General features: G+C 45.4%; 1 protein-coding gene across 2 annotated transcripts; it reads left to right on the top strand.

The window, feature by feature from the left end:
• Positions 1 to 34,465: 34,465 nt before the first annotated feature.
• Positions 34,466 to 43,147, top strand: Kcna1 (potassium voltage-gated channel subfamily A member 1). Of its 2 annotated transcripts, XM_041632512.1 has the most exons (3): positions 34,466 to 35,023; positions 35,304 to 35,483; positions 35,854 to 43,147. In XM_041632512.1, exon 3 carries the CDS (start codon positions 36,376 to 36,378, stop codon positions 37,861 to 37,863), a length of 1,488 nt encoding a protein of 495 aa, XP_041488446.1. In that variant the 5' UTR covers positions 34,466 to 35,023; positions 35,304 to 35,483; positions 35,854 to 36,375; the 3' UTR covers positions 37,864 to 43,147. The 2 variants fall into 2 exon arrangements, with proteins under 2 accessions (XP_041488446.1, XP_041488437.1); XM_041632503.1 differs by having other exon boundaries at positions 34,466 to 35,483.
• Positions 43,148 to 72,089: the final 28,942 nt, after the last annotated feature.

Here is a 72,089-nt window from a genome sequence, read left to right as displayed (position 1 = left end):
CTTTGACATATGTTCTGGATCCATTCTTGGTCCTTGCTTGTGTATTTGAGTCTCCAATCCTTTCTACTCTGAGAGGGATAATTTTTAGGAAAGCTTGGGAGAGAAATATCCAAGTTCTGGATGTTAGCAGCTCTCATAATTGATCCTGTGAAGTCAAAACCAACTTTTTACTTTCCATATTCTAATACATTGACTTATACCTTGTGAACCCTGGAAGAACTGCCTCTGTAGAGACAGCAAACGGCTTGTCCACAGCCATGCTAGTCCAATGCAGGCCAGCCTCTCCAGTGCCCATTTTCCAGACTCTCCTGTTATGGACTTGGACACTTCAGGCCACTGTCCACTGCTCTGTTCTTTCCAGAGCCAGGCCCCAGACAGCTAATGTCAATGTCATACCCCAGATCCACTGTAAAAGACTCCTCCTAGACAGGTGTAAATACTGCCCTCTGCCATCCCTTCTTTCCATCAGAAACACAAAAGGCTCTTGCCACTCTTCTCTCTCTCCTCTGCATTTTCCAAGTCCCAAGGCTCATCTGTATGTCTGGTTTTGAGACAGACAAGCATAGGGGATAGTTAAGCAACCTGGGACTCCACGTAACTTGGGCTGTACACACACTTCTCTTCTAATAACATACTTAGTTTAGAACCTGTACCTACATGTACTATGTAGACACATTCCTCTTTGAATAACGCTCCTAGCAATGTGTTAGCAACCTATGACCCCTACCTGTATCCAGCTGCACAACACACATCCCACTCCAAACAATGTAGCGTGCTTCTCTTTCCTGCAAAGGCCACCAAACTTAGACCATTCTCTCTAGCCATGCTCTGCTTATGTCTAGGCAAGAGAGGAGAGTAAAATGACTGATCTGGCCTTAACTGGTTTGGGGTACATACACAACAAGACAAACTTTGTCTTCGAAGAGAGCTTTTAGGGAGAATCTTTTAGTTAACATCTTATACTTATGCATAACTGGACACACATATGATTAAAACTCAAGAGCCTTATGGGAAGGGGTACGCACAGCTTACTTAATCTGAGCCTGCCAATCAAAATAATGAACTATTTACGCCCTGCTCCTTAGCAACCAAGCTCCTTCTCTTCAACTCTGTAAAGTGTTTTAATCTGAGTCTTTGGGAAACCTCACTTATGTAGCTTGCTGTCAATCTGGAGAGCACATTTCCTTCTGATCTATACTATGCTTTGAATAAGAACTCTTGTTACTTTATAAGCTTTGTGTACCTTTATTTCATCCTTGAATATGACAGCAAGGAAGAACCTGGAAACACTCAGGCCAGACCCTGACCACAGCCACACTGTGACATGGCGTGCTCTTTCTCTTAGACACAGCAAAAACAAGCCACCTTGGCAATGGCGGCCATTCCCATCAGTTGTCCTTGACAGCCCTAGGTAACAAAATCCATTTTTGAGAACACAGGTGTTTCTCGACGCCTGGGCAGTAAGGTTTCACAAATAAAGAGGCCACAGACAGGTTAAGTGAGAAAGCCTAAACAGAATGTAAGATGAGAGCTTGGGTCAGAACCGAAATCTGACCCTGCTACAAGATACAATAACCAAGTCTTGCTGTGAGGAGTACCCCACAGAATAAATTTTAGGCCTCTTAGGGTGGGTGTGCTGTGGCTGCCCTTCAGAACCCACGGGGCATTTGTTCCAAGACTTTAGACACAAAACTGGTGGACGTTCCAGTCTCTCACATAATAATCTGCAGAATTTGCAAACACCCACCCTCTTCCTCCCATTTACTCTCTGAAAGGACAAGTATCCAATCCGGACCTCCAAGGCCAAGTTCTCAGCACAAAGGAAATTTATTTGTCCCAGAGGGACAGAGGGCAGGGAATAAGAGACAAAGACAGGAGATAGTGGCCAAGGAAGAAGAGGAATGGAAAAAGGGAATGGGGTTAGAGGGGTTTGTCCCCAAGGGGGAGAAAGGACTGCCTCTGGATAGAGAGGAGACAGATAGGGCACACAGGAAAATGGCAGTTTATAAATGTAAAGGGAAAACCCGTGTTAGGATGGGGTGTTTAATTTTAATTGGATATGTTAACTAAAATGGACTTTAGATTGCTGGATTTCAATATTTTGATAACTGGGCTTTGGTAATAAGTGTCTGGAGAAGGAAGTGGCCAAGTAAGGGAATAGACCTTGGTGGCTGGCTTTAGGCATGTAATCTAATGGTCTTTTAGCAAGACAGAGGGAATGGGGGAATAGGGGGCAAGGCCTGCTGTAGCCATGCTCGTCACACTGGAGCTGGCCAGAATTCCTTCAGCTTAGATCATTTTTATGCCCAATACTGTGTGTCATCTGAGTGGTCACCATGCTCTACTGTTTAAGGAAGCACAGCAAAGGAAAACAAAGTCTGTGTATGCTCAACCCAGACATGATTTGCTTTCTGAATCCCTTCAGAAGCCATGGGTGTGGAGACCTCGAGCTCTCTGCAGTCCACAATCACATTCTACCCTCACAGAGGCAGCATGCATTCTCTCTAGTTTTTTAACTTGGTTTTATTTTCCCCCTTTTTATTTCTTTTTAATTAATTAATTGAAAAATAAAGTTTCACTAGTTAGGCCAGACTGATCTGGAACTCACAATCCTCCTGCTTCAGTCACCCTGGTGCTGGGATTTTGGCACACCTGACTTTGTTTCTTTCCCTTTCCTTAAGCAACAAAGTTTGGCATCATTGTCATGAATGGTACCTTTGCTTTTTATAGCATCTTTTTCATTTATCTTTCATCATCATCCTCAGTCTCATCATCACCATTATTACCACCACCACCATAACCATCATCACCATCATCATTACCATCTTCACCACCGCCATCACCATCATCACCACCACCACCATAACCATCATCACCATCATCATTACCATCTTCACCACCGCCATCACCATCATCATCACCACCACCATAACCATCATCACCATCATCATTACCATCTTCACCACCACCATCACCATCATCACCACCACCATAACCATCATCACCATCATCATCACCATCATCACCACCACCACCATAACCATCATCACCATCATCATTGCCATCTTCACCACCGCCATCACCATCATCATCACCACCACCATAACCATCATCACCATCATCATCACCATCATCATCACCACCACCATAACCATCATCACCATCATCATTGCCATCTTCACCACCGCCATCACCATCATCACCACCACCACCATAACCATCATCACCATCATCATTACCATCTTCACCACCGCCATAACCATCATCATCACCATCATCACCACCACCACCATAACCATCATCACCATCATCATTACCATCTTCACCACCGCCATCACCATCACCACCACCACCATAACCATCACCACTACCATCAACAGCACTATCATCACCATCGCCACCACCACCATCTCTAGCCACAGAGCAGGTCCTCAATAGGCCTGAGTAGGTTCTGCTGCACAGTAGCCCACTGCCAGAGGCTCCTGTATTAACCACAGTCATCCTCACACCCACCTCCCTCACAGAAGCTGGCTCTCTCACGCACTGTGCACAAAAGCACACTCATCTCATCCCATCCCACTGTTTTCTGCATTCCGGTGCTCAGAGACACGCAATTATTTCCCCCATTGTAGTAAGGAGACTTAAAACAGGGAACTAAGGACTGAGCTGGAGTTTCACGGTAAGGAAGTGGTTATGGTGCTGAAACACGGCTCTCATTTCAAAGCTGGTAAGAGGCGGTTCATCTCAGAATGAAGTGGGAGTGACCATGGCCCAGGAACACAAATTTAGGTCGCCCCGAATTCCATGTTCCAGTGTGGAAGCAGTTTCATGAAGTTTTTTTTTTTTATAGTAACGGAACAAAGGAAGTCTTGAATCAAGACACCTTTCCAAAGCATTGGTGGAAACATCAGAGAGGCAGTCAGAGCAGAGCAGGGAGATCTCATCTCTCGGCCTCAGATGCTGCCTGGTGGGAGCCCTAGCTTCTGGATTGGTGAACGCTGGCAGTCTGCTAACTAACTCACTCATACAGGTTTTTATCTGTTCCTCATGGGACATTAGGTGACAGGGATCCCTGACAAACGTGAGCAGGGATTGACCTTCAAGGCGCTCCAGCTAGCCTGGGAGCAACTGTCACCAGACTCTGGACCTGCAACATTCCCACCTCCCTGCATCCCTGCAGGTCCGGTCAGCCTATCAGCTGCTGTAGACTTTCCTCCTTTGCAGGGGTTCTAATTCACAAGGCATAGCCCAGAGCCCCAGCTCTGAGTGGCCAACTCTAAAGTTCATAAACTCTGCTGTTTCTCTAATGAGAACAATGAGAGGCATTTCCAAGCCTGCTCAGCTGCAGGGCTGGGCTATGGCCTGAGACTCTCAGTCTCCCTCATGCTCCCTGAGAACACTTGTGCTGTGTCCAGGGACCACACCCCTTGAAGCAGGGCCCCTTACAGCGTGGTGTTGCCAGCCTGCAGCAGGCCCTCACTCTGCATTTCATGGACCGACACACAGGTCTCCTTCGCTGTTCATTCCTAAACCGTGTCAATTCTCCAGCTGGCATGCTAAGGCCCAGTGGCCCTGGGGGAGGATGTAGGGCAAGGAGGAGAAGTTCACCTCTACTTCATTTGTATAACCAACATTCAGGCAGCTGAGGATAGAGAAGGAAGACAGATCGAAGACGCCAGGCCAGGCTCTGCAGCATGGACCGGACTGCCTCTCCTCTGGACTGATACAGCTTCGGCAACACCAGGATACCCAGAGCATCTTTGAGCCCCTCTTGTTTTCAAGGTCTGATACAGCGCATTAGCAGGAATCATGGGGGGAACATCCCTACCCTTGGAAGTGATTCCCTGCTGATTTGAGCACAACTGAAAAATGCTTCTTTGTGCTCCTTCAGTGCAGGAGAGGCATTGTGAACTGGTAAAGAATGCTGAACATTTATCAATGATTTGCAAATGTATCCTCCCTAGGGAATTATCCAGGCTACTTCACAAGTCGTTAGAGGTTCAAGGTTTTATTTCCTTTCTAGAAAGAAAAACAAAATGAGTACCCAGCAAATTTAAGAATCCATGTTTTCACTATCCTGAGTGAGGTAACCCAGACCCAAAAAGATGAATATGGTATGTACTCACTCATAAGTGGACTCTAACCATAAATAAAGGACATTGAGCCTATAATTCATGATTCTAGAGAAGCTAAATAAGAAGGTGAACCTAAAGAATAACATATAGTTATCCTCCTGGATATTGGAAGTGGACAAGATTGCCAGACAGGGATTGGAAGCACTGGGGTGGGGGTGGGGTGGGGATAAGGGGAGATGGGGAGAGAGAAGGGAGAAGGGAAGGATCGAGGAGAGTTTGAGGGAATTCAATGGTTGGGATGGAGGGGGAGTGGATGAGGGAACAGGGATATCTTAATTAAGGGAGCTATTTTAATGTTGGCAAGAGACTTGACTCTGGAGGGGTTCCCAGGTTTCCAAGGAGATGTCCCCAGCTTGTTCCTTGGGTAGCAGAGGAGAGGGCGCCTGAACTGGCCTTATCCTATAGCCACATTGATGAATATCTTGCATATCACCGTAGAACCTTCATCTGGCGATGGATGGAGATAGAGACAGAGACCAACATTGGAGCACTGGACTGAGCTCCCAAGGTCCATATGAAGAGCAGAAGGAGGAAGAACATGAGCAAGGAAGTCAGGACCGTGAGGGGTGCGTCCACTCACTGAGACGGTGGGATTGATCTAATGGGCAATCACCAAGGCCAGCTGGACAGGAACTGATGGAGCATGTGATCATACCGGACTCTCTGAATGTGGCTGACGGTGGAGGCTGATGGAGAAGCCAAGGACAATGGCGCTGGGTTTTGATTCTACGGCATGGACAGGCTTTGTGGGAGCCTAGTCTGTTTGGATGCTCACCTTTCTGGACCTGGGGCAACAGGGAGGACCTTGAACCTCCTATAGGGAGGGTAGGGAATCCTGACTGCTCCTTGGACTGGAGAGGGAGGGGGAGGAAGAGTGGGAGGAGGGAAGAGGGGGAAATTTTCAATATAAAAAATAAATTAATAAATAAATAAAAAGAATCCATGTTTTCCATTCCCAAGCAAAAGATGGACAGTGTGGTACCCCACTGACAAGTGCCTTTATCCTGAGTTGCAGCCGTGCACTGTGCTTGCTGTGGAACAATGGTTGTATCCTGTCAATTGTATTTTAATAAAGCACTGATTGTCCAGTAGCCAGGCAGGAAGTATAGGTGGGAGAACCAGGCAGGAAGTAGAGGGAGGGCGACAAGAACAGAAGAATTGTGGGAAGAGGAAAGCTTGGTCGGCAGTTGTGACCCAGCCACATAAGAAGCAGGATGTGACTGCCCTGCTGAAAAAGGTACCAAGTCACGTGGCTAACATAGACAAGAACAATGAGCTAATATAAGTTATAAAAGTTAATAAGAAGTCTGACCTATTAGGCCAATCAGTTTATAACTAATGTGGACGTCTGTGTGATTTCTTTGGGACCTAATAGCTGCAGGACTGGGCAGGACAGAAGACTCAGTCAACATGTGTTTCTCAGGGGAACCTAGGGTAAGAGCATCTTCAGAACCCTGGAACGCATCGCCATCAGGTCTCCCTTAGGAAACTGATGGGCACGCCCCTCTGTCCTCAGCCAGCCTGGGAAGTCTCCCACAAGCACCTTGCATTTCACCTCCATGTTCAGACACTGCTTAGCTATGTGCTGCTTCTCATGTAAATCCTGAATGTGAGAGCCTGTGCTGACCCGAACCCAACACTCCTTCCTGTGTGCAGCTGCTGGCACTGGGTGTCTCTTTGGTCGTTCTGCACACTCCTGCCAAGGCCGACAGCTCAGCCCACACCTTCTGTTTTCCATACAGATGCCTTTCCTGACACCATCTCAGAGCTCCCTGGCCAGGAACCCTTCCTTACTTTTCGGCACATTTCTAGAACTTTCCTGGACCTTGTTGTTGTCAAATCAGCTCCACCAAACTTTTGAGAGAGTTTCTTTACATAAGTTTTTTTTTCCACTTCCAGTGTCTGGGGTAGTAATTTGTATTTAATGGGGACATCATAAATATTAAACCAACATTTGTACTATACTCTGTATTTTCTAATTGGCTTTGACATCCATCATTCATACACAGATCAGGCAATTTTTATGCAAATTCACAGTTCATAAAGCTGAAATTCAGAGAACTTAGTTGCTTTCCCAAGGTTCCCCAGGGAGATGAGAGAGAGGGCGAAGTTCAGAAAACCGTCTGAAATGAGGCTGTGTCTGCATCCCTTTGAGCATCATCAGGAAGACAGCATATCATATGAGATCAAAGCCACAGGGCTATGTTGGGGAATTCAGGAGGGGCTTCTGGAAGGGTTGGGCGGAGGGTGGTTTAACCCGTGTCCTGAGAGAGAGTGCATATACAGGGAGGAGGGCAGAGCATAGTGACAGAGGGAAAATGGGGTGGGGGAGGGGGCATGCCCATGAGAAGTGTCCTCACCACCCATTGCATTGGTACTGCTCACTGGCTCATATCGGCTTCTCAACACACATTAATTTAAGAAAGGAAGAGAGGAAAGGTAAAGGGGACAGAGGGCAGGGATTTTGGAGTAGAGCATTGCATCTAGATTTTTAAGATGTACACAGCGTTTATTACCAGTGTTAGAGACGAACCAGCTTGCCCGGGAGGCTTTATGTCAGAGATCAAGGCTTGTGTTCCATTCAGCACTGCAGAGGGGACAGTTATCTCTGGACATTACTCTTATCATCTCCGTCCTGAACGAGCATCTGCAGTAAATTCTGCTTGGATTCTGACAGGCAAAGTGCTTAGTGTTGGAGCCTCCTAGAAGCCAGCTTCACTCAGCCGCCTTGTCCAGCCCATTACGGGAACATTCTAACACACGTGAGCATAACAATCCATGGCAGTTTGAGGAGGAAGGCAAAGCATCAGCTAGTGGTCAAGAGACACAGTTCTAGCTCCGGAAATCTTGGAGACAGCTCACTCGGAAGGCTGACAACATCAGAGTGGGACATACCTGTTCCAGAGGGGACCAGACAAACAGCATCCTGGTTGGTTTTATTGTTGCCACATCCAGGAATCAGGCGCCTGGAAAAACACACTGACAGGAGCATCCCGAGGAAGCTGGGATGCCATCTGGGGTCAGGAAGAGATTCTGTCCAAAGGCCAAGTGTGGGGGCTGAAAGGGGTGTGGTATTCCACCGGCGCAGAGTCTGAGAGCTGATATGGCTCCTGAAGACAGCTTCCCAGAGGGCGTTAGGGGAGACCAGGGGGCTTTGGAGAGTGCGGAACAACTCAAAAGGGTGAATCTTCTGTGATGGGCAATTTGGAAAATGGTTTGGAAAATTCGAAACAGACTCAGAGGTAGAGGGGACTTTAGTGGCATAGGTTCCGCAGTCACCAATTCAATGCTAGTCTTGCTCACTCTACGTTCAGGCTCACACCTGTTTCCTAGTCCCCAAACTCACAGGGTTTTATGGAAACAAATCTAAGCCATTATGTCACTGCACTCATAATTTACAGGTTTATGTAGTTTCATCTGCTCATTTCTTTCTTTGAGCATAGTGTCTCAGCACACACCCTGGGCTGGTGTTGAGGCCTTGGTCCTTAGGCTTTGGCTGGTCAAGGGTGGGGACTGTAGGTCTACTCCACAACACCCAACTGTATATTTTTGGTGCCCGTGTGTAATCCTGAAGTTTTAATGTGTTGACAGTAAAAGTTATCTGGTCACCAGAGAAGACATGTTCCAAGTGTCCAAAAACACCCCGAAGACCCCAACACCTTTGCAAAGAGAGCCACTGATCAGAGCCCAAGCCCCCATTCTCAAGCAACGGTAGACACAGTGCTGATGGGTCATGGAGATGTTGCCCAAAGAGTCTGACAGCAGAAATATTTAAAGGCACTGTTATTATACTAAAGCAAGCTCAGAGCCCCAAGGAGCTCTGAGCACTCACGCTGTAGGCTGGTTTAGGGCTATGTGTTCAATGAGGCATAATTTGAAAATCTTTAAGATACCCCGTGGGAGCAGCTGCTAGAGTGTTAATGAAATTTGTGCTGGTGATCATGCAGTGGTTTCATAGGCTACCCACATCGACAACAAGCAATCTCATGGCTACTTAGGAAGATTTCCTTTTGGCCCAAATTGATGTTCTGCATCCAGTTTCCAAGAGAAAGACTGCTAAATCTCGAGAATAAAAAAAAACAAACCAAAACAGAAGACACAGGGCATCTTAGCCACGATTGTTCTTTATGCAGGGGTCACAGCTATTCGTGTATGTGTCTTTCCTTTTTCCCTTTCTATTTTTTTAACATATTAATTCCAGTTTCTCCTCCCTCTTTCTGCTTCTCCACCTTCCCCTCATCCCACCCCCATCTGCTCCTCAGAGAGGGTGAGGCCTCCTATAGGGAGCAAACTAATTTTGTCTTATCACCATATTGAGACAGGACCACGGCCTTCCCCTAGTGTCTAGGCAAAGCAAGGTTTTTCTTCATAAGAAATGGGCTCCAAAAAGCCAGATCACTCATTAGGGGTTGCTTCTGGTCCCACTGCCAGTGACCCCACAAACTGCCCAAGCCACCCATTGTCACCTGCTTTCTGGAGGGGAGCAAGATCAGTCTTATGCAGGTTTCCTGGTTGTCTGTCCAGAATCAGTTGGCTCCCACTAGTTCAGGTCAGCGTTTTCTGTGGATTCCCCCATCCTGGTCTAGACACTTTTGCTCATATTATTGCTCCTCCCTCTGTTCAACAGGACTCCGGGAGCTCTGTCTAGTGGATGGTTCCATAACTAACTACTCTGTCTGTATCTGCTTCCATCAGTTACCAGATGAAGGTTTTAGGAGATCGTGTCAATTTCCCCTTCCTAGATGGAACCGTGTATGTCGCTCTTAAGGTCTTATTTGCTACCTTGGTTTTCTGGGGTTGCTGACCATAGGCTGGTCATCCTTTGTTTTATGCCTAATATTCACTTATGAGTGAATACACAACAGTCAGCCCTCAGAATGGGTAAAAAGTCTTCACCACCCCATATCAGATAGAGAATCATCTCCAAAAATATACAAAGAACTCAAGAAACTAAACACCAAAAATACCAAATAATCCATTTTAAAAATGGAATACTAATCCAAACAAAGAATTCTCAACAAAAGAAACTTAAATGGCTGAAAGACATCCTTGGCCATCAGGGAGATGCAAATCAAAACAACTATGAGATTCCATCTTACACCTATCAGAATGGCTAAAATCAAAAACACTGATGACAGCTTATTCTGGAGAGGATGTGGAGAAAGGAAAACTTTCCTCCATTGCTGGTGGGAATGCAAAGTTGCCCAGCCACTTTGGAAATCAGTATGAAGAGTTCTCAGAAAATTGGGAATCAATCTACCTCAAGAACCTGAAATATCACTTGTAGGCATATACCCAAAAAAGACACACTCATGCCACTAGGACATTTGCTTAACTATGTTCATAGCATCATTATTTGTAATAGCCAGAACCTGGAAGCAACCTAGATGCTCTCAACCAAAGAATGGATAAAGAAAATGTGGTATATTTACACAATGGAGTACTGCTTAGCTGTAATAAACAACATCTTGAACTTTGCAGATAAGTGGATGGAAACAGAAAAAGGCATCCTGAGTGAGGTAAACCAGACCCAGAAATACAAATATGGTATGTTCTCACTCATAAGTGGATGTTAGGCATAAAACAAAGGATGACCAGCCTACTGTCTGTCTTTCTGTCTGTTATATAATCATGGAAAAGCTTATAAACTGTGAAGGAGTAGGTTACAACAAACGTTTTGTTTCCTGCTTAATGAGACTCATCACCAGGAAACGTCCCGTCTCTTGTCTGGCAAATGCAGGTCAGCATGGCAGAGCTACATGCCTGCTTTATGTTTTACAAAAGTGCTTTACAGACCTTTGTCCAGGAAACCAGGAGCCAGGAGCGGGTCATGCTACACGTGACGGGCCCTTCTCTGAGATACAAAGCATCCCCTTCAACACTGAATGACATCAGAGCCACTTGTGTCTTTTGGTCTAACACTTCAATCTGTGCCAGACTCTAAAGTTGCAGGGAAGACTGCTCCAGTGCCACCGTCTTTCTTCTTTATTCCTTCTCAGTTTGTTCTTTTCATCTTTTCTCCTCTGCCACCTCCAGTTATCAACCACACAGGAATAACCAGGTCAAGTTTTGAGGCAGAAAATTCACTATCTAGTTCTTGCTCCTTTGTATTAATTCCCTTTGTCTTTTCATTTTAATTTTTATAACATTTTAATTTTTATAAGGCTTGCCTGTGTTTTGTGTCTGTGTACCACTTGCATGCAGTGCCTGCAGAGGCCAGAAGAGGGTGAAAGATTCCCTGCAACTGGAATTAAAAAGAGTTGTAAACTGCCATGTGGGTACTGGGAATCAGACCCCACCCTCTGGAAGAACAGCCAGTGCTCTTAAACCCCAAAACATCTCTCCAGTCCCCGTCTTTATCCCTCCTTTCAGAGATACATTCTCCACAAAATCCGTTTTTTGGAAACTAACCTTTCTAAAGGGGTGTCTAAGAATCCACCTGTGCAGCCTCGGGAGAAGTAGGGAGGAGAGATGGAGATTAACATTCATGTCTATGGCATGCTAGATAATGAAACTTCATCCTTTCAAAACAGATAATGAAGAATTAAGTTGCATTTTGAAGACATGTCCTTGGGTCAGAATTGCTGGTGGGATGAACAATCAGCACCAGGAGGATAAAGTCTAAGGGGAAACAGAAGCAGGACACCTAAATTGTCTTGAATCTTCTTGGCCCTAGCTTATAGTTTTGGCAGACATAATGGGTACAGGACAGAGAAGTAAACCATTGTTGTATGGAAGTCTCTTGTTGGTTTCTGGCCGCCCGGCTAGCTTAGACCCAAAATGATCACACAGAAACCATATTATTTAAGTTACTGCTTGGCACATTAGCTCTAGCTTCTCATTGTCTAACTCTTACATCTTAATTTAACCCATCTCCATTAATCTGTGTATCGCTACATGACAGTGGCTTACCGGCAGATTTTCGGCATGTCTGATTCTGTGGCTCCATGGCATCTCCCTGACTCTGCCCTTCTTTTCTCCCTGCATTCAACCCAGCCTTCCCTGCCTACCTAAGTTCTGCCTTGCTATAGGTCCAAAGCAGTTTCCTTATTCATCAGTGGTAATCACAGCACACAGAGGGGGCTCCCACATTAAGCCATTTAGTATTGCTCAGGTGGGAAATCTGGCAGGGAACCCTTCCTCCTGGTATGCTAGGACCCTGTGTGATGCACCTCAGAAAAGGAGGAGTAGAAAGGCAGCTTTCCCACCAACACAAACTCCACAGAACGTGCACTGAAGCTGAAGGTACAAGTTAGAACAGCAAGTGTCCCCAGGAGTCTAGGACACAGGCTAGTCCTGGCAGGGCCTTGCAGATACGGTTGGTTGAGACTACTCAGTTCACAAGACAACTTAAAACAGTGACGTGGCTGAAATGGACCTAAAATGGTAGTGCTGCCTCAGCCTCAATAAAACAGGAAAGACACTTCCAGCATGAAGAAACCCTTCCATGTACACCTCAGAGAATCTCCCAGCAATGCTCTGTGGAAGGAAACAAAACAATGTACTGAAAAACAAAACAAAACAAAGCCCAAGAAGAGCAAAAGAGAAACAAGGCCATTGGAGGAGAGCCAGCAGAAACAACACGTGCCAAGAATCAGCACGGAGAAACTTTTTCAGTGCAAAAAGATGTTAGACACGGATTATGAAAGCACAGCACATTTTAACTCAGTTCAAAATATAAAACAGGAAGCTGTCCATAAGAGAGGAAAGCAACTTAAAAGTAACCTGCAAAGTTAGAAAGAAAAACCCATTCAATAGTCTTATTTGGATAGCCCTTACCTACAGTGTGACTGGATACGTTTTACAATAACGAGAAGATTCTAAAGCTGTCAACAAAATGTGATTAATTTTTTAGATGAAAATAGCAATTACTATGATTTTATCATTACATATTATATACATATATTACACATGTATATATAATATAGATTACTGTGCTTTATTATGTAGGAAATACAAATTATGCCACACACATATAAAATGTGGGTGAACAAAAGAGTTAGAATTGAAAAATGATAAAATAAAGCACATGATATTAATAGCAGATTCAGATAAAGAATTCATTACCAAAGAATAGGTCAGAAAAGTAATTTAAAATGTAACACAATGAGAGGAAACCACAGACAACATTGAGACATACAACACTTTAAAAGATAACAGCTGTACCAGACAGAGCTGGAAGAGAGTGGAACACAGGCAGTATTTAAGCAAAAGGGACCCATGACCTCCATAGGCATGAATAGTTAGATAGCTTTTATAATTATTGATTTTTATTGAGCTCTACATTTTTCTCTGTTCCCCTCCCTGTGTCTCCTCTTCCTTTCAGCCCTCTCCCAAAGGCCCCATGCTCCCAATTTACTCAGGAGATCTTGTCTTTTTCTACTTCCCATGTAGATTAGATCTATGTATGACTCTCTTAGTGTCCTCTTTGTTGTCTAAGTTCTCTGGGATTGTGATTTGTGGGCTGGTTTTCTATGTTTTATGTTAAAAACCACCTATGAGTGGGTGCATGTGATAATTGTCTTTCTGTGTCTTAGTTACCTCACTCAAAATGATGTTTTCTGGCTCCATCCATTTTCCTGCAAAATTCAAGATGTCATTATTTTTTTCTGCCATGTAGTACTCCATTGTGTAAATGTATCACGTTTTCCTTATCCATTCTTCAGTTGAGGAGCATTTAGGTTGTCTCCAGGTTCTGGCTATGACAAACAAAGCTGCTATGAACATAGTTGAGCACATGCCCTTGTGTCAAAGTTGAGCATCCTTTGGATATATACCCAAATGTGGAACAGACAGGAGGGCCAATGGAATCGAACTGAAGACCCAGATATTAATCCACACCTTTGAACACTTGATTTTTGACAAAGAAGCAAAAAATATCTAGTGGAAAAAAGAAAGCATATTTAACAAATGGTATTGACATAACTGGATATCAACATGCAGAAGAATGAAAATAGACCCATATCTATCACCATACATAAAATTCAAGTCCAAATGGATCAAAGACATCAACATAAAGCCACACTGAACCTTATAGAAGAGAAAGTGGGAAGTACAATATAACCCCAGTAACACAGACACTGAGAGAAACAATTAATAAATGAGACCTCTTGAAACTGAAAATTTTCTGTAAAGCAAAGGACACGGTCAACAAGACAAAACGACAGCCTACAGAATGGGAAAAGATCTTCACTAACCCCACATCAGACAGAGGTGTGTTCCCCAAAATATACAAAGAACTTAAGAAATTGATCATCAAAAAAATAAGTGATCCAATAAAATAGAGTATAGACCTAAACAGAGAACTCCCAACAGAGAAATCTAAAATGGCTGAAAGACACTTAAGGAAATGTTCAACATCCTTAGTTATCAGAGAAATGCAAATCAAAACAACTCTGAGATTCCATCTTACACCTGTAAAAATGGCCAAGATCAAAAACACTGATGACAACTTATGCTGGAAAGGTTGTGGGGTAAAGGGAACACTCCTGCATTGCTGGTGGGAGTGCAAGCTGATACAGCCCCTTTGAATATCAGTGTGGTGATTTCTCAAAAAATTAGGAAACAACCTTCCTCAAGAATAGTTAGGTAGCTTTACAGCATCTGGCATGGTTTCCTTTCTGTTGAGGGACCTTAAGTCAAATAGAAAACTGTTAGTGACCCCTAAGATACAGGTGCCATTATTTCACTTTGGGCTATCTGGTCACGCTGACCACTGATGTGCCCTGTAGGTACCACAGCTGGGCTGGACTGTTTGCTCACTTTACTCCCTTGACAGTTGCATAACACCTTTGGGTGCTATGAGAGCTAGTCCTCAGGAAGGAAGTTCCGGATCAGTTCTAGTTTGATTCCTCAAAGTCCTCTGTGTGGAGTGAGTAGTGTCTTCTGCAACAGGGTCTTCCCTAAGTTCTGACTCACTTTGCTTAGTGTAACGCTTTCTAGTTCCAGTCATTTACCTGCAGATTTCATGACGTCACTTTCCTTCGCAGCTGTGTGTATGTACCACATTTTTATTATCTGCTCTTCAGTTGAAAAGCATTTAGGTTGCTACCATTTTCTAGCTATTTTCTGTGTGTGTTTATTTTCAAGACAGGGTTTCTCCGTGAGCCTTGACTGTCTTGGAACTCACTCTGTTGACCAGGCTGGCTTCAAACTCAGAGATCTGCCTGCCTCTGCTTCTGAGTCCTGGGATTAAAGGTATGTGCTACCGTGCCTGGCTACCTAGCTATTCTGAATATGAATGAACATGACTGAGCCAGTATCTGTGGAGTAAGATGTGGAATCATTTGGTCAGAAGTAGTACAGTCGGGTCCTACAGTAGATGCAGTAGATCTGTGGATAGGATGTGGAATCATTTGGTCATGTGCCAGGAGTAGTACAGTCGGGCCCTACAATAGATGTGCTTTTAGTTTTGAGAGTTCTCCACACTGATTTCCATAATGCCTACACCAGTTTGCAATTCCACCAACAGGGAGGCTATGAGTGCCACTTTTCTGAACTAGTGTAATTCCGAAGTGCATTCTAAACACTTATCTTTATACCGCTCACTCTTCATCATCACAGAAACTTCTTTTTTTTTGCACCAGGCAGAGACCACTACAGATAGCCACAGTGAGTCAAAATGTGGAGAATGACTGGCTAGGGGGTGCCCAGCTCCGGTGGACCCATCTGCAACACAATGCCAACACCCAAGAAAACACCGAGAAAAGAGGCAGAGGACCAGAACTTCTGCGTCAAGACTGTGTCTTCTATGTGTGACAGAAAGCTGTACTCAGGAAATATGGTCATCTAAACAAGACCTGCATAATGAATGACAACACCAGTTAGGATGCCAACATGGATGGCAGACGGTACACGGGGGCCCCACTGCTAGATGGAGAGCTATAGGCATTTTATGGCTGCTGATGGAGTGTCAATCTTTTCCGGGAATAAGCCTCCTGATAGGCCATCCAAGCCCAAGTGGTTCATATACATATGAACAACACTAGATGGACTCAGTGGGATGTATTTATATGCAAAAACTAAATAACAATTGAAGTAAGCCAGTCATTTTGAGAGTGAGTGGGGGGGGCATAGGAGGAATTGGAGAGGGAGAGGAAAAAGTGTAAATGATGTAATTCATGTATAAAATCCTCAAAAAATAAGATTAAAACAAATATTTATATTCTGTTATCCATAAGAAAAAAATAGCAAGAAAAAGTCTAAGGAAAGACATTTATCTATGTTCAGAACTCTAATAAATAGCAAAAGACAATTAAGCAAAAGTAGATCACAGTTTGAATTTAACAGAAGCTGACTGAAGAGAACGGAAGTCAGAAAGATTGAAAGCAAATGGGAAAGAGGCAAATCACATCCAAAGGAGCAACACTAAGACTAATGGTAGACTTTCCAGCGGACACAATGAGCCCAAAGAAAACAACCTGCAATTCTATCCATCGTAAGAACACCTTGAAGAATGAGGGGTGAAGACACATGAAAACACAAAAGCTAAGTTCAAAACCTGCAGAAAAGAACTAACTTTAGGAAGAAGAAAAGTGACCTCTTACCAGAAGTATAAGATTCAAGGGAATGGAAGGCAGAAATAAGTGAGAGGGGAAGTCTATATACAACGTGCAGGAAGTGGAGGCAGGGGGGTTGTTGGGGGACGGTGTTGCCTGGGCTAAGTGAGAGAATTGTTGGGGGATAGTGTTGCCTGGGCTAAGCGAGAGCATTTCTTAATACAAGTGTGCACACAGAGAGCTATCTAGCCATCTATTTACCTACAGTTTCATAACAAATATGAGATGGTTTCTGAGATGGAAGAGCAGTGTTGTTAAAAGGATTAAAGGGGTGCAAACAAATACATTTATATGGAGGAAATAGCTCCAAATGAGAAATTAGAATATAGCAAAATACTATCAAGAACTCAAATCAAATAATCTGAAAATCCAGACTTCTTAGGAAATTTAGAATATTTTTTAAAAAAAATCCAAAGAGAAATAGATACTTTGATTAAGGTAATTACCTTAATGTAGTTAATAGTTTAAAATTTTCCTATAAAGTCATCATCAGGCTTAGTTGGTTTTACTAATGAAAATCATAAAGATTCAATGAAAATTCTATGCGAAACTATCATGGTCCACCCCAAAGAAAGATGAAAGAGAGGGTATTCCTAATAAATTGTGCGGAGGGAGCATGGCATTGATACCTTACTCTGGGAAGCACCATGTGGAAAAGGAAAATAAATGCTACCTTACTTTTGTGTTACATGTTTTAAAATAATTAATTTGTCAGCGTATGTCTGTGGGAGTATATCTACATGTGTATGGGGGTGTATGCATCTGTGTACGTGGATGGAGGGCAGAAGAGGTGCCAGGTGTCCTTCTCTGTCCCTCTCTCTGCCATTTCCCTTCAGGCAGCATCTCCCTGAAAGTGGGGCTCCTCTTTTCTCAGCTAGACTGGAAGCCAAAACCCCTCAGCCGTCCTGTCTCTTCCTGCGTTGAAGCTGAAGTAACAGGCATGCAAGAGATGCCTAGCTCATTACAAGGATGCATGAAGCAAGCATGCTTACCTGCTGGGCTAGCTCTCCAAACTCTGGTGTTAAACTTTAAGAACAGACATGAAAAATGGAATCATAAAGTTGGGTTTTGGTGAAGAATGTAAGGCTCTTTTAATAATTAAGAAAATCTAATTCTAATGAAAAGGGGAATTAAAATAGAATGCTATGGGTTTAATAGCTGTGTCTCTTGGCTCTCTAAAGAAAGAGAAGATGGGAACCCACCGTGCAGTTTCCTGAGATGATAGGAAGGGTGAATATTCAAAGCTCCTGCGTGCAGAGGTGGGGAGACAATGGTTTCAGAGCGGAGAAGAGATAGGAGAGCTGTTTCCTGATTCTTGGCAGCATGTGATGTTTATCTCTACTGGGTTCTGACTTTCTACTAAAGTAGAACAATACTCTCGTGCCTTGTGAGAGGAAGGAACTAGATAGAAGGGCATTTTAGAAATGAGTAGAAGTTTGGAAATTAAAACAGATTTTTAGGCAGACCCTCACAACAGGAGAGCTCAGAGTTCTGATCAATCTTAACACGCTGGAGGCTTCTCCTTTCTGAGCTAGTCTGGCTCTGAGGTCTGGGGGAGCCAGAGTCTGCAGGCCTGTGAAATGAGCTCTAAGGATTCAATGCTGGCCTTGGTCAGAGGAAGCACACTGGGGTCTGGAAATGCTGGTCACAGTGACACTGCTTAGGAGTTAGCGGCAGAAGGCTGCTTCATAGTTCAGAAGGAGTGAACACAAATGGCTCACGGAGCTAATCACCGAAATAGATGGGTTGTGTCATTTATCGGGCTGCCAAGAGAAAAGATCACTTCCTGAGAACAATAGGTAAGACTGTTCCCAACAGTGCTGAGCAGCTGAGATCTGGAGGAAAATGCTGGACTGCCTGCCTCGGCAGAGCAGTTCGGGTTGGGTCCATGTGCCCTTTGCACAAGTGCTGAAGATAGAATTCATTTGTCCAAGCAAAAGAATTTAATTCTGTTGTGCTGCAATCCATAAAATATTTACACTCTTATCCCGCACATACACATTGCTTACCTCTAAGCTCATCTGTCTCGTGTGCGCTTTAAATAAGAGCTGGACTCTGATGACAACCGACATCTAGGGGAAAGATCAGACTCAGCCTGGCTCCCAGCACGGCCACACCACTGTCGTAGGTGAGACTGACCCACGAGGCCTGCATAAACAGGCCTGTCTCTAAGACTGAGACAGAAAGGCAAGTGTGTTTCCTGATTGGCACAAGATCGCCTTCCAAATCAGAAAGGTCAAAATAGCCCACTTTCTTCCCACTCTGACTGTTGTGCATGCTGGTAGGCAGAGCTGGAAGGGGAAATGTTGGGGGCACTGACAATGGCTCTCAGTTCCAGAGGTCAGAAAACTTAAGGTAGTGTGGGGGAAAGAGAGGAAGATTCTTGAGTCAGCAGGAACTTACTCTGTGGCTCACATTTTCAGCAACTTTTCATCATTTATACAAACCAAGGACGCTAGCTTGTCCCACTCAGAAGGCCTTAGTATTCTTCCTGTGTGGGAAAAATCAGTGTTTACTGTCCCTCCCTGCAACAATGTAAATTATTTCTTTATATTTATTTATTTATATTAATGGTGTGTGTGTGTGTGTGTGTGCTGTGTGTACATGCACACATGTGCACGCATGTGGGCACACATAGGTACATGCCTGCTATGGCATGTGTAGTGGTCAGAGAACAACTTAACAGTTTTCAGTAGTCAGTTCTTACCTCCAGCTGTGAGAGCCAGGTCTTGAACTCATGTCTCCCAGCTTGTGCAGAAATAGCTTTTACTTCTGAAGTTACCTTGCGAGTCCCCTTTAGGAGTTACATGAGAACTAAAGCGTTGTACCTAAGCAGGGGCTTTGAGCAGCATATAAGGAGAAGATTTAAAGCTGCCTCCTGCTGAGTGACCAGTGCCATCAGGACTCTACCTTCTTTCCCTGGTCTCTCTCGCTGAGACCCGGGTGTAATTCACCTCTGACTCTCGGAGGTGTGTTTTAAGATGGATTGCTATAACACATGTCTATCACAGCTCCTTCCTCATCTTTCATCTCCCTCCTGCCTCGCTCTGCCATTTTGTTTCTCGGGAGCAGCCCTGCCTGAGCATGGCTCCATCACACTGGCTGATGCATCCCCCTGTGAGCTCCTGTGCTGTTCACAGACACATCTTTACTCTTGTCTTCCTTCCTTCATCAACCACACCCTTCTTTTCTCTCCCCCTTCGGGAGAGCCTTGGACATCACAGCATCTACAGAGTGCCCCAGCATTGAATCAGGGCATCCCTGCCTGCCCCAATGGTCCCTCACTCCTGCTAGGCCATCTCCTATTGCTCTGTGCACTTGCCTGCTTCTACAAGCTGCTGTCCAGACGTGGCTTGTCTCTTCCAGAGAGATTACAGATTTGTTGAGGATATGGACAGTGCTCTTTTTCCTCCTGCCTTTTCCACAGCAAAATGTTCAGTATTATGTAAACATAAGGAGCTGTAAACAGTGTTTCAAAAGGGAGGAAAAAAGAAGAATGTGTGGCATTGAGGAGTTCACCCTACGGGGGATGTGGCAAGCAGGAAGGAACAGAACTGTTTTGGAAATTCAGGGAATGGAACGCTATTCACTTTTTTTGTTAATGCTAGATAACTAATCCTAGTATTTATTTATGAACTCATATATCATGTAAGTAAAATGTATGCCACATAAAATGTGGGAGAAAATAGCTCATGAAAAGATTCTAGTAGTTTAAAGTCACAACAATGTCATTTCTTACGTTTGAGAAGAAAAACACATGATGGGCTGGCAAGATGGCTCAGAGGGTAAGGTGCTTCATGCCAAGTCTGGTGATCTGAGTGCCAGTCTCGGGACTTACTCACATGGTGGACGGAGAGAACGGAACCCAACAAGTTGTCACTGGACTGCCATACATGTGCCACGACATGGGTGTGCACACAATAGACAAACACAGTTTTATGAGGACACCTATAGGGAAAGACTGCTTGCTCATTTCCTGGCTGCCCAGACCCAAATAATAACACAGAAGCTGTATTAATTACAACACTGTTTGACCAATAGCATATGCATATTTCTAGCTAACGCTTACATCTTAAATTTACCCATTTCTATTAATCTGTGAATCACCACGAGTCTGTGGCCTACTGGTAAGGTTCTGGGGTGGCTGGCATCTTTCTCCTTTGGCAGCGACATGACATCTCTCTGACTTGGCATACTTTCTTTCAATATCTCTGTTTGGATTTCCCACCTGGCTTTATTCTGCCCTGCCATAGGCCCAAAGAAAATTCTTTATTAACCAATGGTTGTAAAACATATTCACAGTATACAGAGGGAAATCCTACGTCAGACACCATTCACTAAAACACACAAGTCACTGTAGACACCGTCAAAATCATTCCAATAGACTGACAGCTACCAGTCAGCAGTGGCCACCTATTGGATGGGTCACTTCTGGAAGCCTGCCCCTAATTCTATTATTTGGTTTGGATGTTTGTTGATGTGGCTATGCCACAAAAAGGTGATGTTTTGGGGTGTCACCCTGGGTTCTTGAAAAGGATCCTAGGGCAGTGAATTCTAGGGCTAAGGATATATATATGTATGTATATGTATATCAAGGTCTGTGCTCAACAGCGTGGCTCCACAGAGGGGACGGCATTGGAGTTGGGAACGACAGATGGTTGTACACCTAGAACTATGCTGGCATGAGTACCATCCTGCGTTTATTTACTTGTCCTTCACATCTGTGTTGAGAAAAGCTACAACATTTCTTTTTTTAAAAAAAATACAAACTACACCATAAATTTTGGAGGAAATGAGTTCAGAAAATGTCTCCCACTCCCCACGCACACTCAAGGGAGGGAAGGAGAAAAACGGAGAGCGGAGGGTGGGAGAGGGAGAGGAGAGGGGGAAGAGACTGTAATGACCCGTTTGATGACTGGGAGATGGTTTCAAACCTGGCACAACATTCACCTAAGGACAATAAAGTCATGATGACATCGGCTTCCAGATCCACCGTGACCACACCACGACAACCACCCAAATTTAGGGGAACCAGAGCTGTGTCTGACCCAGAGTGGAATTTCTTCTGGGAATCCTGAGAGGAGCCACTGTGCCCTGTAGGAGACGCCGCCTTCCCCAGTCACAGCAGAGTTGTGGCAGAGCAAACAGGGCCTTTGCATCCAGTGTACTGCTTTGTAGACTAGAGACAAAAAGATAATTCTTACAGACACACAAACTGTTCTGCCTGCTGTGAGCTCACTGGTGGCCCGGGGTGACCCCAGGCCAGTTTCTCAGAGGGTGCTTTGTCTGATAAGACTTCCTGTGGTGGTGGACATGTCTGTTCCCCGTGTGATGAGATTGTCAACAGCCACCTGTGACCGAGAGGCCCTCGCCCTGCTGCCTGTGTCATGAGGAACAGAAATTCAGCTCTGACCTGAACTCACAGAAGTGTGGCTAAAGCCACGGGCAGGGAGCAGCAGGAAACATATCTCATGTATACAGCCCAGAAGTGAGCTTTCAGGGACGTATGAACTAACTCTATCTCTGAAGACGTTCGGGACTGCTGAGCCACGGGACGGATGGTTCAAAGGTCAAGGTCTCAGGACATGTACTCAGAGACTTTTGAGAGACTCCACGCCATTCTTATTGCTTATTTAATGTCATTTTTCATTTGTTTGAGACAGAGGCCTTCCTGAAACTTGTAGCCCAGGCTGGCCTTGAACTTACTGCAGTACTTCTGCCTCCATCACCTGAGTGTTGTGATTACCTGTATGAATTACATCCCGGATTATATACTTTTTGTTTCGGAATGACTCCGTGTTCTGTGCCGCTTTGACAGAAACTTTGACTTGGCCATTTATAAAATATTGAAGCTGATTTGGCTCACAGTACTGGGGCAGGGGGTGGGGGGCGGAGTCCCCGAGAACACAAATTTGAGAGGTAAGTTGGACCAGAACTTGGCCCTGATTACCCAACGCTGGCACGTGAGTGGGGACCTTTGTCATGTAGCAGGGCAGAAGGGCAAAACAACATGCTGAAGAGGGAAGACTCAAATCAGCCATACTGTTAGTGCTTCCTAGGTTTTTGTTACCTCCACTGAAGCTGCAGTCACCTGGGAAGAGGTTGAGAAAATGCCTCCATCAGACTGGCCCGTAAGCAAGTGTGTGGGGGGAATTTTCTTAATTGATGGTTGATACGGGAAGGCCCATCCCACTGCGGGTAGTGTCACCCCTGGGTAAGTGGCCCTGGGTTGCACAAACAAGCAGGACCCACAGAGCAAACCAGTAAGCAGCATTCTTTGATCTCTGCTTCAGTTCCTGTATCCAAGTTCCCATTTCCCACTCCTGCCCTGACTTCCCTCAGGGATAGAAGGTGATCTGGGAAGTGTAAGAGGAAATAAGCCCTTGACTCCTGAATTGCTTTTGGTCTTTATCACAACAATGCAAAGCAAACTGGGGCACTGTTATTCAGTACTGGGAATTAAACTCCCAGAGGTTTTAGAGTTTTTGCCTGCAGAACACTGCCACCAACTCTATCAATGAGCCACATCTTCAGTTCTAAACTCAGTACTTACTCCTGTATTAACTTAGCCATTCACGACTAACAGTATCAACCCATTCAAGAGGGTAGAACTCTCATGACCTGTAATGTTTCACCTCTTAAGACTGTTTCCCAGCCGTGAACATCAACATGAGCTTTGGAGACCTTCAAGTCATAGCAGAGATTATAATCTCTGTCTTCATGCTTTGATCTTTTTATGCTTTTTAGATATCTGCAGCATTTTAACACTTCTTTTAAAAATTATCAATATATGTAACATCCTTTTCTACACTTAAGATGCTTTTTTTTTTTTTTGAGAAAAAACTCACAAAGCACACATATCCTGAGGATGATTTTCTTAGGTCTACAGTGCCTTTTTGGGATCATCTGCACATACCTTTTCAATATTTTCATTCTGCCCATTCTCACGTGTAGATTATTTCTTCAAATGGGAAATGGTCAATAGAGAAGCCTCCCGTTATCTTAGGGGCCCTTCTATGGACCCCATTAGTGTCCTACAGTGATAAGAATGTGAGACTCGGCAAAGGGACAAACAGTCTCCCTAACCTGCCCCCAGGAAGGTCAGGATGCACCTGCGGCGTGGACAAATAGTGAGGGAGTCACTGGGGAGAGAAAGGACTCTCGGGTTTCCATTTGAGTTGGCATCAGAGTGTATTGGAAAGTCTCCTCAGGGGTGTGATTGCTAATCTTTACTGTCTCCTTAGCTACGTTTAATGTCCATCTAGGAGACACCTCTGTGGGTTATCCATGAGAGTGTTTCCAGAGAGGCTTAAATGAGGAGGGTAGACCAATCTAGTAGAGAGTTAAAGAGTTAAATGATTCCAGCCATCAGATACTGCTGGATTCGTGTTGGTGCATAGGATAATGTTACCATGGCAATGATATGATACATGTCTTCTAGATGATACAGCCCTCACTCTTTCCTAATATATTATTTCTTTCGTTCTTCCTAGGGCCTGTCTTCCACCTTTCATGGGATCTTCCTATCTGCCTGTCAGGAGATAACACCACTTCAGAGAGCCGGTGGAAACTCCAGGGCGCTCAGGTCTCCCTCTGTTTTCCAGATCCATTTGCCCACTTAAGGTGGCCATGCATTCCCTACCTCTCCTCATTTCACTGCCTCAGTCACCACAGTGAGACCGTTGCCTTGCTCCTCCTAAAGGTTAGTTGATCCAGTTGTGAGCTAGATTCCCCTGCTTGCTACTCCTAGAGATCCCATACCATCAGGGTCCCCATTTCTCCCCTGGCCCTTCAGCTATGTTCTGCCTTGTGTTTTCCACCCGTTCTCTTGCATTTAAGCATCTTAAGACGCTTCTACTGCATCAGCTACTCTTCTTAGTGCTATGACCAAACGATGAAGGGAAACGACTTCAGGAAGGAAAGTTTCATTTGTGGCTTATGGTTTGAGAAGTAACAGCTCATCATGGCATAGAAGACGTGGTGGCAGGAGGTGGCAGGAAGGGAAGAGTGACAGATGTTCATTCTTCATTTGCTTTCTTTCTCCCTCTCTCTTTTTCAGCCTGGGACCTTAGATGACGGGATGATGCCACTCAAAATTCGGAGTTGGTTTTCGCTCCTCTATTAAACCTCTCCAGCAACACTCTCACAGATGTCGAAGGCTGTTGTCTTCGGGGTGACTGTAACACTCGTCAAGTTGACAATGAGGATTACCTCACACATATATACATAGTTTTTTAAAAGTGAACTTGCTTACACATGGCCTCCATCTCTCTCCTGCTCTCTAATTCCAAGCGTCTTCAGTGACAACGGACCATACAACCTCCCCCTCACTCCACTGCCTTCACTTGTACAATCGCCACCTATATCGACTTCTGCACCGAAACTGCTGTCTAAGTCAATAACCAGTGTTTATGGTAGCTACCTCTTGATGTGTCTCTACTTTACCTGATTCCCAGAAGGGCTTCGCTTTCCTCTATATGCTAAGAGAGAAATGAACTTGTTGCTCATCTGACGGAAAGTGTAGATCCTTAGGATGTGATGGTAGTCACCTTGGAAACACACAATAAAGAGAGTAAAATCATCATCAAGGACAGGAAAGGGAGAGAGGCAGAAGAAAAAGTATGTACCCCGGATAAAACAGCACTAAGGTGCTGGATCACATCCCTGAAGACTTGGTCTCAACATGCTCAGCTTCTTAGCTTCTCTGCCTCTCTCTGCCTTTCCCCCCTCTCTCTCCTTAAGCCATTTGAAGTCACCCTCATCACCAGAAAGTATTCAGACACAGCTGCTTCTTCCAAATCACTTCTCTAGATATTCATGATATTTTGTAGGCTTCTGTATTGGAGCTTTTTTGTTTTATCAGTAATGAAGTTGGGGCCCATGGCTTCACATCCATCAGATGGGTGCCATACTGTTGAATTCCACTCCCATCTCACTTGAAATCTTTAATGAGACATTGCTGCTTGAATGTCACGAGCAAACTCAGCCCTAACGGCATGACAAGGGACAATTCTCAGATTCCTAATACGATGTCATGGTAGGAAGGCTCGTGGATGACTGATTCAGCCGCTTATTGATGTCATTGGATTCCAAGCTTCTCCCCCTCTCTTGGCTATGATGACATCATCAGTATTGGCTTAATCATCTAGTTTGACAAGAGCATTAATAGAACAATGACTCATTACGATGTGGCATCCAGAGAGTATAAAGAAAGCAAATTCCCTATGGCTTTTTCTCACCAAAGACATGGCTCCTTGAAGACCTCCTGCAGGCATTTTGTCAGATGTCCCCAGCTGGCCCTGGCTCCCACACAAGTTTCTGGATAAGATCCCCTGGAGCAGAGGGCTTCTTTTCAGGCACATGGGTCTGCAGAAGGGAGTTCTGTTTGGACACTAAGAAGGAGGCTGATCAGGCCCCACCACAAATGGTTACAGGTGGCTTCCTGATCTGGCTCCTGAAGAGTCCTCTGGATGCTCACCATTCAGCTCCGTGGGCTTTGCCCTCCAGCTCTACCCCCAATGTCTGGGTTTTGTCCATTAGTTTGAGCATGCTATGTACTCGTCAGCTAAACCTCACAGTGTGCTGCTGTTTTGATTTATGAGACTCCTCAACCACCATACCTATCACCCACTATGTCTCTTGTTATCTGGTGACTTTCCCTGAGAACTGTTCTCTCCTCTGCAGACCCCAGATAGGGGCCCACTCTTCCTAAGATGCCTGGCCTTCCCACTGAAGACTGTGCTACATTATGTGGGGATTGTCTCTTCACTTGTTTCCACAGCTCGGCTTTGACCTTGAGTTCTGGCATAGTCTTTGGTGTATCACATGATTGAGGCATTTCCCATTTCCCCAGTGGCCCTGGGAAGGCAGAATATCCCTCTAGCCTTGCACACACACGATTCCTTAAAATGACACCACACAGTAATTTCTTCAAGTCAATCCCATTCGCTCTGTTGGAAGACTCCCAGTAGGCTCTCCACAGAGTCAGGAGAGGTATTCAACAAAATCTGATAAACATTTGTGATGGGGGTAAAAACAAACAAACAGACAGAAGGGACTTTTTAAGAAAGGAAGAACTCTCCAATCTGTCAATGGTGTAAGACAAAACAAAAACCCACCTGATAGAAAAAAAAAAAAAGACTGAGTTATTTCCTTTAAGGACTAGGACAGGGTTTTCACCGTCGCCATCACCAATGCGCTCAAGCAGTGATAGGAGATAGAATGTAAAGTCTTCCTGGGTTAAACTCCTAAAGTTCACTAAAGTTCCTAAGATGCTTCTGCCACGTCAATATATGGTTTTGACCAAGTCTTTTAAAGATTTATTTATCTTTATCTTATGTATGTGAGTATTTTGTCTGCATGCTTGCCTGTCCATCATGTACATATCTGCTGCCGTAGGAGGCTAGAATAGGGTACTGGATTCCCTGGAACTGGAGTTCCAGGTGCTTGTGAGCCACCGTGTGGGTGCTGGGAACTGAACCAGGTCCTCTGCAAGAGCAGCTAACGCTCTGTAACTGCTGAGCCGTTTCTCCAGTCCTGAGAGCGTTTCTAAGATTAACTTATTTATCACTTATATACAACAAAGATACTCATTTTAAGTATACTAAAATACTAATTTTGACTGATTTAGGTACCCGCCACTACAGTCAAGATGTAGAACTCCCCACATCTTCTCAAGTCACTCCATAGACAATGCCCTCATTCAGAAAGCAGGAACAATTGATTCATGTTTGTTTGATTCATGACGTCATATGAGTGGAAACATGGTGTGATTTTTAAAAAATGTTTTCTTAAATCTTCCGACCGCTTTATTTTTTTTAAAGATTTAATATATTTTATTTTGTTTTATGTATATGAATGTATTGACTGTTTATGTACACCACATGCATGCCTTGTGCCCACAGAGGCCAGTGGAGTACATTGGATCCACTGGAACTGGAGTTACAGAGGGTTGTGAACAGCCACGTGGATTCTGGGAGTTAAATCCTGGCCTTCTGGAAGAGCAGCCAGTGCTCTTGACCTCTGAGCCATCTTCCCCAGCTCCCCAGTCATTTAACTGTACAGCCTTCTTATTAAGCTGTGAGATTCCATCTAGGTTGGAATATGAGTCCTTTCATGCTGTGGGTATTTTCTGAGTCTGTGACTCGCTTTTCATTTTCTTACCAGGGTTTTGTTGTTGTTGTTTAGAAAGAGCATGAAGTTTTAACTTTTCATTTTTATGAAGTTTGATGTCTCAGTTTTTCTTTTCATGGCTTGTATCCTTTTCTTCAAGTCGTAACAATTTTCTCATTTTCTTCTGGAGAACTGCACAGTTTTGAAGGCCTGAGTTACATATGAAGATTTATAGATGCCCAGTTATCATGGGTCTGTTTGTTGAGAAATCATATTTTCCCGATTGGGTTACCTTGGTATCTTTGTTGCCAATCTATTGAGCACCTGGGAATGTGTTGACTTCTGGGCATCTATGACGCTGTATGTCTTTCCTTATACAACACAGGCACTCAGCACATCATAATGTAAATCCTGAAACCCAGTTCTTTTTAGCACTTTTAAAACTATTTTAGGCCCTTTGTATTTTCCTATACATTTTAAAATCAGCTTGATTTTAGAACCAATCTGAGATTATGTTGAGAGTTCTAATCGGTCTGGGAAGAATCTACAGTCTGACAGGATCGAGTCCATGATCATGGTATATCTTTCTGTGGTATAGCTTCATTTTTCTCAAGAATGCTGTGTAATCTTCCATGAACAGGTCTTATATTAAATACAAATTATTACATGAATCTCTTTTATTTGCTTTAATTTTATTATAAAGGGCAAAGTTATATTGATTTTTACATTTTACACTGAACCTGTAGGCTTACTAAATTCACTTAGAAGCTCCAGTAGATTTCCCACACCTACAATCGTGCTATTTACAAACAATGGCAATTTCCCTCCTTCCTTTCCAGCACATACGTCTTCTATTTCTCTTTGCTACACTGTCTTGGACCTCTAATGCACTGTTAAATAAGCAGGGGGAACACATTCATGCCTCGTTCCACAGAAAAGCAGTCAGCCTTTCCAAGAGTGGTGTTTGCTGGTGGTGATCTTTCCAGATGTCATTCATTAGGTTGAGGAAGTTCCTTTGCATCCTGGAAAAGCTTCCTTTGCTTTGTTTTTAATCGTGAATGCATGCTTGAATTTTGTCAAACATCCTTTCTAACTGTACAGAGTCTCTGTGAGTTCCCTGTAGGAAACTGCATTGGCTCCTTTAAGAAGACTAATAACTCTGCCCCATCAACTTTGAATTCACACCAGGATAGTTATCACGGAGCAGCAGAATTAAATGGGGAGCCCTGCGGGTGATCCCTGATCTTTCCTTTTAGTGGCAAGGTTTCTTCTTCTCTGGATGCTTCCCCTCATGACTTTCGGTCACTGTTGCCTCTGCAGAGTCCAGTCCCCAGCTCAGGGAGATCTGCAGCTCTTGCTTATGTTCTTTCTCTCTGTACGGTTTCTGGAAAGTGCCACTAGGAGAAAACATAGACGTACAGGATTCATTTCCTCTCCTTCCAAAAGATCACCATTGTCCAGGGCTGTCACCCATGCACTTCTGTCTGTACCATATATATCTATATCACATAATAAGTATACAACTAAATATACATATACAATACATGTTCATAAATAAGAGGGACACATGTTTTAGCCTATGTTGAAATAGTCCTGTGTCACTTATTATGAGGCGGTTGAATTTTAAAAGTTCCTGTAGCAACTCTTGAAGATAGAGTTAGCATTTGCTTTTTCTTCTAATTCTTGAATATGTAGGAAATGTTCTGTCCCTGTGAGTGTAAACTAAAGGCTCATGTAAAGTACTGCTTTTCCTGAGCTATTGGGCTTCTTGTTTAGGGAGATGGTGTTTTGGTGAGCATGAACTCGGTACCCAGCACTGATCAGAATTTGATTTCTTATGGCAGCCTGTGATATAGCTGCTGCACTTAACAGATGCAAAATTTCGCTTCCTTATTGTTAAACAAGGGGTGGAAATGTTAGATGTTTAGGTGGTTATGGTGGCTGACGTTGGTTGTCAACTTGGCATACCTCAGAAGAGGAACTTCAGCAGAGGACTTGCCTTCATCAGATTGGCTTGTGGCCATATCTGTGGGGTACTTTCCTGATGACTGATATGAAGAGCCCCAGCTCTCTGAGGTTGGTGTCATTTCTGGACAGGGACCTTAGTTGTATACGAATAGTAGCAGGGCAACCCAATAAGCAGCAATCCTCTATGGTCTTTGCTTCAAACTCCTGCCTTGAGTTCCTGGCTCATCTTCCCTTGATGACAGACTATGATCCGTAAGCAAAATGAACCCTTTCCCCCATAACTAGCTTTTGTTCATGGCCCTTGGGGCTTCAGGGCCTTCAACAACAATCACAAATGTTAACAAAAGGAAAAAAAATCTAGGATCCCTGTGACCAGATGTGTTGCTCCCTGTCATCTTGGCGTCAATGACTTCCATGCTTTTCTTTTTGACCCCTAGTAATTCTATATAACTGTTTACAGCTCCGCCTTGACTCTGTCTGGAGGTACTTCCCAAAGCTGTGCCGATAGATGAAGCCCAAAGAGCCTGGCGATTTCCTTGCTGTGGCACTGCCCTCAGCAGGGTGGGGGTGAGTCCTCACGGACACCCCTTGCCTGTGAGACAACTTCTTCACTGCCACTTCGTGACAATTAAGAAAACAATCCAAGAAGGAGGCTATATTTAAAGCTAACGACACATCTTTTCATAAAAGATCATCAGGACTAATTCTGTGTCAACTCACATCCAAGTTTCTGTCAAACAAGCCAGGACTGATTGCTTCACCACAGGCAGCCCCTGGCATTGCTTCCCTCATCCCCCAAACAGCTCCTTTTATTCTCCTAGGTGGGTAGTACTTGCTTCCTGCGGAGATTTTTTCTGATGGTGGAAATGATGTCCAAAAATGTCTACAACCACGTTTATTCAGTTACCTTTCTCAACTGTGCACAGCCCCACCCCCTCTTCCATGCCCCTCCTCCTTCCCTCTTTTTCTTTTTTTGTAGAATAACTGTCCTCTCCCAAGGCCAATTGGGTATTTTCATCTTAGATCCCATTCTCCCTCTTCCTTCTCAATTACACGCTCTAATTTTCCTCTTCTGCGTCAACGATCTTTCCTTTTCTACTGAATCATTCCCATTAGCATACAAATGTATTGTAATAGTGCTTATCTTTTTCAAAAGGCTTGTTACCCTCCATTTTCCTTCAGCCCGCTACCCCACCCTCTGTTTCTCTTGACATCCAAAACCCGAGTCATTTTTACCTCCCGCTATCATCTCTCCCTCTATTTCTTTTTGGCTGTTCATCTCCAAGCTGGCAGTACATCCCAGTTCCTCATTCTCCTTACCATGTTAGCAGCACCCAACATTTGGTTGATCCCATTCTCTTGGAAGCACAGATTTTCATCTGGCTTCAGAAGCCCCATGTTCTCCTTGCTTACGCTGCCCAGTTGCTCTCTGACCATTTACTGGCTTTTTCTTTTTCTTTTCTTTTTTCTTTTTTTAAAACCGGTCTCCTGGCATTAGAGCGTCCTGGAGCACAAGATGCAAACACATTTCCAGTCTTTTTATGCTCAAGCTCAAGGGGACCTCGTCTTCTCACGGTCCTCAACTGAAGGTGACCTTGACAAGGGATGGAGATGGTTTGGGTTGTGACAGCCCAGATGTCATCATTGCGGATGAGAAACCCACTCTACTGAGCTCCACCTCTCTGACTTAACGCATGCTCGTCGTATATACTTCACTGTCATCTCCGATTGAACATGTCCCAGACAAGCTTTCATTCCCCAGCCTCAGTGAAGGTCCCCGTGTAGCATTATCAGAGACAAGACCCAAGGGCTAAATGGTTAGTAGCTGCTGTGGTCCCAAGTCATGGAAATATGGAAGCGAGGGAGCTGGGGGCAAAGCAACAACCTACCGCCTTGGCCACTGTTTTGTGAACACAGAGGTCTGTGGCTGGATCACGTGGCCGGTTGGCCTTGAGAAGAACAAAGGTAGACAGGTTCTTCAGTTCCATCCTAGCTTGCATCCCATATAAGGTCAGGTTCCACCTGTTTACTAAGACAATATTTTACTTCCAGATGCCTGTTTGGCTCTCTGCAGCCCTTTTTGTAGTTTTGGGGAAGCCGGTACCACTCACTGCAGTGTGGCAACCCTTACAGGCAAACTGTGGCTGCCTGCAGAGTTGGTTCTTTCGTTAGTGTCTACAGTGGAGATAGTTAGATGAGGAGAACATGCCAGGCAATAAGAGGGGCACGTAGAAAGTTTCAGGCTTCCCATTCAGATGGGGGAGAAATGAACTCAGACTCTATCCTAGTACATGATATTAGCACCTGTCCAGTTATTGAGGCCACAGGCCTAGGTGACATTGGTGAACCCCTTCTCTCCCCCTATCCCCACTCCACTTCCTCTGAAAACATAAGGCAATTCCGAGATCTTTCCAGCATGCTCTCTAGTCTAACATAGCACTGCTTGTGACCTCTACCATGCCAGTGTCCTGTTTCCAATAATTCTTGTAATTTTTTAAAACTCCAAAGCAGGGCTGATGAGATGGCTCAGTGGGTAAAGGTGCTCGCCACCAAACCTGACGACCTGTCCTTGATTCTTGAGGTCCTTATAACAGAGGGAGAAAACTGATTCTAAATTGTCCTCTGATCTCATACATGCGACCCCCAACTAAATGAACATAAATGAAAAATAAAATATTTTAAAAAGTTAAACAAAACAATGCAGAGTGTGATGCCTCATGCCTGTAATCCCCAAACTAGGGGGGTTGAGACAGGAGGGTTGCTATGATTTTGCAGCCAGCCTGAGCTTCAGTGTGGTGCCATTTCAAACAATAACAAATGCAAACAAATGGACAACATCCTCCCCAACACAAACGTTCTGTATTGTCACACTGATGCATGTCTTTCAGCATCTTCACATTAAAACCCAAATAAAATGATCACCCCCTCCTGGCACGCAAGGACCCCTGAATGATCCACCCGCCAGCCTTCTTCCTGGGTAATTTCTTTCTGCCCATGATGACCTTTGTTTCCTAAGGTCTTTCCTGCTTTTTTTTTTAAAAAAATTTATTCATACATCTATCAGTCTGCTCTTTTATCCATCGGTTCCTATTTTGGGTTTCTATTGATCCCTCTGCAGAAAGGGGCCTGCTTGTCTGTAAACCCATACTAGTACTGGACCTACTTTCTAGGTTTATTGATTCGTTGTCTGTGCCTCCCGTTGAATGTAAGCGCTCTGTCCTCTGGGACCTGTGTGTCTTGTCTGGCCACACAGTCTAGGACGTGTCTGGCTCATAGTTGGGACAGAGAAAACTTCTGTTGAATGCTTGAGTGCCTTCAGATCCCTAGCAGCCGAGGATTCATGTGAAAAATGCTGAATTCTTATCTCCAAAACGTTTTCCCCAGTTCCTTGGAGGTTCAAGTCCCACTTTAATAACATCTACTAGGCATGTGGAGGACCCAGGTATCATATACAGCTCTGAATTCATGAATTGGGATCCTATGTCGTCTGAGACACTTTTCCAATAAGGGATGCGTCAGGACCAGGCCATGCCCACGAAACTAGGATTCAGGAGCAGGAAGAAGTGGGAGAGCACCGCAGTGAAACTCTTGAAGAACGGGGAAGACAGACGGACATGCCCTGCTAGGACATGACCAGGCAAAGCTTGTTACACGCAGCAGGCTCATAGTGAGTTTCGAGCTGCAGTCGCCACCAAACCACAGTACTTGGCATTTCATGGTAGAGCCTCGCATTTACTACTTTTTTTTTTCTTTCACCAATAGAGCTTCAGTGCAGAAGATGGGGAGGGCATGGAGTTTCTGGGATGGAGGAACCAGCGTGCACTGGGTGGAGTTTAAGGTGGGAAGGAGTTGTGTGCGATAGAACTTGCTGTTCATCGAAGAAAAGCCAAGGTCGGAATCTGGAGGAGAGGAGAGAACAAACACTTATTTTTCTGAAAGGAAAGCCGGGCTCTGAATCTGGAGGAGGGATTTAACTAGCTGTATCCCCGGGATCCTTGTAAAGTCCCCTGCCTTTCACTAGCCACAATAGAGCCAGGAGGATGCGATCATTGGCTTTGATTAAAGTGGTGGGTGGTGTGGGCGGGAGGCGACGCGAGCCGCGGTGGTGCGAAGGGGCGGTGCGAAGGCCGGGCGAGGAACCAATCAGCGGCGATTCTGGGTTCTTGCGGGCTGCTCTGAGGCAGCTGGAAGGACCAGAGTTGCTGGCTGCCTCCTCCCAATCTCCCAGGCACAACACCTCCGGGGACGCAGCGCAGGTCCCCAGTTCAGACTGTCCTGAGCTTCTGTAGGGACCCTTGCGCGAATATGTCCAGAGCCTAGAAAGTGGTCCTGAGGGGGCAGAGAGTCACTGAGTGGGTGGATGGAGCGTGCGGGAGGCAGGACCGAGGGTGGGAGACAAATGGGCGACTTGCTTCTTCTCAGGTTTATTCCAATTAGCACCAAGTTGGCAGACAATCCACAAACCCACGACATCTTCGCCCACCGCCCCCCATAATATTCTCTGCATTTCAGAATATTTTGACTGTAAGAAAACTTCAGCTCCCTCTGGTAGGTTCAAGATGAACAGACACTTAGTACCACCTTCTCGCAGTAACACTACGTGGATGAATCCCGGGGATCCTCAACTACAGGGCTCTAACCAAACTCTGCACCCTTCAGAGTGCGGCTGACCTGGAGGTTGGGGTAGTGGGTAAGTAGGGTGGGCTGGACAGAGAGGCCCCTGGGGGAGGGGCGGGGTGGTGACGAGGAGCGGGATGTCGGAGGATTGCTTGTGTGACTGCATCCAAAGCAGACCGGTCCAAGGAGTTCTGCCAGGGACATCACCGCCTGCATTGCGTCGGACCTGACCATCTCCAATGTGAAATTCCCGGGGAAGGTCGCGCGCGCAGCTAAGGACCGTGCGTGGGCGGGGCTGCGGGCCACCGGGGAAGAGGAGTTGGTGGTGGGCTTTTTGAGGAGGAGAGGAGGGAAAAAGAAGAAAAGCTGTGCTGGCAAGGATGGGAACTGAATGACAACCCCCCTCTGCCAAACCACCCCCTCATATTTTCCATCTACCTCCTCGCTCCTGCCCTCCCCCGCCCTCCCCAACCCACGCCCGGGTGGGCCAATCGCTGCTCCGCATTCCAGGCGCTTTCTCAGGTTTCTGCTGATCTTGCAGCGCCCAGAAATGGACCGTGCGGACCTGCGGCCGCACGCTTTCTGCCCCACTCCGAGCTGCTTCTGAAGGCTCCGGGCACGCCGTGGAGCGAGGTTCGTGCGGTGGTGCGGAGACCCTAGAGCCATGTAGAGCCAGGCTTTGGGCCGCCCGCCTCCCTCGGGATCGAATCAAGGGCTCCCATAGTGTTCGGAGGGGGCGACAGTGCTGCTTAGCGCCATTTGCTTGGGTGACTCGGGAGAGGGTGGCCTTTTTGCTTTTTCACCCCGCATCTTCCGGAACTCCCTGCACCGGAGAGAGATCAGAGCCTCCAGGTTGCCTGCACCATGTGAGAATGGGGGTAGGGAACGGACATCTCCCCCCCCCCCCCCGTAGCTGCTCGATAAAACGGTCGGACCCCTGAGAGAGGAAGGACGCGGACCGCGAGGTGCCCGGTGCCTCTCGGATGCTGCTGTGGAGGTGGCCGTGGCTCGCTCCGGCTGCTGCAGTGAAGACCTGCCGCATTCCGACTCTCCGCCGACTCAGCACCGCCCCTGCGCCAAGCCGGCCGGCCAGGTAGGGAGCTTCCCAGTTCGGGGCTGCAGAATTCGAGGTTACGGTGACAGGGTGGGGGAGGTTGAGGGTGAGGGGTTGCTGCCCAGGGCCCGGAGCTCCTCCAGCATCTCTAAGCGCTTTTCCGATCTCCAGTTTAACGAAGTTGTAAACAGATCGGCTGTTGGGCACTGGGGGAAAAGTGGGATGGAAGATTTCCAAACTTGGATTTCTGGGTGTCTGTTGTGTGTCTGTTTGTGCGTATGTGTTAACCCAGTATAAGTCCGGTGTGTTCTACAAAAGCTGGTAGTCTGTGCTCTTCGGTGTCTGTAGGTTCGTCCCATCGGAATGCTTCTGATCTTCTACCCTCGTATCACTTTTTATTTCTCTGCAGCGTCCATCGATTGCCCCGTGAGAGCTTAGAAGGCGGCAGGCGAAGAGGGGTAGGAGGGGGGAGAGCCAAGAAGCAGCAAAGGGGGTGACAGGCGTGGGGATCTGCTGAGCTGGCACTGCACCGGGTCCTAGCAGGGCTGCAGGAGGGGAGGGGAGCTGTGGCGAGCCCCAGAGCGATGGCAGGTGTGCGCTAAGGCAATCAGAGCAGGAAGAAAAACCCACTCACCAACACAGAAAAACAGAGCACACCCCCCCCCCCCCAAACACAAACCTCTCAATAAAGCTGCACTGGGGGCTCTCAGGCTTTCCAAATTGGGTAAAAGGCAGAGTGGAGGAGGGGGAGGTGGTAACTAGCAAAGTTGCAGACCTCTGAACCTCCTGGCTCTGAAGCCCCTCCCCGTGAGCGTGGGGGAGACTCACTCTCCGGTGGGGGGGGCGCCTGGGTCCCCCCCACCCCTCTTCCCTCGCTCCTTCACACCCCGGGCTCTCTCCTGGCCTCCCACCCCTGCACCCTGCTTCCATCATGACGGTGATGTCGGGAGAGAATGCGGACGAGGCTTCGGCCGCTCCGGGTCACCCCCAGGATGGCAGTTACCCACGGCAGGCCGACCACGACGACCACGAATGCTGCGAACGCGTGGTGATTAACATCTCCGGGCTACGCTTCGAGACGCAGCTCAAGACCCTGGCACAATTCCCCAACACGCTGCTGGGCAACCCAAAGAAACGCATGCGCTACTTCGACCCCCTAAGGAACGAGTACTTCTTCGACCGCAACCGGCCCAGCTTTGATGCCATCCTTTATTACTACCAGTCAGGGGGCCGCCTGCGCAGGCCGGTCAATGTGCCCCTGGACATGTTCTCTGAGGAGATCAAATTTTACGAGTTGGGCGAGGAGGCCATGGAGAAGTTCCGGGAAGATGAGGGCTTCATCAAGGAAGAGGAGCGCCCCCTACCTGAGAAGGAGTACCAGCGCCAGGTGTGGCTGCTCTTTGAGTATCCGGAGAGCTCAGGGCCTGCCAGGGTTATCGCCATTGTGTCTGTCATGGTCATCCTCATCTCCATAGTCATCTTTTGCCTGGAGACTCTCCCTGAGCTGAAGGATGACAAGGACTTCACGGGCACCATCCACCGCATCGACAACACCACAGTCATCTATACTTCCAACATCTTCACAGACCCCTTCTTCATTGTGGAAACCTTGTGTATCATCTGGTTCTCTTTCGAGCTGGTGGTGCGCTTCTTCGCCTGCCCCAGCAAGACAGACTTCTTTAAGAACATCATGAACTTCATCGACATCGTGGCCATCATTCCTTATTTCATTACCCTGGGCACGGAGATAGCTGAGCAGGAGGGAAATCAGAAGGGCGAGCAGGCCACTTCCCTGGCCATCCTCAGGGTCATCCGCTTGGTAAGGGTGTTCAGAATCTTCAAACTCTCTCGCCACTCTAAGGGCCTCCAGATCCTCGGCCAGACCCTCAAAGCTAGCATGAGGGAGTTAGGGCTGCTCATCTTTTTCCTCTTCATTGGGGTCATATTGTTTTCTAGCGCAGTGTACTTTGCCGAGGCGGAAGAAGCTGAGTCGCACTTCTCCAGTATCCCCGATGCTTTCTGGTGGGCGGTGGTGTCCATGACCACTGTGGGATACGGTGACATGTACCCTGTGACAATTGGAGGCAAGATCGTGGGCTCCTTGTGTGCCATCGCTGGTGTGCTGACAATTGCCCTGCCCGTACCTGTCATTGTGTCCAATTTCAACTATTTCTACCACCGAGAAACTGAGGGGGAAGAGCAGGCTCAGTTGCTCCACGTTAGCTCTCCTAACTTAGCCTCTGACAGTGACCTCAGCCGCCGCAGCTCCTCTACTATCAGCAAATCTGAGTACATGGAGATTGAAGACGATCTGAACAATAGCATAGCCCATTACAGACAGGCCAATATCAGAACTGGTAACTGCACCACAGCTGATCAAAACTGCGTAAATAAGAGCAAGCTCCTGACCGATGTTTAAAAAGCAACAGGCAAGAAAGTAAAAGCCCCCAACAAAAGCCCTGGTGACTCTTGCCCCACACTGTAGATACCTTACAAACCATTAGTCTTTGGATGCTTTACCTGTCAATGCATTGTTGCATTGTGAGTCTGGGGAGTGGCAAACCTGAAGCTTTCAAGACCCATTAAGAAAATAAAACTATTTTCATTTTACTAAAAATGAGAGAAGAAAGTATTTTATAAAACTGGCTTCAGTGCCGTCCATTAAGGAGTCTGTGAGGAAAAAGACTCACGCTTTCCCTGTACTGAAATATTTCCAGTCTTTTGGCATAAGTTTTTTTTTTTCAGAAACCTTAAAATCAGTTGAGCACTTAGGAATATAAAATTCCAATTTGCATGGGACTCCACTCTAAAATCTTTGCAAAGTGCACACCACATTTCAGATAGTGTACCCCGCGGAACATGTAACAGCCTCAGTGGCCAGTGAACAAATGCTTTTATTTTGATCAACTGAATTGCATACAAGGCAACCAAAATCCGGACTAATTAAGGCTGGTTCTCAAAGCAACGTATACATCTGTTACTGGTCCCGGTCCGTTGGGATTTTCCATCTGCCCCATTCTCCTAGTCTATTCTCTAAGAAAAGGGTAACTTGACTAAATGAGTTGATTCATCTGTAGAGCTGCTAAGTTCTCTCGACTGCAGATGATCCAAATAGAGGTCTTTTCTCACTAATCCTGCACCCTGACCCCTGACCTTCAGAAGTGGATGTAAAACCTTCCCACCATACCCTCCTTATTGCAAGAGCACAAGAGTTAAATGGTAAGCATGTTTGAATCTGATAACACTTCTTTTATAATAGCATGCCGAGACAGTTAACCCAGACACTAGGGATAAGCTTACGTTGAAGTTGACTCTTCTGAATATAGGCTCCCTTTTCATTTGCATTCACCAAAAGTGCACTCCTTCATTTATTAACTCTTTTCTTAGCAACTAAAGTACTGTATTTAAGTACACATGTTAGTCAGATGGGAACAATCCCTTTTTGGAGCTCTAAGCATGTTCTCTTAGTCAGCATTATGGCCTATTTGATTAAGATGTACCTTGACTTCATTAATGCATGGTTTCAGTAATAAAAATTAGACAATACTAAAACTCACAAGTCTGTGGGATGAGAGGGCCCAAAAAGAAACAATGGGGGTGGGGTTGGGGGTGGGGGAACACTCCCGTCAATTTTCCTGCCTTTGCTCAGGGAAATGTGAAGCTTCTGCACAGGTCTAGGCAGAGAGAGGACCAATACGCCCATCCTTTAAGGGACAACTGTGGAAAACTAAATAAGTCATCAAGATATTTAATACACCTAAGACAAGCATTCTTTCTAGCTGAACATACATACAAGCAAAACAAACAAACAAACAAACAAACAAAAAAAGGTGCAATTTTGCATGGTTTCTGGTGCATTCCTAGGATGTAAGTGGTAATGTTTATCTCTTCATGCACCCAGAGCAGAAGTGGTTTCTTTTTTGCTGTCATGATTTGAAGTCTACAGAGACTTCGGCCCTCCCCTTGAGGCTCCCTGAAGAAACTCAGCCAATTGATTTACTAGTTGCTTAGTGCCTTTATCTGTACCCACAGTGAACTGCAGAAAGTGCCTCCATAACTCAGCTGGGAAGTTATTTAACAAAGGGGAGGAAGGGTTGGGGCACAGACCTTTTGCTTTTTTGGTTTTGTTTGTTTTTCCATCCTCACTTTGTCACTTCACCACTGTGAGGAGGCCACACCAACCTCAGAGCCCCAAAGAAGAGAAAGAGAAAGCGGGTGCTGCCTCTCTGGCCATCTACCGGACTTGGTGTCTTAGGCAGCCTGACTCCGGATATGAACTGAGACCCAGCTTTGAACTGGAAGTGAACCATAAATCTGTTCTGTTCTGTTTTGTTTTCTTCTCCATCGGAAGACAAGAGAAATGTTTTGGGGAATGTGGAAGGCCACTCTGGACAGATAGAGCTTCCTCTGGTTCAGTGGTTCCTTCTCCCCACCCTCCCTGACAGCTACAGCTCTTTGCAGATCTCTGAGAGTCTGGTCTTTGGGGGTATCATTGCGAATTATGGGAACACTTGGCTCACAGTGACCTCTCATAGGCCAGCCTTCTTGGCCAACCTCCTATAGATACTGCCTATGATGCGCCTATGATTGTCCCATGGGAAAGTCACTTCACTGACTGGACCTCTGACTGCTGCTGCCCCAGCCATTGAATCCAGAGAATGATGGGGACTCTGTGTCCTGCTGAAAGATCGCCATATCACACAGGCTCTGGAGTTCAGCAGCTATTCACCAATGGAGGGGCATTCATTGCCTTTTTAAGGACGCTGGAGTGGGGAACCTTCATACTGCTTTTAGCATGTGGCTGCCTGCTCCTGTCTGCCTTACATCCTTGCCTGGCTTCTTCTGGAATCTTCCCTGGTACTTCCATCCCTTTCCCCCACCCAGTCTTCAGACAAGAAGTGAGGCCATCAACCGAGAAACTATGATGACATCCAGGCTGTCTAGCTCAACTGAAGGAAGAAGGACATTTTCTTTCCCTGTGGAACTTTTGTGGGTATTCAAGGAGAACACAACACATATCCTGGAAGATGAGGGGCCAAGGACTGCCCAACCTTTGACTATAGGGTATCAACCCCTCCCTGTGTGGCTCATTCTTTGAACCTTAGTCTTCTACATGTTTGCAAGTCTCCAGTTGGGGGCAAAAATGCCAACTCCCCCTCTAGTCTCCAGGGATATCTTGTAGTTTTACTTTGACTCTGAGATCTAGGACACAACAGAACTCTGCCAACAGCAATAATCCACTCTATAGTACTATGGGATGGATGGGTTAGAGGAGGAGACAATGAAGCCGAGACTGATCAGTCTCTGGACACTTGGTCTGCCTCTGTGGCTGTGTCCTGGACAGGCTGACTCTTCTGTATATGTTACAAGGACAAGTGCTGCAGGTGGAGAAGCGGTCTGCCTGGGCTTGGGGATGTGCTGTTGTTATGACGTTGGAGTGGATGGGGGATATGGATGCTGGTTATCCATCTGTAGCTCATTGCAGTGAACTGGATGACAAGGAGTACAGGGATTGTCTGTGTAGCATAGGCATGCGACCTTTGACCTAGCTCTTACCCCTACACTGAAACGTGCTGAAATGTCTTTGTAGACCTGAAGGTGCACTTTACTAAACTGCCTACTAAGGAGTGACTCTCATTTGGTCCACTTCATACTCCCTTCCCCAGACTTCCTGACCTTTCATCCCTTCTTAGGTACAGAGCCTTGATAGCTCATGTCCTGATGCTTATACCCGTTTTCTCTGGAAGGAGAAGACTTATGATGTACTGATAGCCATAACCCAGCTCTTCCAACGTGCAGAGCCCTAGTTCAATAGGGTGCCCTTGGAAGGGTCAGGTCATCCTGTGGCTATTAGCCATCCCAGAATCTCTGAAGTGCTTAACTCACTTCAAGTGATCTGAATCAGAGAGACCAAAGATATTCATTTCCTCTGTCCTCAGATTTCTAGAAGACCGACTATAGCCAGGAAAAGGTTTGTTTGGGTTTGGCTTTTCTCTCCCTCTCTCCATCAGTGCACATCTGTGTGCACACCCCTCACCTCACTCCCCTCTGAGACTTGAATTCTGAAGCCCAGTGACCTCTGTTTACTGGCAGTGTTTGTGGATTAGTCCAGAACGCCAGGTCAGATATTGCTCCCATATTGTAGTCAGTGAACAGTCGTTTCTCTAAAGTGGAACTGTGCGGTGGGTTTAGATCCCACTGTGGTGGAAATGAAGCAGAGAGGCTACCACAGCCTTGATCATCTTGAGAGTAGAACAGAAAAAAAGTGTCTGAGTGGTTGCTGAGAAATTTTCCTAAGTAGAAATGACATTCAACCCAGAATGGATTTTCTTCATGTTGGGTGTAGTGACAAATTTTTCAAATTAGTGTCTAAAAGAATCAGTAAAAAATTAGTTTTCAACCTCATGCTCAATATAGGAGGCCTCAGAACATGTTTTTTTTTTTTTTAAAGCAACTTGAAAGTTTTGTTCCTTGTTTGGTAGACTGGATTGAACAGAAAGTAGAAAGGGAACGTTAGCCAACAGTAATTTCCCGTTTTCTTCCAGGAATGACTTATCCTGGGAGTGGTGAGAATTGGTGGGTGGTAACCATCCATAGCATAAAATTGTTAGAAAGACTATAAACTGCCAAACAACCACATTATCTTCCAGCCTTTTCCAAGCGAGAGTGAGGCCTTTTGATATTTATATTCATTTTGAGAAGACAAACAAGCTAGTATTGGAGGAGCGGGCACAAGCTAGGTTGAACTATCTCAGGAGATAGACTCCCACCTACGGCATGATACAGTAGTATTTATATTTGTAGCACGGGACTTCAGGGTATATGCAAACGTGTCCAGAATGACTCAGGTAAATCTTCAAGGAATGTACATTACTTACCACGTTTGTAAAGAAGCAAGCAGGAAGTGAATCGTTAACCAAAACTAGTCCATTACCTTGGGCCACTGTGCAAACTCATTCAGGGCATAGACACAAGGTTCAAAGCCTTGAGAGCAAATGGCCTCTTTGCTCATTGACTCATGGGAATGCCAATGTGCTAGCAAAGGGTTAGCCTCCGCTGCCCCTAGGACAGCTTTGAGGAAGTTAAGCCGGGTCACAGTGGTTTTTATTTAGGCGTTCACAGGGAATTCGTGATGTGAAACTTCAAAGGACCTAGAAAAGTTTTGTTCCTAAATCACAGAAGAAGAGAAAAAAAATAGAATGACGAAAGAAAATAAAACAAGAAAAGAGCTTGCAGAATATGCTAGGTCACAAGCTGTCTTCCCTTTCCCAAACTTGCTGGAGTCTCTTTCTTCTTCAGTGCACTGTTTAGGTACTGTTGACGCAGCAGCCATAAGTGATGTGGACTCTGTGACATACCTCTAAGATTAAAGATAAAGTATTCCTGAGGCTGGAAACTAAAGTAGAGAAGTATTCATTTGAAGTGCACCCTCAGGACGACAAACCATTGAAGCTGATGCTGTTCTGTTTTGTTCTTTGGCTTTGCCAGTTGCTGCCTCCTTGAGTTATGGACATGTCTCATCTCATCTCCCCTGCACTCGCCTTGCCCTAACCGTTTTACCATGTCGGGTCGAGGATAGGGAATGTTACGAATGGAGAACCTAACAATGTGCATAGTTTTCATCTATGCAATTTTACTTGGTTCTGTCATCTCATGATCTGTTCATATTTGGCATCAATTAAAGATAATTTTTAAGGATCTTATCATGGAAATCCCTTGACTGTTTCTTTGTGTCTTGTCTTAATTGGTCTTTTGGGGGGGGGGGCTCTGCTCATACCATGTGCTTTGGGATCTATTCAGATGACACAATGATGACTCCAGGTAGATGCCAGGGAGTGACCTCATTTTCTTGGGACCGGTGAACAGTTGCTGCCACCCAAGAAGGTGCTCTGAGCTTGCCTTTTGACGATCAACTCATTGGTTGATTTTAGATAGGGTCACCAACCCTAGAAATGGCCTGTACAAATGGTGGGAAATCCTGTTTTGAAAAAGGCAAAGAAATGAAGCCAAAGGGAGTAGAACCATTAGTTGTTCTTGATGAAATTGCTTTGAATTGGAACAGTGTTTCAGCCCTGCCCTAGAAGGAGTGTGTGTGTGTGTGTGTGTGTGTGTGTGTGTGCATGTGTGTGTTTGTATGTGTGTGTGTTGCATGTACACACTCACAACAGTGTTATTTCATGGTCTCAAATGATTTGTTAGATACACAATGCTGTTAGTAGTGATTTTGATGTAGATAGACCAAAGATCCTGGGTGTTCTTTATGCATACTTTCTCACCCCACGCCCCGAGTGGTTAACTTTTCTTTCTTCCCTTTCAACAAATGACTTGATGCATTTCCTAAACATTTGGCCCCTCTCCTACCTTGTGAATATTACATCTTATTCCACTTCTGTGTCAGAGAAAAGAGGGTACCATGCTTCGGGATTGCTGTAATTCTAGTGCTCTGGATGTCCGGCACCATCATGGAGTTGCCTTGCACTGTGATGGCCTGGGGAATCTGGAGATGGAACCTAATTTTTCTATGCAAGTTGCTGCCAAGAAGAGTCTTGGCCTAAAAAGGAGGCTGCCTGTGGATTTTCAGTTATGGTCAAATTATAGGCCAGGCTATGCCGAAGGAAGAAGAGAGCTAGTCCATGCTGAGAGCACTAGAGAAACATGAGCCAGGAAAAGTACAACCTGAAGTATGTTTCTCAGAGCTCAATGGTCTAGAAGTAGAGGCAGGCAGAGTTAGATGGAAGCCAGAGGCAGCACTGAATGGAAGCTGTGGTGTTCGTGGAGCTTTGTAAAGGGTAGTCATGCCGGATTAGGGGGAGTCAAACAAAGAAGTGAGAACAGACAGCAGGGAAGGATTGAGTCACAGCTGCTTTGTGACTGGCCAGGTAACTGCTTGCTGCAGTAAGTCTGCTTCCAGATGATGAGGAGGGTGGGGTGTGGAGGAAGATTAGTGCCAGACTGAGCAAAGTGCCCAGCTGCAGGTCTCAGGAGGACAGGACTCAGCATGGCTGGGCTGGTCACCACCAAGCCCCATTGTGAAGCAACCGAGAACTGGTTTTCTGAACGTCCTTCTTCATTCGCTGGGCCAGAGGTGATGCTAGTGGCTGTGGGTACCATCATCTGACACTCTTGGGAAAGAGAGGACAGAGGTGCTTAGGACCTAGCATGCCAGTGATTCGTCTCGCTTTTAGGGATGTAATAATATATGCGTTTAAAAAAGGAATCTTAGAATAGATGAATATAAAATCCTTTGGAATAATTAACTTAACAGACCATCAAGAATATCACTAGATAACACATTGGGCCTATAGGGAAGCTTCCCTCATTGTGCTGGACCTGCCTCTCTGATGGACCCACCAATGGACTTTAACCTGCCTTGATTTATAGCTCTGTTTGTTCTGTAAACTATAAAACTTCATGGAACTGCTTCCATGTTGGAATATGGAATTTTGGGGTAGCCTAAATCTATGTTCGCTCGTGGGTTCATGGCCACTTAAAATGGCTCCAGAATAAATCACCTCTTATCCCACCTTCCAAAGACCAAGCAACCAACCAACCAACCAAACCCAATTTGGTTCTTTAGGCTGGGGATGTGGCTCAGTGGCATAAACAAGTAAACTGAAATAGACATGTTAATGATGGCCATAGGGCTTTTGCTATTCTGCTTCCTGAAATTTGAACTTTTTAAATTTGACAAGTTCTTTTACACCACAACTCTGGATACTCTCCCTCTCCGTCTCCCTATCTCTCTCCCTTTATCTCTTTCCACCCCCGTCCCCAGCCCCACCGACCTCCATCCTCATCCCCATTCTTATTCCCATCTCTATACCCATCTCCATCTCTACTTCATCCCTATCTCTTATCTCCATCCCTCTCCATCTCTAGTCTATCTCTTTGTGCTGGGGAGCAAAGTTGGAGCCTGGCACACGTCAGGCAAACACTCTACCAATAAGAGCCTCTAGATATTCTTTTAACAATTTTTTATCTCACATGATCTTGGATGTCCTTCCCCAGCACTGACTTTGTTCTAGAATATCTTGGGGATGCACTGCTCAGGAAAGCATTGTGTTCTGGAGGTCATTTGCCCAGTGACAACCTGGAAAGTAGTTGTAACTTGGCCAATGAGGTTCAGTCCTCCTCTTCATCCGCCTACCCCCTCACAGCACCTCTTTATCCGCAAACCTCTAAAGTCACTAGCAGCACTTTGCTTAAAGTCAAAGGCACAGCCTTTCTCCATAAGGTGCTAATAGCAACACTTCAGGCTGGTGTAGCTCTCTTTGCGGTTTCTAAAGCACCTTCTTCTTAATTATATTGCTTCCCACCTCCACCTCCCTCGTGGATTAGGTTGCGCTTTTGCGAGTATTCCTGTTTATAGACTAAAGGACATGCCCAAAGTGTGAGGTGGAGGAATAGCCTGGATTTATGGTGGAGGAGAGGTCTGATGTCTAGCCATGGTAGAGCATTTATTGAGCTGACTTATGGTTGGGAAAGACTAGCACAAGCAAGGAAAGGTCACAGAGGACTCTGCATAGGTACTTGGCTTCTTTTGACTGTTCTCATTTTTGAAAGGGAGATATAATTACCCCTGAAGTTGCATGCGTTCTGTGAGAGATACTAGGACCAAATGTTTAAGACATTCTTCCGTGTTATAGAAGCTGAGATAGCAATATGTTGTTAAATGTAGTAGTGGATGAAGACGCTGCAGAGGGGATTAGCAGCAGTCAGCTCCTCCCTGCAATTACGTGCCTGCGTGGATGATGGTGGATTTTGAAGCTCTGGTGGGGGTACATGTTTCAAGAAGAAACTTCAGTACATTTTTCACATAATATGGGGAAGTCAGAAGACCCAAGGTGCTTGGCCATCCTTCTTGATTCTGTCCCTCCCTTGCTTTTGGCATAAAATCTGTTTGCCATCTTCAGACCCTAAATACCAAGGGCTGACTCTGCCTTGCAATATGTTGAGGGACCAGAAGGTATGTGATAATGATCTCAGTCGGGATTGCGAAATGTTGTCTGGTTCGATTTTTCCCCCCACTTCCACCTGTGAATATTGAGAAATAAAGCAAGATGTTGCTTGGAAATTTTCTCATATGCTTGTCTGAGAGACATTTTATAAATATATTAAAAGAACTATTCTTAACTGTCCTCACTAAAAATAAAACAATGCTCATGAGCATCTATGAGTCAGTATAGTCTTTTCCTGAATAGCCCGTACTACAGAGGTGCTTAGAAGACGGGTACATTGTAACATCTCTACGGTGGTCCAGCCCCTCCCTCCTAAAAACTGGTCAGATGGAGGCCACAGTGAAGCTCCTGGCAGCTTTTCCTATGGCATTTTATTGTATGTAGTTGAGCCAGAAGTCAGAAGAATGCTTGGTTCATGAGACATCTTTTTAGAAACTGACATTCAGGGGCTAGATTGAGTTTTTTTTTTAAATCTATTAAGACCTTTTAAAATAGGTTTTATGTAGTATCCCTGTGTTTGCTGTAGTAGATGGCCCATTCTCACTGTTCAAAAATACTGCAGGAACATCTCAGAAAGTCTAATTCCAGCTAAAATTTATTGTCGTCCCCCACCAGAATTAAAATCAGAGATGACCAAGGAAGAGGATAGGCTTACATTTAAGATAATTGTTTGGGAAAAGTCCAGTTCATAATAAAAATTCTTATTTCTCAGTAGAGTGAGCTAAGAATGTGGAAATCCAAGACACTTCGACTCTTGCTGAGGTAGAGATTGCTCTCCTCAACCCTGCATCCCATGGCACACCATCATTTCTCTGCTTCCGCAAGAAAGCGATGTTGTTTTCTATGAGTCTCACAGGGAATCAATCTGAGGCTCAGATTTCACTGTACAGTATGTTCCCCCTTCGTATTAACAAGTAAAAACAGTTCTGAATCTCAGAGAAAGTTGTGCGTATGTCAACCCTTCCAAGATGAGACGCCCACCTCTGTTTTTGAAAGATTAGAGGATATTAGCTTATTGTTAAAGGACATTTCTAATGAAACTGGAATAGCTGTCTCTGAAACCTAACAGGATAAAGATCACATCAACTTATTTAAAAATAAATGATAGCCTTGGAATGGGAGATAGATCACTGGGTAAAGATACTCGCTATACAAATATTAGAATCTGATTTTGAGACCCTCAGAAACCATGTGTCTTAGTTAGGGTTCCTATTGCTATGATGAAAAACCATGACCCAACCAACTTGGAGAGAAAAGGGTTTATTTGGCTTCCATTTCTACTTCTTAGTTCATCACTGAAGGGATTCAGGACAGGAGCCCAAACAATGCCGGAACATGGAAGCAGGAGCTGGTGCAGATGTCACAGGGGAGTGCTACTTACTGGTTCACTCCTCATGGCTTGCTCAGCCTGACTTCTTATAAGACCTCTTATAGCCCCACTCACAATAGGCTAAGGCCTCCCCACAAATCATTAAGAAAATGCCCTACAGCCTGATCTCTTAGAGGCTTTTTCACAGCTGAGGTTCCTTTCTTTCAGATGATGCTAGCTTGTGTCAAGTTGACACAAAACTAGCCAGCACTACATGTAAAGCTGGGTAGGTATGCTAAAATACTAATGTGTAATCTCAGTGATCTACAGTATGATGGGGAACTGGGGCAAGGGAATCCACGAGAGGTTTGGGGGAAGCTAGCCTGGCGCATGCAATAGAAAAGCAAGAGTCCCTGCCTCAAACAATATGGAAAGCAAGGACTGATACTTGAAGTTATCACTTATCTCCACAGCTGTGCCATGGTATATGCGCACCCACACATGAAAATTGTGTGTGTGTGTGTGTGCGCGCGCGCGCGCTCATGTGCACGTGCGCAGAGATGAAAAAATATTCCTTACATGGATAAAATCAAGTATGTGTTCTTACTGTTCATTCTTTGTGTTGGTCATTCCAAAACCAAACTAAGTTTCCATTACATGATCGGTGTGTTGTTATAGCTCATCAGAATAGGATATTTCTGGTCAAAGCATCCACTGTATGTGAAGCAAAAGTGGACATAGGTAGTTTAGCATGTAACAGCCACCCAATTTTGTGATTTTTCAAGGGTTTGCAGCAAGAAGATAGTGGAGCATGGATGTGCTAACGTTTATGTGCTTGAAGGTGGGGTCTTTGGCCAGAACAGTTCTCAGGTGGATGCTTAGAAAATGAACTGGCATGGGGGAGGCTGGAAACGCTTGGCTTATTTGGTGAGTAGTAAGGAGTGAGCTAATTGCTGGTGGTTATTATGCTCTTCAGTGCCCATGGTTATTCTGAAGGCTGAAGCAGTGGCTCATTGGTTAATTCTATTACTTGTTAAGTGATGGACCCTTAAGCGAAATTGTGACCGAAGTGTTCACTGTACTATGGACTAAATTATCCAGGAAGTTTGGTGACATTCACTAAGATAGACTATGACATCCACGTAAACGTTGGTCTAGATACTGCTTGGGTAGTCACACACATCTACACCTACTCCTGAAGTCCTGAACATCTTAGCAAGTTTCAGTAATTCTTAACTTCTCCAGCTGAGTTGGCATCTCATCTTCTCTGTACTGAGATCAATTCTCCAATTCAGAAAATGCAGTATCTGAGATTCTCAACAAACTATTGTTTGTATGTTCTCTCCTTGGGGAATGAAGTTTCATTGTGGTTTGTTCTGAGAGTGTTTCTTAGCTTAACCAAAATAGTTCATTGATAATTACATTTCTATGAAAGACCCACAGACTGAACACTTCCACATAACAAAGTTCTTCATCCATTCTGCTTCAGACCATATTGGTACATCTCTTCTCATACATTCCTGCTTCCTTGAGAAGTCAGAGATTGGTACCTAATTTTGCTAAAAGTTTGCTGCACATGCTCTTTAGGCCTCTGAGTTCTGAATGACTTCACCCTGATCCCTAGGAGTGATGCCTACCTACTTTAAAATTTTCCATGAGACTCTTCATGGTTGTTTTCCTGCCACTTTCATGAAAGGGAAACATGAAGCTGGGCACTAAACTAGAAGATGGATAAAAAGGACTGTACAGCAAGTAAGTGCTGCTGAAAGAGTCTTTATAACTGGAATTATATCTGGGTTCTTTTCATTACTTTCTCATGTTTCTAGAAGCACACTTGGTGTAGGAGGTCCTTCTGTATTTGTGTTGCTTTCATTGGCTGAGTAAAAAAACTGCCTTGGCCTTTTGATAGGGCAACAGCTCAGGTAGGCGGGGAAAACAGAACGGAATGCTGGGAGGGAGAAGGGCAGAGTCGAGACACCAGGAATCTCCAGCCTGAGACAGACATAGGTTAGAATCTTGCCGGTAAGCGACAGTCACGTGGTGATACACAGGTTTATGAGAAATGGGTTAAATCAAGATGTGAGAGTTGGCCAAGAAGAGGCTAGATATAACGGGCCAGGCAAAAATTTAATCAATACAATTTCTGTGTGATTATTTCGGGGGTGAAGCAGGCCCGTGCTCCTCTTACTACACACACATAGCACTTACCCATGCCCCTAGAGAAACACCTGTCTACAGCTTCAGCTGATGCATCATGACATATCTACACACACGTGACCCACCCATGCATGCACATACATCCACATAGTATGATTTCGAATCAGCTAGCTGCCCTTGAGTATATGGTACAGGCATCGCCTGTGCTATAGCACACGTCTACATCAGCCCTCATGGAACATCACTTCCAATGATAGCAATGGTTGTGTTCCAGGCCCTTTTGATGAGGCAAAACCCAAACTTATAAAGACTTCATGACATGTTTCAATGAGAGAATCTGCCATGTAAAGGAAAATTAAAAGAAAACTGGCCTGCAGAAGCTGGGAGCATTATCCTCTGGGCCCTGGGTATTCACCACAGTGACTGTGGTGAGAATCTTTCTGATTCCCCCCATCTTGAATGAACATTTCAGCTGCTACACAGGTACCTTGAAGGCACAGAGTCAGACAGTGACTCTAGGACAGAGTGGAGTCCCGAAAGGACTGACCTGTGGCCATCTCTGAATACTGGCTCATTTCCTATCCGGGCCATTTATTTTCCTGTGTTAGATTCAAATAGTAGATGCTTTTTCTCTTACCCAGGAAGGGACATTCCTAAATAGAACACTTAGGCTTAAGTTATCGCCTCAGATTGCAGGAATTTGGGTTTGTGGGCAAGCATATGCTTCTTCCCGAGTTGAAGACTTTTACTTCCTGGTTTATAAACATAGGGAATAATAAGAACACCTGTTTCTGGCCATGCTGCATGGCTGAATCACTAATGCCAGGCTATATTGATGATTTCCGAGGACAGTACTTGGCTCTTGCAAGACTGAGCAACACACCCCAAATTTGTATGAATGGAAGATCCCATAAAAATGAATGAATACTTGTGGGGTAGTATATATGCAGTTTAGAGTCAGTTAAACTCAAAGATCTGTTCTCTTGAGCAGTCAAATTTTCCCTAAGCCCTAAATTTACAGATTACATCTGTATTCATCTGCTCCAAAAACCTTACCAAGTCCCCTCGTGTCTGAGTTAGAGGGGAAGGTACCCAGCGTTCCCGCTTCCATCTCTAACACCTTAGGAAGGACTTCCACGAGAGTTTATTTATTTGATCTCAGTGTGGGCTTTTAGGTGACAGGTAAAATGGCCTCTAGTTTCCCAGGCAGAGACTGAGTTCCTGGGTCACAAATCTGGAGGTGGAGAAGTGTGCAGGAGTGTGTTATTGGGCAGATGACCTTGGGATGATACTTGAGGGGAAAATTGAAAGTAGGGTGGGCAGAGAGGGAACTCTCTAAACACCTAAACAGAAGCCCAGCCTTCCTTGTGTTGGGGGGGAGGGCACTCAAACTCAGGTGGTCTTTCAAGTTGTCTTTATTTGGCATGTGAAGGCCAAACCTTCATGTTTTCTCATTAACCTGTGTTTGGACACAGCCGCTCTGGGAAGGAACATGGCCTCAGGGAAGGTAGTTCTCTTGTTGTCCGACATCCCCGAAGAGTGTTAAGAGTGTAATATAATCCGGGGGCATTAGGGGACCAGACTGGTACACGAAAGCCTGCCCCAAGAATGAGCAATAAGCTTGCGTGTGGCCAAAGGAAAGGCACCAAGGGAAGCAAGGCGAATTGGTGAGCAGGTGGAACATTCCGGTCGGGTCATGGGCTTCTGATGAGGCCTCCTTGACTGGAGTTTATAGATTGACTTGTTAAATAGACAAAGTGCTTCGAAGGCCCCTGGAGATGCTCCATTCTAATGCATGGTAGGCCTCCTCCAGCCTAGCCCGAGCTTTTCTGTATGGATTGAATTCAATTATTAATCAGAGGCGATGGGTGATGCTGGCTAATGTGGCCCTAATGGCACAGGCTGGGGCGTCGCTCTCCTTTGTAATGTGTGTTCTGAACACAGGCTCGGCTGGAGTGCAGGCAGCCTGCTCCTCCCCGAGTCTGGACACCTCTGTGGTGTAATGCTTCGAGGGCCCTGAGAAGTGCATGAAACCGCTGCCTGACTTAATGCATTTGTGCAACCTGAGCATTTCCTCTTAATGTGTCACAGGGATGATAGAGTGGTGCCTGGAAGGGAGCTGGTGGGAAGGAGTCTTTTAAAGCAGTCTCTCAGCCCTCTGGGTACTGTCGCCGAGCCCCTGAGTATTTTTGTGGCCCATTTCAGGCTACCTTCTGTGGAATTCATGCACCTGCATCCACATTAAGAACGTCTGCTTGGCATGTGGAGCAGAAACGACAAGAGTTATTTAGATTTTTTTTTCATCTGAAAACAGACCCCAGGGAACTAATTGTTCAGGTTGTTTTGCCCTCAGATCTAAAAGAACCCCTAGGACTGTGAGAAATGAGGACTCCTGGAACTCTTAGGCTTTAATCTGTTAGCAGAGAATTTGCATTTTGGGAAAGAGAGAGAGAGAGAGAGAGAGAGAGAGAGAGAGAGAGTCCAGCTTGTTGTATCAAACACAAGTAAGATTCGGAATAGACTTGAAAGGAATCGTAGAATAAACGGGAATCCGCAAATGTCTGTCATCGCGTCTGTCACGTCACAGTTGTGCTGGGACTCTTAGCGCTTTAGTGCTTGACTTCTGGAATAAAATGCCAACTTCTAGCTTAGTAATATATCCTATTAGCTGAAAGGTCCTTGAGACGTCAGACTAGATTAGCCATTTTTAAGAGAAGCCATTTTCAGAGATGTCAGGGATGCAATGGTGTCTTGATATTGCTAGGGTCACGGGGCCATGCGGTAAGCAGAATCCCAAAATCTCTGAAGAAGGGGAGGAGAGGTGGAGCAACTGCCTGACTTTTAATTTAAAAACAATTACTAGTCATCAGTGAAAAGATGTAGTTTCTTGTGGTTTTATTTCTGCCTCAGGCTCTTCTAGAAAAGTGACTGCTGGGAAAGACTGAGTCGGAACAGAAGAGTTCATTTCTTTCTAGAAACTTCATCTCAGTCTTTCTAGAAACATGAGAAAGTTCCCCAAACTGATTGATTCTCTCCGGGCTCAAAACCCAAAGGACTCTAACCAAATAACACCATTACCATTGATGTGTGCACCTTCTGGTGAAGGAACAAACTGAACAGACACAAGGAAACGCAAGCTGGAGGGACTGCAGGCTTAGCGAATTGGGACCTGAATGCCCATCTAAGGTTTAGTGCAGAGGCAAGGTTCTGAGTTACCTGTTCTGGATCCCATTGTGATTAATGTTGGCTCTGTGTGTGTGTAACGGAGTGTGATTTATCATCATTTTTCCTTATGAAAAGGGCACAGGTTACTGTCCGGAGGGGGCTCTGTTCTGGGCTTCAACACCACAGAGCCTTAGTCTTCCAATTTGTTATATCAAGCAGCTTGGCTTCAATTTAGGCAGAATTTTGCTTCATTCGCATTACTAGAGAAATATATACAGTTTTCTCTCTCGGGTCACACAGAAACAAATCTTCAATATGAAGGCATGAGAAACAGTTGTTATCAATGGTTAAAAAAACCAACCTATAGTGCTGTCCAGGCTGGGTCAGTTTGGGAAGCATCCTTCCAGTCTAGAGTTGTAACAGACAATGCCAAGACTGGGAAGATCATCTGTTTCCAGGCAACCAACATTTCCTGGGTACCAGCTCACTAAGAGGGAAGGTCAGGAGGGACATAGTTGTTACATTTTTGCTTTGAGTTTCTGTAGCCACAGGCAAGGGTATTTCCAGGCTCCCAATTCAGGGGACAGTTCAGGGGGAATGTTCACAGGAGTGCCGCTGTGGCCAGCAGTAGTATTCCCCCCTTCAGTTACAAAAAGTCTGAGCTCCCAAACCATTCATTGGGTTGCTAAGAGGGTACCCTTAGCCTCCATAATTGGTTCTTCTGGTAAATGTTGAGATGACTTCATTGCCATCGCATCATTGAACTCTTCATATCAAAAGAAGCTAAATGTGCTTTTTGATGTCATCTGCAAGCCACTGACCGCAGATAAGGTGCTGATAAAGTCTTGGCTGTGTGTCTTGGAACTATCAACTCTCAGAATTCACCTGAACCTTAAAAGTCCTCTTCTTTTTGTATCGGCTTACCTCAGCAGTGTCCCTGCCATGCCCCAACTTGCTCAGATGTGTTGCCTTGAGGGAGAATTTCAAATCCAGTTCCTATCGTCACACCAATATATTATAAACTCGTTCATGCTACTGTCAAAGGGCAGAACCTTTGCGAATGTCTAACTGCTCACTGAACTGATTCCGAACTAGAATTTAGTTGGCAAGATCTCCTAAGTGAGGCACTGCCGAGAATGACAATGAAAGCCATGATTAACGTATTTTATTCTTAAGTTCTGGTGGAGTCAGCCTCTCCTGACTCAGTGTTTGTGTAGGGGATGTTGGTAAAAGTCACAGACTTCCAAAGTGCGTTTGCTTGTACAAACAGAATGCTTATAATTTGTTGAAAGCCACGTTTTTAATTAATGTGTGAAATCTTTCAACAAGATTATACATTATGGTATATATATATATATATTAAATAAAAACTATATATGTTATATATATGCCAGGTCTGTGTATTATAATATAAAATGCCATCTTATTAGTGTAAGGAGCATTTGGGCACGAAGTAAGTAAACTAGGGCTTTGGCTAGCTAAACAGTTGTGGTAGAAAAAGGATGATTTTGGAACCCGCATTCTCTGCTTTGAATGTCACGATGATGCTTCTGAGTTAGGCAGAGTTGAGTTCAAACCCTTAGCGTGCTAAAGAGAGATGATAGAAAACCAGCCCGGCAAAGCGGCAACACTGAACTTCCCTTTCCACTGGCCAGCCAGCAACGCTTCCCAGTGTCTCCTCTCTGTTCAGTCTGCATCCACCCTAACCTCACAGAGCGACCGTGAAGCTCTGTTAGTGGTGTACTTGTTCCTAAGGCGTGATGCCTGTAGGTGCACGACACTTTGCTGTTGCCTGGCCCTCTCATTTTATTTTCACTAAACATGTATTCGGTCTGTAAGGACCAGCTTAGACACCACTACCAGTACATCTCAACACTTTTTTTAAAAATGTATTAAGAGTAATTCTTGATACCTGTCACCTTCATTAGTCTGAGTTTCCCTGGAGAAGGGGGGTCGTGTTTAGCACACAATGTTTGATAAGCACTGAATTAATGAGGAAAGAAAATAACATTTTGCTAAGTTGGATGCTGTGGCGAGGACTCAGGGAAATTCTGCAAGCAGGTAAGATTTTTAAGTGCTTATAATATATTATTTATACGACAGCTTTCTTCAAGGAGCTTAGTGTTCTAAAGTCTTCAGCTATATCTCCTCCCTCCAGATTAACCATTTGACTTTTGAAAATAGGGTAAATAGTTCTCCATCTGTTATTCCTGTGGGCAGGAAACAGACTCCTCTCCTTCACACGGCTCCCGGTGTCTTCCTGGGAATTTTTAGCTTTGATACAGTAAATTAAAAATCACACGGTGGAAAGGATGGCCACATGAAATGAGAAAGGGGAGCGGGAGAGCTTCCTGGGAAAGATGAAGTAGTCTCAGAGAAGGGAGAAGACTACAGAATCAACACCACATCGATGGCAGTTCAGGCTGGTAGCCAGAAGCCCCGTGTCTAGGTTACTATCCTTGGTGCACTGGGGGCTGTTTTTTATCCTCCTCTTCTTGTTAGAGTTCAGGAGTGGTGAAAAGATTTCCATTTAGGCATTATTGTTTTTTTTTGTGGTTCATAAAAGCAGATTAAGTATCTGTTAATACATCCATTGTGTAACCAGCCCGTACCAAAGAAAGAGAGAGAGAAAGAAAGGCAAGCACAAAAGATTATATCATAAGTTTTTATTTTTATCATGTTTTCCTCCAAAGAAATGGCTTCCAGTGAAGACGGAATGTTCTGTGGAGTGGGTGGTACATGGGTTGAGCCCTGCCCTGCTTCCTGTAGCCGAGACGGGCTCCGTCACATCAGTCCTGTACGATCCTTTGGTCCTTGATGATGCTCACTGCAGTTCCTGATTTAGCATCCTCTAATGAACGTTTTGTTGGTGTTTTCCTTCTCCCACTTCGTCATTAATGAAGATGCTGAGCTGGGCCCATCACCAATCCACCAAGCACCCCAGCAAACACCTCCCACCTCTAGCTGCATACGCATTTCTCATTCCCCTTTGTTTACAATCCCCTCGACTGTTTCTAACCCATGTGTGGTGCTTACATCCCAGCCAACGCTCAGCCTTGCTCTAGGAGGGAAATAGAATCCTGCACACACTCTGCAGCTATCTTGTATTCAGTGGGAGAGTCTTGGTTTAGAGAGAGAGGGAGAGAGGAAGAGAAAGGGAGCAGCAATTTGGTGAGAAGTAAGGGGTTTGGTGAGGAAAGAATACAGATGTTCGAGGTTGGCTTTGCTATTTGGTGATGGTTTCTAGGGAAGCAGTGCCAAAGTTCACGCAGAAGCCAGATGCCCAGAAAGGACATCCCTTTCATCTGCCAAGGAGATGCTAACCACTTTCGCCATCCCAGAATGTATGAAGAAACGCTGACAGATGCCTGTGCGCGAGCGCGCGCGCGCACACACACACACACACACACACACACACACACACGCGTGTACACGCATTTTCTCGTGTTTTAGGAAGAGATCAGAGCTAGCCCCTCTGTCTTAATTACTTTTATTGTCATTGTGACTTGATACCTGACAGAAACAAGGTAAGAAGAGAACGGTTTGTTTGGGCTCGCAGTCTGATGGGACAGTCCATCATGGCACAGAAGACATGGCGGCAGGAGTGAGATTTCTGGTCACATTGGATCCACAGGCGAGAAGCACCAGTAAATGCTGATGCTCAGCTCTCTGTCTCCTTTCTATTCTGTCTGGGATGTCAGACAATGGATGGCGCCTCCTGTATTCAGGGTGGGTGGAAACACACACACAGACTAGAGAGAGAGAGAGAGAGAGAGAGAGAGAGAGAGAGAGAGAGAGAGGCCCAGAGCTGCATCTCCTCTGTGATTCCAAACTCAGTCAAGTTTCCACTGAAGATTAATCATCACTTTGACTCCCAAATGTTCAATGGGGAACCACATTCCCCTGGCCTCGTCTTCAAACTGGATATTTAATTGTATTGAATTCTGATATTCTATCTCTAGACTCTAGGAATGGAGAAACAAATCAGATATTCCCCTGTCCATGGTCAGCCTGCCTTGTACTGTAAACACCACAGGGCCAGTGACCCGAGGCATGGGAAGGCAGGGGTCAGCTGATGGAGAGCTAGCTCATTCCAAAAGGAGGGTCTCGAGAGCCTCTAAGTGAGGGGGGACATTGAGCTTGGGCCTTAAAGCATCCTTATTTACCCAATCTTGACCTAAAACCAGAATTAAAACCACAATTCTCGGGGTGAGGTGTCTGAAATCAAGACGCCCAGAAAGCTGTGATCTCCCTAAAGGCCCTGGAGAAGGATCCTCTGGTCACCTCTGTTTCTGGAGGTCGATGGTGACCCTTGGCATGTGCCTGCTTTGCTCCAGTCTCCATCCCCAATGTTCATCACAGGGTCACCTTTCCTGGTGAAAGCTTGTGGGTCACTGGACCCAGCCCCCTGTAACTCAGGAAGCCTCCTGCAGCTCATTATGACAGCTCGTCCCTTGCTACTGCCATTGATTATTTGAGTGTGTCCATCCATTTTCTCCCTTCCGCTACAGCTGTCCAAACTGCACATTGCTGTTCAGGCACAGATAGACCCCACAGGCCAATGAGGCCTTTCGCTTACCCCTCTTGTGTCTTCCCTGTTCAGCTGGAGCAAATCTCAAGACTGATTGCAGCAACGTGTCTTTGTTCGCTAAACTCCCCAGATGCTAGGTTGGCCTCTTTTATGCTGCTTAGTGCTTCCTAATACTGTCTCTGTATTTATCTCTCACACACTGTATGGTACTTACTGGCGGTCGTCACATTTCCTATACACGTGTGACCTTCTACAGAGCGTGTGTGCTTACGACTGAATGCATGAGGAGATGGAAGGTTACAGGGACAAAGGAACTGCTGAACCAGTGAGTAGGTAGCCGGCCTAATAGTTTCTGAACTCAGCACCAAGGAAAGCATTGTAGTTTTTTTTTTCTTTCTGAAATTGTCCTTTCACACTTCTGCTTTAAAACGGCAACAGATAAATAGAGGAAGAGGAGGGTAGAGAATATCAGTTTTAATTATAAAACAGTATATTTTGATGTTTATCATTTTGTATAGACTCCATTATCTGACTTTTTCGCTCTTTTTTCCCCATCATGGTTGGCAGTCTAGGGGCTGCTAGTCCCTCTCTTTTGGTAAGAGGACTGGATGGAGTGACACGTAGCTGGCCTAATATGCTCAGAACCCCGAGTTCTACCTGCCTTGGTGTGCAGCACTTAACACCACTCAGCTAAGGCCTGCAAATTTACAACTACCACTTCTTAATCTTTCTGTAGACGTCTGTGTTTACTCCGTCTCCCTCCCTCCCAGTCATTCTTACATCTTAGCTTGCTGGTATCACTTATATGTTGTTGGAGTTTGCATACAAAATAGTTCCATTCAAAGGCTCATGTCTCAGGAGTTTGGTCTCAGCTGCTGGTGCTAGCTGGTGGAGTTCTGGAGACTCTAAGGGGCTAGCCAGAGGAAGTAGGTCCTTGAAGGTATGTCCTTAGGGATATCTGGCTCCTGGACACCTCTTGCTTCATCCTCTACTTCCTGCCGACTTGAGCATCTTCTTCTGCCATGTGGAACCACTGGCATGATGTTCTTTCTCGCAATAGCACAGGCAGTGGCCATGGCTGGAGCCCTAGGAAACTGTTAGCCTAGACAAAGTTCATTTCTTCAGTTGTATGTGTAAGATATTTGGTCACAGTCGTGAGAAAAGTAGCAAACACACACACGCACACACACACACACACACGCACACACACACACACACATACCATGTTACTTAAAATTGTATTTCCATGTTTTTAATTTAAGAGAATAGTTGGCACGGGCAAAGTGAAATATAATCCTTTCTCCTTTTCACTTGAGAATGAAAATATCAGGAGAGAAGTAGACTCTTACATACAGAGGCAGGGCATACATGGAAAGAGCAGCTTCTATGGGACAGCTCTGTGGGAGCATCCAGGTTCTAGTCCAGCTATGTCATTCATAGGCAGTGTGACCCTGGGCCTCAGTGTCTCTGGTCTCTAGGTATCCATGTCACTGTAAGTGTGCCAGACATCAAGATACTTCTCTTGAGGAGTCACCATTTTAATTTTTCAGCACAGATTTGTTATCTTCAACCGCAGCTGGCTATATATTATCATGAGACATTTCTTCACCTCATGATTCTTGCTTCCCAAAACTCCCCATGCTTTCTTCTGATTGGGTGAGAGGAAGGAAGGCAGGAAATGGAATCAAATATTACTTCTATATATTTTTTTAAAAAAAATGCATGCAGGGGGAAGATTGGAGTAGGGTTCTTAACCAAATCTTTTCAGTTCTTTGTGGATTGGGTTTAATTATTTTTTTTTAAAAAAAAAAACACATTGTCCCATGAGTCCAAAGAAGTAGAAATTGACAGTTTCTTTTAGCAGTGATGATCTGGACGTTTAGTGATTCCTAGCAGAATGACTTCTGCTGGCATTTGTAAAGAAGGGGATGATGCAGCGACAGGCTGACTAAGCTAAACCCAGGGAGCTACATTTATTCGCTTATTAATTATTCATGCTTGGAATTCTCCAAGAGGTAATATGGAGAGGTATATAATAAAAAAAACCCCTCTATTTCCAAAGGACTTTACAACTCAAGATAAAGGAGCTGTGGAATGAGGGCTAAAGAGGTCTTTCTTTTGGTTGAGTACATATTTTATCTTTACGATGCCTGTCATACATGGAGAGGAAGGGATCACAGCTCACACGGCTTTTACCAGCTAGTGGCACAAGCCTGCTGTAACTTCAGAGGAAACAATCTCACATAGTCCCTTATATCAAACCTTAGGAGAAATTTAATATCTCATTTTCATGTTACTTGACATTGTTTTAGTACTTTGACAGTACTTTTAAAATGACATAGGATTTTTACTTCATAAAACCATATTTTACATTGCCCTTAAGAGCACAGCTACAGGCCTGCCCGACTGGAAGTGTTGGACTTGGGTTGCATTAAGTAGTTCAAGGACACAGGCGTTTGTTTTCATGCGGTGATTTTGATAATTTGACTGACTGCAGCGATAGGGCTTAGTAAACCAGAAGATCAAATTGTGATCATGTTTCTTATAATATCTGCTTTGAAGATTAATGGTCACCTGCAGGCTTTTGATGGTTGCCAGACATACAGAAGTCCACCTGTCCATGGAAAAAGGCACCATATGCTTAAGCTATAGGGCAGGCTTCTGGCAAAGTCAACATTGTGTCATGCAATCATTTTTCTATTATATTCTTTCCCTATAAAAAAATCTTTTCTGTGAAAGATTGAGCAAGCTGCTGAGTATTTCAGGTCACGTTAGCTTTTTATTTTAAAGTTAAGAACCGTTATGAAGGAAGAAGAATTTTCCACATAGTAGGCCTATAACATTTGGTGAGATTGTCTTGAGGACGAAAGTTGGTTCTTTCATATACTTTTATTTTGTACCTATGAGTGTTTGCCTGCATGTAGGTATGTGCCCCATGTGTGCAGTACCCACAAAGACCAGAAGAGGGCATTGAACCTCCTTGAAATGGAGTTACAGGCAATTGTGAGTTGCCATGTGGGTGCTGGGAATTGAACCTGAACCCTCTGGAAGAGCAGTCAGCACTTTTAATCATCTCTCTAGTCTGGAAAGTTCATTCTTGAAGCTCCTGGAGAGAGCAATGGGGCAGCATTTCACAGACCCACAGAACAAGGGAGCTCTCTGCTTTGCTTATGGCATATCGATAGACTTTCAGGAGTTGCTAATAGAATGTCAGACACGCTGAACATGTGGTATCGCAAATGAACTCGTCATTGTAAAAAATGATCAAAATTTGATTCATATGTTTAATATACAATAGACAGTGACTAATGTCATAAGGATTTGTTGAAATGATAAGATGGTTTGTAACTCATACTAGCAGTCTTGGAAGAGATAAAACACTATTTGGTGCTGTTTTCTATTGTTAGAGCCAAGTTTGAGATCTAAGCCCCTTTATTTTAGAGAATATTTTTAGAAGGTAGCTGTTCTAGTTTGCTTTCTGTTGTTCCAGTAAAACATTGATCAAAAACAATTTGAAGGAGGCTTTTTTTTTTTTTTTTTGGTTACCAACTATAGTCCACCATGAAGGTAGGCAGGAACCCAGAAGCAGGAACTCAAACAGACGCCCTGGAGGAACACTGCTTACTGACTTTCTTTTTCTGAGTTGCTCAGCTTGCCTTCTTCTAAAGCCCAGGACCAGCTGCCTCTGAACAGCACTGCCTGTGATGTTCTGGGTCCCTTCCCATCTATCACAAATCAAGAACATTCCCCACAGACATGGCCACAGGCCAGTCTGATGGAAGCAGTTCCTCAGCTGAGGTTCCATCTTCCCAGCCATACCAAGTTGACCATTCAAATCAGCCATCATAGTGAAGAATCCGAACAAAGCCCTAAGATGAATAGGAACCCACAAAACTGTTTATTACCTAGGCTCTGCCAAAGTGAGTTTCAGGACACTCACGGACTTGATATTTAGAAAGAATGTTTTCTTTTCTACTCTATAAACAGAGCCCACCTAGCCTGTGAGTGACCCCTTACCTTCATCACACGCCCAGTACCACACTGAAGTCTCCCATAGAGAGAACCAATTATCTTTTCTGAAATGTTGCAAGCCAAGGTCAATTCTTTGATAATTTTATAGTCCCATTATATGATATGCTGAGGCATAAATAGCAGGAGTTTGAGGCTAGCCTAGGCTACATGGCCAGCTTAGGGGATAGTCTCAAGTTTTTTTATAACCTTTAAATTAGGAAGACATAAACAAAGCAATGCTTGCCATTCTGTCTCTCAATTGTTCCATTTCCCTACTACATATGTCATTTTGGTCACTTATATATTTAATTCTGTAGGGCTGAGAAGTGAGCCCAAGACCTTGCACGTGTTGGTTATAAATAACCAGCAAAGGTTATTTATATCTTTTGCTCCTGTAGAGCCTGTCTTTTTTATGTATTTATTAAAAATTTCCGCCTCCTCCCATTTCCCTCCAACTCCCCCCACTCTCTCTCCTCCTCCCTCTCCAGTCCTAAGAGCAGTCAGGGTTTCCTGCCCTATGGGAAGTCCAAGGTCCTCCCCGCTCCATCCAGGTCTAGGAAGGTGAGCATCCAAACAGACTAGTCTCCCACAAGGCCAGTCCATGCAGTAGAATCAAAACTCAGTGCCATTGTCCTTGGCTTCTCAGTCAGCCCTCATTGTCAGCCACATTCAGAGAGTCCAGTTTGATCACATGCTCCATCAGACCCAGTCCAGCTGGCCTTGATGAGCTCCCATAGATCAGTCCCATTGTCTCAGTGGGTGGACGCACCCCTCGCGGTCCTGACTTCCTTGCTCATGTTCTCCCTCCTTCTGCTCCTCATTTGGACCTTAGGAGCTCAGTCCAGTGTAGAGCCTGTCTTTTATTCCACTAAAGTGACCAGTAACATGAAGTTAGTAGCTTGGCGCTGGACACAGTGGGAGCATTTACACCATGGAAATTGGATCATGCTACAGATTTTCTCTATTTATGAAGGAGCCCATTGTGAGACATTTCCCAACACTACTGTGCCCGCCCTCCACCATGGCGTTTTTGGTGTCATTTCTTGAAAAGGAAAAACCGAGGTGATAAAAACTTAAGCAATTAGCCTAAGTCCACAATAGCTAATTAGGCAATTGACTTAGATCTTATGATACTTCCTATATTGTCCCTTTCTGTGATGAGAGTATATCCCCACTGAGGACACAGGGTTCATGTGCACCTGGTATGGTAGGCTGTAATAGAGATGTTAACTGTCTATTGGAGGCACCATAATATTTGCCTTATAAACACTGATGTCCCCGCTGTGTTAGACTTGAACTTTAGCCCTAAGATCACAGATGGGAGGAGACCCAGACAAATCAACTGGGTTCCATTATTTCAAGGTAAGTGCTTCAATCAGAAAAACACAAGGTACAGAATGGAGACACCCAAGACTGAAGATCCAGGAAGTCAACCTGGAAGAAGTGGCTTCTAACCCTAGGTGGGAGAATTAAGTAAGCCTTAAGCCAAGCCAACATGACAATGGCATGCACTGAGGTGTGATGGAGAGATGGGTAATAAGAACTCTCAGCACTGGGAGGGTCAAATGTACATGGAGCATGAAGACCAGCACAGGAGCCAAGACAGCAGGTATGCTAGAAGGGTCACTTTCCAATTGAGAGTTCATCTGATTACTCTTTGAGAAACAAGCAGAGGAGTGGGGCTAAAGGTGGAGCTGCCACCGAGGAGGCTGGAGCAGGACATCCCAGCCACGGAGGAGTTTATTAGATGGACTGTTTCTCCAGGGACACCGCTGAAGGCAGCTGTCTCCAGAGTAAAGAGCACAGAAGAGCAGGATGGGGCCAGCAAGATGGCCTCCTTTGCAACCACGCCTGACTACCTGAGATCCATTCCCAGGACTGCATGAAGGAAGGAGAAAACTGTCATGAGTTGTTCCCTAGCCTTCATATTATAAGTGGCACAGCACGCATGTGGGTTCACACAATACATCAATGTAAGCTAAGAAAGAAGAAGACCCAAGGTGGGGCCAGGCAGACAGAGAACGTATGTGATTGTACGAGGCTGGGAGGAGGCGCTTACCTTTACCACCCCTGGGAAGAGCATTTGGATTTTGCTTTCCTGCTTATGATGGCCCTCGTGTCCTTTTGATGATTAGTCAGCATCCGATCCCATGCTGAGACATATAAGTTACCTCCATCAGCTAATCACAGTGCTCTCCTAAAACTAGATGTGAGTTCCAGAGCGTTCTGGCCAGTGTTGCCTTCTTTGGCAAATGTTGATTTCCTTAGCTCTCTCATTGTTGACCCTCTGAAGACTTGGTCTGCTCTTGTTAGTTTCCAGTAATGTGTTGCTTGCTGTCCTTTACGAAGAGAGAAGGGTTGCTTTGGCTCACAGTTTGGGAGAATTGCATCCATGACCAGTTGACCCCTTGATGGCAAGCCAGTGTGTCATTGAGGGAGCTCACAAAGAAGCAAAACCCCATGCCTAACGGCTCGGGAGAGAGAGCAGGCTGGGGTCTCATAGCCTTGTTCAAGGGCTTGATAGCTTCCCACACCTCAGCAGGCCATGTCTCTTGAGCTACCACCACCTTCCAGGAGTGCTGCCTGGACACCAAGCTTCTGAGCCTTTGGAAGACATTCCAGAGTACAGTCCATGCGCTGCTCACAGGTGGATCCCCCCAGTCTGGTTCACAGTAGACACGCAGCTTTTGTGGCAGGACTGATTGATGCCACACTCTGTCACAATTAGACAAAGAATAACTCTCAGACTTGGAGCTCAGAGACAGGCTGTGTTGTTGTCGTTTTTTTCTACAAGGGCATCTGAAAAACAAGTATCTCACTGGAGAATTAAGGAAACAAAGCTGCTTGGCAAGCCAAGGCAACCCTGAGAGTCTTTCTATGTACTCTCGACCACCCAGCCTCTCTCCCCACCCTTCCCAGTCTAATCCCTCTTCTCCTGTCTCTGTTTCTAAATGGCATGCAGTGTTCACACACAATCACCTCTTGCCTGCCTCCACGTCTAAAGTGACACCTAGACTAACCCTTCACAGTGACCCTAAGCGCGTCTCCCAAGCCTCCACCTTCAGCTGCGAGTGGAGCCCTCAGCATGCTGTGCTCTCCACACCTCCCTGGTGCTCAGCCTGTGCTTAGAACCCCCTTGCCACCCACACTATGCGTTCTTGGTTGACCTTCTTTCTCTGGCTAGTTCTTAGCTCTCTTTGATGACCCTACTCAAAAAATTCCTTGCTTCCAAGAAGATCCTTTCCACTGATCTGGCTGGACCTTGTGGACTAACCCCTGTCTGAAATAGCCCTGAATACATTGTCAGGTCAGTAATCTGTTTACGTGCCAGATTTACTTCTAAGTCATGGAGTCCCTTTTGGAGTTGCCAACGAGCGCCTGGCACACCAAAAATGTTAAATAGCAAGTATAGAATAAATAAATGAATTAGGAAGGCACTTCCTGGTGGGTCCTGGGAAATTGCTCTGCTTCAGGAATGCATCCCTGTACCCCCCTCCTCTAGCAGAGTTGTGTGATCACCTCCTCAGTTCATCTTAGCAGGGTCCCGATACTCTAGCGCTTGCACGGCCTGTTGTACCACTGTGCCATGTGCATCTGAGTACTTCCCTAAGCACACACTCAACTGCTATTGCAACATGAAGCTGCTTTTGTTACACTCCTCTATAATTAGACTCTCTATATAATGGGGCTTGCTAAATCGAGAACAGCTAGCGCTTGTGTGGGGGCAGGCAATAAGACTGATAGATTATATTCAGCTCCAAATTTCAATCACTCGTGAGATCTGTTACAGACATGGCAGATGGTGGCTGACTCTAAAAAGGCTCATAGAAAGGAGCCAGGGTGCTCTGCCGAGAAGGCAAAACACAGCAACGCTGCACGCGGTGGTCAGAGACAGGCGAGGGAGACACACTCATCCCACAGCTGAACGCTGCACGCGGTGGTCAGAGACAAACGAAGGAGACACACTCATTCCACAAGTGTTTATCCACTGGCTGAGGCTCTCTTTTGGAGACATGCTGGAGGGCACAAAACAGGCAAAATTCTCTTTCTCCTCTCTTAGAAAAGGACAACAATATCAGTAAGTAAGTGAATGATCTAGAACAGGGTTCTCAAACTGTGGGCCGCAGCCCCTTTGGGAGTCACGTATCAGATATCCTGTATCGGAATCTACACGATACGTTATGAGTCATAACAGTGGCAAAATTACAGTTATAAAGTAGCAATGAAAATAATTTTGTGGTTGGGGGGTCACCACAACAGGAGGAACTGTATTAAGGGGACACAGCATTAGGAAGGTTGGGAAGCCCTGGTCTAAAATTTATGATGTGCCAAGTGTTAAGAGAATAGGAAAGGAGGGGAGGAAGAGGACTCCCTTGTCGGTGGGGGGGGGGGGGGTTGTCTTGTTTTCAGTGGAAAAGATAGGAAAAGCAGTGTAGAGATGGCGGAGACAAGGAGCACATGTCAGTGAAGACAGAACCGGGAGGTGCCTGTGGGGCTCGCATTCCCAGCACAGGGTCTTCCAGAGCAAAAGGCCTGTGCGGGTGGGTATCTAGCATGCTGGGACAACAGCAAGGTCAGTCTTAAAGGAACAAGCCAGACTATAGTGGGCATATAAGTCCTTTTAATATTTTCACATCTACATGGAGTAAGACGAGAAAATAGCTGGAGGTTAGAAGGCCAGAAATCCCATATGCCTTCAACAAAGGCAAACGGATCTGCTGGGCCTGGCAACCGAGTAGATGAACTGGGGCTTCCTAGGTGAAGTCAACACAGAGGAAGACTGATGCTCGGAGTTCGCATTGCTTCCCTCTCCCTGGTCACTCATCACCCAAAGCCTTGTGGCCGCCATAGAGAAAACATGGCAAGGCAGGAGTGTGAAAGCCTTCACTTCTACACAGTCAGCAGGACAGACAGACCCCCAGGAATGCCATCCTCTGTTGTGAGGACAGGTAGAACGCGGCGTGAGTGGATGACGGGTGGCCCCTACCTCATCTGAGAGCACACGGGCTTCTCTTCCAGAGGACAGAAAAGCAAAACTGAATCTGATGAGTGAGAGGAGGCCGTGTGCGTCAGAGAGAAACCCAGAGCCTCTGAGGCTGACCAAGCAGCGAGTCGGAAGGCTCTAAGGCCGGGGCAGTATTGTACTTCTTGGCCCTAGACATAGGGTAAAGAACCAGTGTCGTCAGTGTGAAGAGAGCACAGGGCATGGGAGCAGGTGAGGGCAGCGGCATGAGGGCAAGTTGGAGGTGTAGGTGGGGGCGAGATGAGGAGGGCCTCTCTAGGACTTCATTCTGGGGCAATAAAATGATCCTGGTATTGGTTTTGGAAAGATCATTGATTCTGGCTGCAGAGTGATGGATAGATGTCAGGGGGAGACAGATGCCGTGACTAATGGATTCTTCCTGGTAAGACGGGGTGGAGGCTGTGTGGATGTGGGGGAAGAGAAGCAGGTAGATGAGGTACACAGTGGGAGGAGGAATGAATCAAATTTGTGGACTGATTGAATTTGTCAAGGGTGGTGTGTGTCTGTGCGCGTGCGTGCACGCATGCACACCAATAACTCCCAGTTTCTTACCTGGGGGCTGAATTCTGACAAGGAAGGAAAGGAGGATGAGAAGGTTTGGTGAGGAGAGGCAAGAGGTTGACTGTTGGAGGTTGGGAATAACAAGGTGAGATGTGGAACCTGCAGCTGACTAGGTGGTGCAGACACGGTGTGAGGGGACACATACCGGAAACATGCTTTCTCTCCTCTGCTCATGAAGAACTCTAGCAGGCTTGAATGTGGGGATGAGAGGGACCGCACATGTCATGGCTTTAGAGTTGTCCGCAGGAAGCCAGGAGAATAGTGTGCCTTTGAAATCAAAAATTGGAAGGAGTAGCGTTGATTCACATTTACTGCTCCCCACCCTGGGTCTTTGAACTTGGCTCTTTAGCCTCAAACTTGCCTAGTTCTTTGCCCACACACATGCAAACAACTTGCTCACAGGCAAACATGGGGAGAGATTGCTTTAGGACTATTCTACCATGTTTGAAGAGTTTAAGAATGTGAGAATATGTAGTACCTATGACTACCCAGGGAAGTGGGAACCCCCATTTTATTTAGCGAGGGGAATATTGGTGCAAGCCATGTGAACGGTCATGTAAGCACAGGACATGCTGCGGCCCAGCGGTTCCCCGCTGTGTACTGGGCAGAAGAGCTGGCATAGAGCTACCTGGAGATAAGTGAGGATTCAGCAGCTGGTAGCGGGGCACAATCTGAGCGATGTCACTAAGGGATAGCCAAGTCACATATGCACAAGCGCATGAAGCAACAGTCGGTTCCAGTGAGTAATAACGTGTGCATTCCTTATTACACACTATTAATTAAGGTAAACACATGCACAGTAATCTGGTCACCATCCATCCCTCAATGCTACATTTATTTAAGCAAGTTGGTCCATCATGTTAGATTGACTTCTAGAAGGGGACTCGAAAGAGGGAAATTGGGAGGGGTTGGGGAGGTTTGGTTAGAGGTGAAGAAGGAAGGAGATGACCTGGGGGCTGAGAGCTGAAGAAACATAGAGAGGCAAGGCACAAAATCAAGACCAGATGCTTCCCATTTGTTTCTGGTCCCTAACACTTCACCCAGGACTGCTTTTTAAGTCTTATCTTCGTCTCCTGTGAACGAGGATCATAACACCTCAGATGGAAGGGGGTTGGCATCACCCGATGAACTTCGCCAACAGTGTGCTGGCACACACCACACACAGGTACAGGCAGTTTTCTCGGTCCCATTCCGATGTGCTCCCTCCAAAGCTTGGCTTCCATTAGGCCCAGGCATGCCTCTCCAGAGGCCACTCTGGTGTCACTGCCCTCAGGGGGTTCTGCTTGCAGAGTCTAAACTGTCTAAAGACTCCCAGCATCCTCAGGGTGAAGCCCCAGTGCTATCATTATCTTTTATCTTAGCCAAGTAGGTGAGGCTGGATCTCAAACCAATTTCAAAATCATTCATATCACTGATAACACGAGGCAAGTAAAATTGCTGCTTGTCCTTGCCAGCATTCAGTCTTTTTATTTTAAAGAAGGGAATTTAAAAATTCTATTTTGTGTGTATGAGACCTGCATTTCTAGCGTATGTGTGCCCATGGAGATCAGAGGAGAGTGCCTGATCCCTCAGAACTGGAGTCATAGACGTTGTTACTGTTCAGTATTTTTCCTTAAACAACCACCCTCTCCGCCAACGCATTAATCCCAATCAGACCAAATCAGACCGAATTAAAAGATATGTAGATTTAATGGCTGCTAACACTCCCAGGTGACCACCCCCCGCCCCCGGGAAAACATGGAGAGGGGTCCAGAGAACCAAAAGACCATGGAAAACCTGGAGACCACTTGTTCATTCTCTGGGGGGCAGTTTAAATAGTGGGAATGGTCTTGACCTTCTCTGGGGAGGGGTCACCATTTGGCAGGCTTTCTTGACCCTCCCTGGGAAGGGGTCACCCTTTGGTGAACTTTCTTGGAGATGGAGTTTGGACTGAGGTAACTCCCAGGGGAGCAAGCTTATGCCAGGAGCTGGGGTGAAGCCCCAAGCTAAACATTCTAGGTTTTTTTGAATAAGGATGTTAGGGGCTGAGGTGATGTTTTTAGCTAAACACGTTTTAGACTCCTTGTTTATATGGATGCCAGGGGACTGGGGTAAAGCCAAGCATTGTAGACTCTTTGCATAAAAGGATGTCAGCTCAAGTCTGGCTACTTCCTGTGGGCATGGGATGACTTGGGAGAGGGGAGAGTTGGGAGTTGGTGGGCTCACGCTCAGCGAGAGGTGTGGCTGGAGCTGTATCTGGTTTACTGTCATGCTGGAGACCTCAGGCATTTGTTCCTTGAGGGCAATGAGAAGGCAGGTGGCTAGGAAAAAAAATAAATTGTTATTATTGGCCCTATGAATGGGGCTAGCCATGGGAAGGGTCATTAACTGTCAGACAGAATGGGACAGAGAAGTGCCCTGGTTGTACAGGAGAGGCTCTGGTGTATAAGTGAGACACGAGAGCAGATAAAACCAGATTTTAGTTGGTAGGTGTCCTTGATCCGAGAGAGTTGGTACCAATGGTGAGGGCCCAGGAGCTGGTGCAGGTGTTGGCATTGTATGGAGGGCCCTTTGTAAGTTGGTCTTGGCACAGACAGCAGGAGTGACCTGTAAAATATGCTTGAAAATGGGTGGGGTTAAAATATGCTCTGGAGACTTAGTTTTTACCAGACCAGATTTCTTGATAAAGCAGCAGAACTCCTCTAGGAACATGTATGTATCTGTAAGACAGCTAAAACAAAAACATTTTAGAAAACAAAGGAAATTGGAAACTCTGGATCTCTTAAAATACACCTAAAACCTGTTGGTGAGCCACCATGTGGGTGTTGGGGATTGAACCCAGGTCCTCTACAAGAGTAATACATGTTCTTAACCTCTGAGCCATCTCTCTAGTCCTGTTTCCACTTCTTTCTTTCTTTCTTTCTTTCTTTCTCTTTCTTTCTTTCTTTCTTTCTTTCTTCTTTCTCTCTCTCTCTTTCTCTTTCTCTCTTTCTTTCTTTCTTTCTTTAATAAAAAAGACACAAGGCTGGAGAGATAGCTCAGAGGTTAAGAGCACTGGCTGCTCTTTCAAAAGATCCAGATTTGATTCCCAAAACATATATGGTAGCTCACAACCTTCTGTAACTCCATTTTCAGGGGTTCTGGGATTTCCCCACGCACCAGGCCCACACATACACACAGAGGCAGCCTTAGCCATTGTTCTATTGCTGTGAGGCAACATCATGACCAAGACAACTCTTAATTAAAATAACGACAATAATAATAATGTATCCTAGAGCATCTAGCCCAGCGGTTCTCAATTTTTGGGTCATGACCCCCACTGGGAGGGTCAAAGGATCCTTTCACAGAGGTTGCCTAGGACCATCAGAAAATACAGATATTTACATTACAATTCATAACAGTAACAAAACCACAGAAAACACAAATATTTACATTACAATTCATAACAGTAACAAAACCACAGTTACGAAGTTGCAATGAAAATAATTTTATGGTTGAAGTCAGCACAACATGAAGAGCTGTATTAAAGGGTCACAGCATTAGGAAGGTTGAGAACCACTAGGCTAGACCTTCTTTCCTTACTAATAATGTTCCCTTTTATGGAGAAGGAAAACTGTGTTTCTTCTAGTTGGCCTTTGCTTGTTTGTTTGATTGGCAGATGTGTGTTCTTTACTTGCTCCGCTGATAACTTCCACGCGGGGGCCTTGGTGTGGCTGGAATGAATGGAGGGACAAAAGGCGCTCACCCTTGGGGAAATGTGACCTGCTGTTTCCTGCCCTCTGATGAGCTTTCCCTACGCACCTGGGGCTCCACAGGGAGAGGCGGATGTCTGTGCAGTCTAGACTGTTTGGGTGGCAGTCTCTCAGAGGCCATCTGCCATTTTCTCTGACCAGAGAGGGCTGGGAAGGGTGGGGCCGGGAACCAGAAGCAACAGGAGAAGGCTGAGGCTTCTGCACCCCTTCTCCACTCATCTGCTCAGGGCTCACAGGTAGGGAGTGTTTTGGGGTCCTCAGGAACTCGAGGTCATACCTATAGAGTAACTGCCACTCAGCCATCACTGTATATGAAAAAAAAAAAGAGTACAGATAGGGTTGGACCAGAAAATAGGAACTAGGGTCTCCAGAACATGAGTAACTGCCACTCAGCCATCACTGTATATGTAAAAAAAAAAAAAAAAAAAGAGTACAGATAGGGTTGGACCAGAAAATAAGAACTAGGGTCTCCAGAACATTCTGGAAGATGAAGGTAAATCATGGAGAGCCAAGCTCCATAGCTGTGCTTCCCCATACCCAGCCCCCACACAGGTGATCATTGATTTACGTGTAGATTTTTCACCAGCCATCGATTCTTTTTAGTATTTCTGCATCCTAAGCTCTTTAGCAGAGAGTTTTTTATCCTCTGTAATCAGAACACTCCCCTGTCCTGATTCCACCTGAGTCTTTTGGGACAGCTTCTCCGGGCTCAGTGTAGAGATGGCAGGAAGGAGACAGCAGGGAATCTTGGCACAGCCTGGCTGCCCCAGCTTTGGATGGTGGAGTGGCCTCTTCTTCCTCTTTAAATTAAGGATCAATAATAGCCTCTGAAACCGAGGTTGGGCATCCAGAATTAGCCCATATGTCCAGGATCCTGGGCATCCTTGGTCTCCACAGGGTCCTCAGCAGCTTGCTGGGTCAGCTTCCTGACACTGGTCCTCAGTGTGCCACTAGAAGCCTTTCCAACCGGATGGGCCACTTCCTGCTTCCTGGGGACCCTATGCTGTGAGAAGTTTGGTGAACCTGCCCGTTTTGGTTGATCGTTTGTGTACCCCTTTCAGGGGGATCCCTCAGACCAACAGCAGGCATGGTCCTGCCTTGCCCTCCTTGTAATTCCTGCAAGTACAATCTTCCCCCTTCTGTCTCAACTGTGCTAATCTAGGATTCACTTCTTCTAAGTGCTGTTTATGTCTGATGCC

Source organism: Microtus oregoni, unplaced genomic scaffold (assembly GCF_018167655.1).
Source record: "Microtus oregoni isolate MIOR12 unplaced genomic scaffold, Mior012 000002F_ref0000024, whole genome shotgun sequence".
NCBI lineage: Eukaryota > Metazoa > Chordata > Mammalia > Rodentia > Cricetidae > Microtus > Microtus oregoni.
This window is presented reverse-complemented; position numbering and strand designations above follow the sequence as displayed.

Coding starts and splice junctions, on each gene's coding strand:
- Kcna1 (XM_041632512.1), top strand. CDS start 36,376: ATGACGGTGATGTCGGGAGAGAATGCGGACGAGGCTTCGGCCGCTCCG.